This window comes from Castanea sativa, chromosome 8 (genome assembly GCF_040712315.1).
Source record: "Castanea sativa cultivar Marrone di Chiusa Pesio chromosome 8, ASM4071231v1".
Classification (NCBI taxonomy): domain Eukaryota; kingdom Viridiplantae; phylum Streptophyta; class Magnoliopsida; order Fagales; family Fagaceae; genus Castanea; species Castanea sativa.
In genome coordinates this window covers 10,422,021-10,494,109 of record NC_134020.1, presented here as the reverse complement: position 1 = coordinate 10,494,109, position 72,089 = coordinate 10,422,021, and the positions used below count along the sequence as shown (strand labels likewise).

Genomic DNA, 72,089 nt, shown 5'->3' with positions numbered 1-72,089 from the left:
TTTTCTTTCTTTTCTTCTTTCATTAATTAGTATGTTGTTGTTTGTTTCATGAATGTGTTTAGTATGTTTTATTATGTCTTGTTCTTAATATATAATTGCCATGCTTAGATACTTTAGATGATTGTTTATTTTAATTCTTTCTCTTTGATTTCAAAATCTGCTAATGACTATCAATTTTTTTTTTTAATTTATAAAAACTCAAATTTGATATGTATTTTCATTAAATATAGATCTGTTTTTTTCTAAATTCAAAACTGATCTGTGATTTTTTCTGAACTTAAAAACTGATCTGTATTTTCATTGAATACAAATCTGATTTTTTTTTCTAAACTCAAAACAAATCTGTATTTTCATTAAATACAGTTCTAAAAATTTTTCTGAAAAGTTTTCTTTGTTATAAAAGTGCAGATTTTGAAATTTTGAAGAAGGGATTGAAATCTAGTTGAAAGTCTTTTCTTTTTTAATATGTGATGCATGCATAATATGTTTGTCGCATGAATGTGAATCCTCTTTCAAAAGTCTTTTTTTTTTTTTTTTTCCAACAACAGATCTGATTTCTTTTTACAAACCAAATCTCATTTTTTTTTTTTTACTTTAAAAGCATATTTGATTTTCTTTACAAATCAAATCTCATTTTTTTTATCTTTTAAAAACGCATCTAAATTTTCTTGATAAAGTCTCTCTCTCTCTCTCTCTCTTTTACCCCTTTTCAAAACATATTTGATTCTTTTTAACAAAATTTAATTCTTTTTCCTTTACAAAAACAGATCTGATTTTTTTACAAAGCAAGTCTTTTTTTTTCTTTTTTTTTTAATTTTCAAAACAGATCTAAATTTTCTTTAAGAAAGAGGATACAACATAAGGCAAATTTATTTAAATCAATTTTGGTCAAGTGTTTGTCATGTGCATTAAAACATATCATTCAACATCATTCAAAAAAGGGTATGTCAGCCATTAGAGTCTAAAAGACCAAACTCTGTCTGGGCGGAATGGGTGTCTAACACTTTCTCATTCCGTAACCTAGCCCTCGAGCTTAGGATTTTTTGGATAGGTAGATTAATGTTTTGTATTTTAATTTTGGTAGGTTGTAACTAGGACCAAAACTTTGTATTCTTTTGCATAGATTGTAACTAGAACAAAAGCCTTGTAAGGTTAATTTACCAAAATTGTACTCTTTTCCTTTATTCAATCAATGGCAGTTGAAGTATATTGAATATGTAATTTGTATTTATTTTTTCCTATTTTTTTTTATAAAAAATAAGTGGTGACTCCATATCACTACCCAAAAGAGAGGTGCCCCTACAAGGCTACAAGCACCCAAATCTCTTTTTGGAGAGGCCTAAATTTTCCGGTCTCTCACAAGACCAAAAATGCTCACTAGGTAAACTTTAGGGACTAACAGTGTAGTTTTGCCTATATATATATGTATATATATATATATATATATATATTAAATAAGTCCTACCTACTAACCCATGCTTGCTGCTTGCTTCTGTTTAATTTATTTGTAATAATTTTAATTCTCTTATCTCATCAATATCTATCTATCTTAGTTGTGCTCTATTATCCATCCGTTACTCCATATAATAATAATAATAATAATAATAATAATAATAATAATAATAATAATAATAATAATAATAATAATAATAATAATAATAATGTCGCGGAGCAAGTGATAAACCCCTTCTCAATATCACACCTTACCAATGTGGGATGACTCAACAACATTGTGTATCTTTTTTTTTTGAGAAACACACACATATATATAGGGAAAGGGGGATGAGATAAGGGAATACATTCACACGCTATCCCATGCTTGCTGCTTGCTGCTTGCTTCTATTTAATTTATTTGTAATAATTTTAATTCTCTTATCTCATCGATATCTATCTGTCCCTGTTGTGCTCTTTATTATCCATCTCTCTCTCTCTCTCTCTCTCTCTCTCTCTCTCTCTCTATAAATATATATATATATATATATATATATATATATATATATATATATATATATATATCTATTTATATATATAATTAGGAGGAGTTAGCTAGGCAGATAGTGAATTACATATGTAGAAATAGCCCAATGCACGCGTGTCAACTTGTTCTACTTTCATTCTATTATTATTATTATTAGTCGCTAACCCGTGCGATGCACGGGAAAACTATTGTGTATAAAGATGTACACTATTCTTTTTCTCTTCCTCATTGATTGTACATTCGAATTCCAGTTTCATAGTTTCCTATCCTTGATATGAAACAATAAATTACTTAATATAATATAGAAATCAAACTTAAGTTTAAATTAAAATGAAGAATTAAATCCTTTGCATCCTCAATTATCCATAAAATGAATGAAACACAAATTTAAAGAACTACTTAATCAATATTTCAAATAAATTGAAAGACAACTTTAATGTGTTTTTTTGTATCTTCTTTCTTTTTTGCTTCATAGTAGTCATTGAATATGTCCTTTTGTTTTCCTTGATTACAGATGTTGGTGTGAGTTGCACATCGCTTTGAACATTAACTTTTTGAAACTTTGTAGAATCACCACCTTATTCACTTGATAAGTTGCTGTTACATTCATTTGAAGTTTCACTAATGTAAGCCTCAAGTTGAGAAATGTATTACAACATATAGAAGTTAAAAATCAAATTTGTAATTTTGTTATATCAAAGAATACGTACTTTTGTCGTTTTATCAAGTTGAATTGCTTTGTCAGTTTCTTCAAAAGATTCAAAAACTTTCGAAAGCTTGCTTCATCTTGACTTTCCAATTATTATTAATCATTTCTTCTTCCAGCTCAGAATAAGATTCATAAATTTTTAATAAATTCTTGTTCCCTAGTCCCCATCATTTGCATGGAATCCTAGCTTCCTTCGAACAGTCCCTTTTGCTAAAACTACAAAGAAATAGGACAAGAAGATAGAATATATATCATATACGTAAAGAGCACAACAAAGACAAACAGAGAGTGTCAGTTTCTTTAAAACACTCTTCCCTCTTTTCGTGTGTGTATTAAAAATACTTCGTATTTAAAAAGAAGAAGAAGAGACAGATAGAGAGGGAATGAAAATTACCAACAAAAAAAAAAGCATAGGGGGCTGAGATTTATATAGAAATTGACCAATGTGTGTAAGTGTTAACTTGTTTTTATTTCATTCTATATACGTTCGATCAATATATTTTGGAAAAAGCTAAAGCTACAAATTATAATACAATATATATTTACAAATAGCTGATGAGTTATTATTGAAAAATAAAAATGTGATATTAATGGTGGGTCCAAATGAGAACTGGTACAAATTTGTTTGCCTTGAAGTTTACACCCAATCTTACCTATGTTAGATAAATTTGTTAGTTATAATGGAGACATTTTAATTTTAATTTTTTTTCTCAAAAATAACATAATGTACTAGTTTTGTTTTTGTTTTTTGTTTTTTTTTTTTTTTGAGGAAAAACTTACTAGTTAAATTACAAAGCTTTTGACATTCTTCTCAAAAAGGAAAAAAGAAAAAGAAAAAGAAAAAATCTTGACCTTGTATTAGATAAGGCTAATACTTAATAACATACAATTATTTTCACTTATTTTTCTTCAAATTGCACTTCTCCCTTTAACTATGTTGCCGATGCAATGTCTTCTATAAACCACAAAACTAAGCAATGTATCCCTTAGTAGTGAAATAGCACTTGGCCTCCTTCTGTTAAAATTCAATGAAAATTCAAATTTCTATTAGACATGCTTATACTTATTTGGGTTTAAATTTGACCGAAATTTAAAGGTTTGAGATAGTGTTTAATACTGTAAGGACACGATTTGCACCATAGCCCAAATGGAATGAGCAATGGCCCAAAGAGCCCAAAACAATGAATTTGCTAGAGAGTGGGCTTGATATTGAATGTTCAATGAGTTAGGTCATAGGCTAGTAAGGTCGAATAAACAAGATAAAAGTTTGGAGAAAAAAAATGCTCCTCAGTCAGGTCTGAGGAAGGTCCGTTCTTATATATATTTCTCATGGACTTATACAAATGTTCTTAGTTCCTTCGTGCTTTTTCTCTCTCTCAATCTCAGATGCCTCCCTTCTGTCATGGAGTTCTTCCCTTTTATATGTCATTCTCTTCTTTCATCCCAGCCTTCCTCGTGTAAATCAGATTGTTAATCTTCTTGATACTTGTCCCACCAGCACCTTCTTGAAATCTCTGTGGGTAGTTGTAAGGCTGAAAGTTACTGTTCAGGTATCATTTCTACATTAATATGGCCAGAGGGTTAGATGTAGAGCATTTAATGCGGTGGTAACAGATTTCTGCCCAGATGTTTCTCATCTCTCTAGTAACTTACCTCTTACTGAAGCTTATCCTTCCAAGCATGGTTGCCCACTGCCTAGGGCTTGATGGGTGGTCGGACTTCAGGCCTTTAATCTACCATCTAAGGAGGGATAGCTCCTCGGACAACATCACTTGTTCACTGTGACTCGATCTCTTCTTTGGTTCAATAACCTATCTGCCTTCGACAGTATTTATCTGTCTTCGAGCTATTAGACTTCCTCGGGCTTGGCCCACGGCCTAATATCCTTATCTAGGCCCAATGTCCTTATCAGGCCCCTTGTCCCTACAATAACCCCTCGAAATTCTACTATTTCTCTCCTTCGGGGAAAAGTGGGATTTCGATTTTTGGCAATTGTATCTCCTAAACTCACGTCATTTCCCCACATGTAGGCGTCTTTTCACCTGCAAAGAAGCACGCTCCTGAAACTTCGGCATCTGGGACGCCTTAGCATTTACTCCACACAGTGCCCTGTCAACCACGTTCTATGGTGTGATGAAGATCCCATGGTGAAGAAATTTTGTGGGGATTTAAGCAGGAACTCTCCCGCTTACTTTCCCTACCCTTATATAAATTGCTTGAAGATTCCGGATGTTCCACTTTTTGAATCTCCAACTCTCAAGACTCAGTCCGAGGTGTTATCCTACATTTTTGTAAGTAACCCTTAGCCTTCCTTCTCATTTCTAGGACCTTTTCTTCCTCAACCCTTCATTTTACACCTTATTCTTTCAATTCTCTCCACTCACACCTCAAATGGGTAGATTTGCTAACTTAGTAAACAGCCTAGAGGGCATAGAGAACTTTAAGGCCTGTTACCACATACAGGCTGGAGTTTCGAACTGTATTGCCGTCAAGGGGAATGACATACTTTGAGATCAGAAGGGGAGGTAGTAATCCCCATGATTGCTTTCATAGAAGGAGGAATGAGAATTCCCATGAGTAGAGTGACTTGGGATTTTCTAATTGCCCACAGGCTCTGTCTTACCTAGTGCACCCCCAATATGTTTAGGATACTAGGTAGCGTAGACGCCCTTAACGAGAAGATGAGTGTGAACCTCACCCATCATGACGTTAAATGGGTTTACAATTGTCATCACCTCAAAGGCCAGGGATATTACTTGAAAACTAGGGTCCCTGAAGTCAAGCTTATATCGTGTCTCCCCGATACTAACAAGGGCATGGACAAAGACTTCCTAATTGTCTTGAGGGACAACACTACTTAATTAACATAGAAGGCCTTATACTGGAACAACAATGACTAATTGATTTTTGTTTTTTTTTGGTTTAAGCATAAATGCAAAACACAAAATCCACTAACAAATAGGAACAATCTAGAAGAGATTATTGCAACTAACAAATACGCCGATGTGGTTTGAACTGGGTAAATTTTGGTTTTTGAAGTTTATGTTAGGTAGGGTTTATTTCTTTGCACTAGGGCAGCTTGGGCTTCCAAACCTGTCGTAGGTGGTAGAAGTTTGTTCCTTCTCTGATAGGATTGTTGGTCCCTAGGGTAACTTGGATTACCTTTAGGCGGTGGGGTTCTTATGTGGTTCGTGGTTGTAGTTTTCGTGGCTGTAGGGTTCTACTAGGTGATCAGGCTACACATAGTTTGGATAGTATTGGGCTAGTTTGATTTTTGCTACTGTGAGTTTTTTTGTTCAAGCATGGAGTTTCTTACTAAACATTGGAGTAACATGTAGTTGAATGATAAAGAGGGGGGCAAGGTAAGTTTGAACAAAGAACAGAGCTCGGCGGAATATTTTATAGCAGCCAAGTTTTTGACAAACTGAGCCCTGAATATAGACGCTATTATTCGGACTTTTAGTCCTTTGTGGAGAGATGTGAATGGATTTAAAGTTCGAAACATGGGTGTTCACATCCTTCTATTTGTCTTTGATAATAAGAGGGAAGTTGAGAAGATCTTTGCGAGTGAACCGTGGAGCTTCGATAAGCACTTAGTGGTGTTGCAGAGGTTTGAGAATAATTCACCGATTCTTGACTTGAGTTTTACATGGACGACAATTTGGTTTCAAATTCATGACATCCCGTTTTGTTATTTGAATCGAGGGGTTGCAGAAGAGATCTGTGATGTGGTTAGAGTTGTTGATTGCACTGCCTCTACTAATGAGATGGAAGGGGGAAACTTTATGTGTGTAAGGGTCTCAATTGATATCTCTCTCCCGTTGTGTCGGGGTAGGGTTTTATCCTTGGAGGATGGGGGTGAAATGTGGGTCAATTTCAGGTATGAAAGAGTGTCAAACATATGTTATTGGTGTGGGTGCTTAACTCATAGTGATAGAGATTGTGAGGTTTGGATCAATAGTGATGGTACTTTGAAGGTGGGTGATCAAGAGTACGGTCCATGGTTGCGGGCTCCGTTTACTCCAAATCCCAGGCAATCAATGGTAGTAGTACCTGGGTTTTATGAGATTAGAAAGAAGAACTTTGCAAGGGGTTCACGAGCTATGGAGGTGAGTACTGATCCGGTAGTCAGGCCTGTTCCTTCTGCTCCTCCAGCAACAGTTCAAGTGCAGCCTCTGGATGTTACGGACAGTAGGGAAGGGTTGCACACTCATTCGGGTTCATTGATCAGAGATGACTCTCAGTTGGGGGAGGGGGGTGAGTTAGTACATGAAACACGTGGCCTAGATGAAGTACAGGTTCCTAGCTTAAGCCCTGTGCCTCAGGTCATATAGGGAGAGTTTCTTGAAAACCAAATAAATGAGATTGATCGTGGGCTTTCTTGCTTTGACACAAATGATGGTGATGCACCTATTAGTGTCGGGCTGAATGTGGTTATTCCTATCAGACAAAGTATGAGGAGTGATTTGGCTCCTTCCTTTACTCCATGTGACACAAATTTAAATTGTTTCTTTGCACTTAACATTCTTTAGTTGTTTCTGGTGATGTTTATGATTCAGGTTCACTTTCGGGGAGTGGTAAGGTGGTTGCTACAAGACGTAGAAGGGTTGTGAGAATGGTTTTTGATTTTGTCATCTCAAACGAATTTGGTGGGGCTTCTATAAAACGTCCTAGCGAGGCAAGTGCTCTTGAAGGGTTACCAAGGAAGAGGAGAGTGGTTTCTCGAAAAGAAAAAGATGGTGATTTATTAATGGCGGAGGCTGGTGTCCAGCACCGCCAAGAGCCATGAGTCTTCTTGTTGGAACTGTCGAGGGCTTGGGAACCCCCAAATAGTTCAAGAGCTCGGTGATTTAATTCGGGCACAAGGTCATGCAGTTGTGTTTGTTGCCGAAACATGGCTGGTCGAAGCAAGGCTAAAAGTTTTTTTGAAGAATTTAAATTTTGAGAATATGCATGTTGTTTCCAAGGTAAATCAGGGAGGGGGGTTGGTGCTCTTATGGAGGATGGATGTTCAACTTTGGGTGGTTTCCTTGTCTCTAAATCATGTGGATGCCATTATTAATGTGGGTAGGGATAATACTTGGAGGTTCACTGGGTTTTATGGTGCTCCTGAAACTTCAAATCGTCGTATTTCTTGGAACCTTATTCTTAGTTTGAATGCCCAATTGGATTTTCCTTGGTTATGTGCGGGAGATTTTAACGAGATTCTTAAGTCTCATGAGAAGATGGGTGGAAGGCCTTAGCCCTTAGTTCAGATGCAAGAATTTAGAGACATGATTGATGAGTGTGGATTCCGGGATCTTGGTTTTATAGGGAATAAGTTTACTTGGCACAAGAATGTGGTGGGTGATGATACGGTTTGAGAAAGACTTGATAGAGCTGTTGCAAATGGGGATTGGGAGGCTTTATTTTCGGCTTCAAAAGTTTCTCATTTAGAGTGTGGATGTTCTGACCATAAGCCCATAGTTATTCATCCTTTGGGTATCCCTATTAGGCATAATAAACCTTGGCGATTTGAACAAGTTTGGTTGCAAGATGAAGGCTGTCATATGACTGTGGAAGGGGTGTGGAGTTCAGTTCAAGGTTGTATGTCTCCTCTAGTTTCGGTCAAGACAAAATTGGAGAGGATTCAGGCGGGATTGAAGCAATGGAGTAGAAATTCCTTCAGCAACATTACTAAACAACTTGCCATCGTTCGGAAAAATTTAAGGGATGTTGAAACCAAGGCTGTGCATAATGGGAGAAGTCAGCCGGATTTGATTCTATCTCTGAAGGAGGAATTGCGGACTTTGTTGGTACAAGAAGTGAAATTATGGCAGCAAAGGGCGAAGACAGCATGGTTGAAGAATGGTGATCAAAACTCAAAATTTTTCCATAGTAGGGCTTTGCATCGCTTTAGGCGGAATGAGATCTTGAAACTTCATAGGGATGATGGTAGTTGGTGCGAAGGGGAGCATCTGATAGCCACTTTGTTTGTGAATTACTTTACTTCTTTATTTTGGTCAGATGATCCTGATATTGGTAACATGGATGAAGTACTTGCTGCTACTACACGGGTTGTGACTCAAGAGATGAACCATTATTTGTTGGTTGAATTTGTAAAGAGTGAGGTTGATGTGGCTTTAAAGTAGATGTTGCCTTCAACGGCTCCTGGACCTAACGATTTGCCTCCTATTTTTTACCAACATTACTGGGATAAGATTGGTGGGGATGTGGCGAAAGCAGTTTTGACATGGCTTAATTCAAGTACTATTTGTCCATCTTTTAACCATACTTATATTACTTTAATTCCTAAAGTAAAATGCCTTCAACAAGTTACAGAGTTTCGCCCTATTGCCTTATGTAATATCTTGTATAAATTTGTGTCTAAGGTTTTGGCAAACAGGCTAAAGAAATTGTTACCGGATATTATTTCTGAATCTCAAAGTGCCTTTCAATTCGATAAGGCGATTTCTAATAATATTCTTGTGGCTTTTGAATCTCTCCATCATATGAAGCATAAGAAGGTGGGCAAATCGGGTTTTATGGCTATGAAGCTTGATATGAGTAAGGCTTATGAATGTGTAGAATGGAATTTTTTGTGTCGGCTTATGGAGAAGATGGGGTTTGTAGACCGGTGGATTCAGTTGATTTACAGTTGTATAAGTTCTGTTTCTTACTCTATCCTAGTGAATGGGGAACCTTGTGGTGATATTAGACCTACTAGGGGACTTAGACAGGGTGATCCTTTGTCTCCTTATTTATTCATTTTGGTGTTTGAAGGTCTTAACGGCTTAATCCAACAAGCTATGGCAGCGGGTGATATTAGAGGTTTTTCCCTTTGTCGTAATGGTCCTCGAATATCTCATTCATTTTTTGCAGATGATACTCTCCTTTTTTGTAGAGCCAAGTTTAGGGAGGTTTAGACTATTCAAAATATCTTGTGGAAGTATGAATTTGCTTCGGGTCAGAAGATAAATCCGGGTTGGACCACTCTATTCTTTGGACAATCTATTTCTCTCTTGTCAAAAAATGCAATTAAAAATCTGCTTGGTGTTCCTAAGATTAAGGAATATGAATGTTACTTGGGGCTTCCGGCTGTGGTGGGGAAGAATAGGAGGGCTAGCCTTAATTATATTAAAGAAAGGATTTGGAGTAAGCTTCAAGGCTTGAAGGAGAAAATACTTTCTCAAGCGGGTAGGGAGGTGTTGTTGAAAGCAGTTGTGCAAGCTATACCCACTTTTGCTATGAGTTGTTTTAAAATTCCTGTCGGGCTATGTAATGATATCGAAGCTATGATTCAAAAATTTTGGTGGGGTCAACGGGGTGATCGTAGAAAAATACATTGGAAAAAGTGGGATATTTTATGTCTACCAAAATCAAAAGGGGGCCTTGGTTTTCAAGAGTTGGGTAAGTTTATTGAGGCCATGTTATCTAAGCAGGTTTGGAGATTGGTCCATGACACGGAGTCCTTATTTTATAGGGTGTTCAAAGTGAAATATTTCCCTACGGGTTCCATCTTTGATGCCAAGGCTGGTTCGGGGTGGTATGCTTGGAGGAGTATTCTCAAAGCCCGTAAGGTGGTTTTGTTAGGTGCTCGATGGAGGATAGGCAATGGGTCCTCGGTAAAGATTTTTAAAGACTCCTGGCTCCTTGGTACCCACTCGGGAAGAGTTCTTTCCCCTGTTTCTGTCTTGTTAGAAGAAGCCACGGTGGACCTGTTGATTGATAGGGACTCTCGGTGGTGGAACACAAATTTGGTGGACTTGATTTTCATTCCCTCTGAAGCGCAGCTGATAAAATCCATTATGGTTTGCCATTCTACTCAGAAGGATTTTTTGTTTTGGCCTCCATCTCGGACTGGTATGTATCAGGTTCATACAGGTTACCATTTGCTATATGATTTGCAAGATAATGAGGTGGCTTCATCTTCGGATACAGCTGGGCAGGAAAAGTTTTGGAACAGCCTTTGGAAGTTAAATATTCCAAACAAGGTGAAATTTTTCCTTTGGCGTGCTTGTACAGATTCCATCCCGAATATGCTTAATTTACATAAGCGAAAAATTGTTCCTTCCTCGGTTTGTAGTCATTGTCATGTAGGGGGGAATCAGTTCTTCATGCCATTTGGTCTTGTAAGGCTATCTGTTCGGTGTGGGGTTCTTGTTTCACGTCTTTACCTTTTGAATTTTCCAGGGTCAGGTTGTTTAAGGACTTGCTTGAGCTGGTGTTTTGTTCCTCGCGCTGAATTCTAAGGTTTTTGCGATGACTTGCTGGACTCTATGGAATCGCTAGAATAAGTTAAGGGTTGGAGAGGTGGTCTGGCCACTGAATAAGGTTGCTGGTGTAGCGCGTCGTCATCTGCAGGAGTTTCAGCAGGTCCGGCGCTGTCCCAACAAGAAGGTTCGTGCACAAAGACCTTAGTGGAAGCCTCTTGATGCGGGTTTTGTGAAGGCGAACTTTGATGGGGCAATTTTTGAGGATTTAAGAGCAGCGGGTATTGGAGTGGCTCTTCGGAATGAGCATGGAGAGGTGGTTGCAGCTTTGGCAGAGCAAATTCCCATTCCTCATTCTGTTTTTACTCTTGAAACTTTGGCAGCTAGGCATGCGATTCTTTTTGTTCGGGAACTTGGTTTTCGTAATGTTGTCTTTGAGGGTGATTCGAAGTCTTCCATTCAAGCTATTAGTAATAGACTTCTTTTACATTCGTCTTGTGGTCATATTATTCACGACATTTTACTATTTGCTAGCTCACTTCAGAGCTTTTCTTTCTCTCATGTGTGTAGGCGAGGTAACGCTTTAGCTGATGCCTTGGCTAAGAGAGCTAGGTTGTCTAGTCCTTTATTGGTTTAGATGGAGTCTGTTCCTCCGGATCTGTATAGCTGGTATTTGTCAGATTTTTCATTTTTTAATTAAAGTAGCCTTCTTGGTTGGTTTCTCAAAAAAAAAAAAAAAAAATTGTCTTGGGCAAATGGCATGATGGACTTCATTGCCCAACACAAAACGGGGAACCAGGTGGGGTGCTTAGGCTTACTACTTTAACACTACCCATTTTCTCACTGACAGTTTTTTTTTTACTCCCCTTTTTCTAATTTGTAAGCTTATTTTTCTTTATTTGACGATTTCTTATTCTAACCATATCTTCGTTCTTGGTAAATTTGCAAATAAGTATTCTACAGTCCCAAACTTCAATCTTGTCAATGAGCTCGACTTGACGAGGATACTCCAGTCCGAAATTTTTGTCCATATCAATGGACAACTGTGAGCAGCTCACGTCATCCTCAGCTACAAACCTATATCCACCAGCTTCTAAGCCTTCAAGTACGTAATAAAAGCGAAGGACCCTCGGCTACATCGGATTAATATTGCAGTACTTGGCTTCCTCGCCGATCCTCCTCCCAAAGGCACTCAACCCGTAGAACTACCTTCCTAGCGCAACATCGAGGAAGAGGTAAATTTCTCCCACTTGGTTCTTGAAGAAGCAGCCAAGGTAGTGGAGGTTTTTGATTCCGAGGATTATTTTGAAGTTTTTGACCAGCCTCAGTCTCCAGAGCCTTTAGGTTTCAATTTCAGCCACCTTCCCCCCGCACAAGTCAAGAGCATCCAAGAAAGCTCTGATATACCTGAAGCAATAGTGCTGCAAAGAAAGCCCGAGGCGAGCCTGCTCGAGCTCCTTGAGTCTTACGTAAGAGGATTGGTGCCCGAGGTGGTCGTCCAGACTTGACCTCCCATTCCTCTTCCAGCCCACATTTCCCAACCTGAACCTGCAGACAAGAAAAGAAAGCGGGATAGGAAGGGCAAGGATATGGTTGAGGAGGGAGAGGTCATCCCCTCCAAGGAGCTCGAGCCCTATAAAGGGGCCAAAATAGCTAAGGGAGCACAGAAGAGGTTTTCTAGTGAGGGGGCAATTGTTGAGAGAGGATATGATCATCGCCCTAGGGTCCAGATCTAGGATACCCCCTTGGTGTTGAATGGACCTCCTTTTCCTCTGGACTCCTTCATCAAGGACTTCTAGAAGGGAAAGGCAGGCTATGTGGCCAATGCCTTGGAGCAGCCACTACTGCTACCTCAAGACATGGCTAACTTGAGGTTGCTGAAGTAACATGAAGTGTTTCTAACCCTAAAAAGGGACTTGGCGATGGTAAGTTTTTTTTTTTTTACTTAGTATTCAAGTCATTTTATCTTACTTTCTCTCTTTTTTTTTTTTTTTTTTTTTTTTTTTTTTTTTTTTTTTTAAAGGCAATTCAAGCAACGCACATCGCTGAGAAGTTGGTAAGTGACTCCTACAAGTAGATGAAAGAGAAGGAGGGACGGTGTATAGCTGCCGTCCAGGCGTTCACTTTGGCCGAGCAGAGGTTTAAGGACCTCAACACCAAGCTGACTAAGGCCAACAGAGACGAAAAGAGTGCCGAGACAGCTTTAGAAGGGGCCGAGAGGCAAGCAGAGAACAAGCACCAACAATTACGCCAAATTGAAGACCACCTTACCATAGCCAAAGAATAGATAGGGGCTTTGAAGAAAAAGTAGGAAGAAACAGATGAGGCTGCAGCTAAGGCTGAGCAGGAGGGGTACGAGGTCAGGGTGACAGAGTCCGAGGAGAACCTTAGGGCCCAGGTCGTTAGGTTTGTAGAGGCTACTACCTCCAAGTGTGGAATGAAGCACTAAACCAAGCTGGGGTGGATGCTTCTTCCACACTAAGGAGGGCAGAAAATGTCTTCTATCCCCCAGCCCTCCGAGTACCAGGTCCCTTAAGCTCCCAAGCAAAGCCTGTTCCCAAAGCTCCAGAGCCTAGCCAGGCTGCTTTTGCCGGTGCTCTTCCAACTTTAAACATCCCTCTTAAAGAGGCTGATCGAGCTGGTGTAATGGAGAAGGATAAGGAGCCAGTAAAGGAGACAGCCCCTGCGCCAGCTAAGCTTCCACCTACATCCAAGGACTCCTCCAAGGAGAAGGGAGCCTCCCAGGGCCAGGAATTGGTACTGGTCACACTTCCTTTCACTGCCAAGGAGGACCCTACGGGCAAGGGTACAGCCCAAGCAACAATGCCCGGGGTGCTTGCCAAGACTACAGCAAAAGCCAATCCCCCTCCCTCCAAGACCACCTAGGACCCTATTTGTACTCTGCTTTTTTATTTTATTTTAAATGTACTCTCTTTGCCTTTTCAAGGTTTTATCTAATAAAATGTACTAAATTTCTTTGCATCTCCAGTGTGTTTGTGCTAAACAAAATGTTATGTCATGATTGAACATAGTTTAATTACTGTAAGTTCAATTTATAACCTCTTCTAATTAAGATATAGCATTGCCCTTAACCTTGACAGATGTCTATACAACTTGTAATCTAACTGTTAAATCTCATGCAATTGATATCTTAATAAATTAACTTCCAGGCTATGGATAATTTGCAATTTAACTTGGAAACATACTTTTTGTACCTGAGATGTTCGGCTCAAAAGATTGTGTGTGATTCAAGACTCCATCCTTAACTCCAAGGAATATGTTTTAATGAAATCTTATTTACCACAAAAGAATATTTCATGGATATACTTGCAAATGCTTTAAGTGGTACTTAAGAACACTTCTTCAGTTAGGACACTGCAACAAGAGTCTTCGTGATCCATTGCAAATAGGTCAAACAATAATATACCCAAGGTATGTGGCCCGAGGAACCAGGCATGACCAAGGTTTTGTTTAATACTTAGTAAAGTAGGGAAGCATTAATTTACTCAAGGTATGTGGTCCGGGGAATTAGGCATAACTAATATTCTATTTAACACTTAGTAAAATAGGGAAGTATTAATTTACCTAAGGTATGTGGTATGAGGAACCAGGCATGACCAAAGTTCTGTTTAACACTTAGTAAAATAGGGAAGTATTAATTTACCCAAGGTATGTGATCCGAGGAACCAAGCATAACCAATATTCTGTTCAACACTTAGTAAAATAGGGAAGTATTAATTTACCTAAGGAATGTGGCCCAAAGAATCAGGCATGACTAAGGTTTTGTTTAAAACTTCGTAAAATAGGGACACATTAATTTACTCAAGGTATGTGGTCTGAGAAACCAGGCATGACCGAGGTTCTGTTTAGTAGTTAAATGACTAAGAAGCACAACATATAAAATTAGAAATGAAAGATGGAAGGATTGCCTTTCTTTAAAAATAATACATTCGGAGGTTATTTACGTTCCACAGGCGTGGTACAACATTTCCATCTAAGTCTTCTAAAAAGTAAGCACATATACTAGCTACCGAGGTGATGCGGTATGGCCCATCCCAGTTGGGCCTATAACTATCATCATCATCAGACTGAGACCTCGAGCTTGAAGGAGCCTCTCTCCTTTGCTTATGGCGCAGCTTCCTTCTTAAATGATCAATCTCCAGTTGCATGTTTTTGGTATTTTCTCCATGAGACACTTGACTACCACTTCTAGAATGGCTCCTACTAGTATGGGTGGTGTGTACACTAACTTCGTGGTCCCTCCTTCATTCAAGATTAAGGAATTCATCTTGACGTTGGGATCCCAAAGATTCCTCATGGTCTAGCCCTGAACCTACCATGATTGAACAAGCTCAAGAATGTTCAAAATTTCCCAAAGATGATGCCAATTGTAAGGACACGATTTGCACCATAGCCCAAATGGAATGAGCAATGGCCCAAAGAGCCCAAAACAATGAATTTGCTAGAGAGTGGGCTTGATACTGAATGTTCAATGATTTAGGTCATAGGCTAGTAAGGTCAAAATAAACAAGATAAAAGTTTGGAGAAAGAAAAATGCTTCTCGGTCATGTTCGAGGAAGGTCCATTCTTATATATATTTCTCGTGGACTTATACAAATGTTCTTAGTTCCTTCGTGTTTTTCTCTCTCTTAATCTCAGATGCCTCCCTTCTGTCATGGAGTTCTGCCCTTTTATATGTCCTTCTATTCTTTCATCCCAGCCTTTCACGTGTAGATCAGATTGTTAATCTTCTTGATATTTGTCCCATCAATACCTTCCTAAAGTCTCTGTGGGTAGCTGTAAGGCTGAAAGTTACTGTTTAGGTATCACTTCCACATTAATGTGGCCAAGGGGTTGGATGTAGAGCTTTTAATGCGGTGGTAGCAGCTTTCTGCCTAGATATTTCTCATCTCTCTGGTGACTCACCTCTCATTGAAGCTTATCCTTCCAAGCATGGTTGCCCACTGCCTAGGGCTTGATGAGTGGTCGGACTTTAGGCCTTTAATCTACCGTTCGAGGAGGGGTAGCTCCTCGGATAACATCACTTGTTCACTGTGACTCGACCTTTTCTTTGGTTCAATAACCTATTTGTCTTCGCTGGAATTTATATGTCCTCAGGCTACTTGACATCCTCGGGTGCGACCCACGGCCCAATATCCTTATCTAGGCCCTTCGTCCCTACAAATACCAATAGTTTCTTTTTTTTTTTTGAAAGAATACCAATATTTTTTATAATTTAATATTTGAAGAACAGAAAATTTAAAACTTGGATGTTTTAATTGAAATTACTAAAAAGTGCCAATTAATTGATTTACAAACTTTTGACTATTACCAATAGTAAACGGAGGGACATTACTTTTTTTTTTTTTTGGAGAGGACATAGGGGACATTACTTAGGGCATGTTTGGTAGACTGTAATAAGCACTGTAATGTAATGACTATTCCTATGTTTTAGCTATTCAATAGTTTGGTTATATTTTTATTACGGAGAATAGTCATTATTTATGAATAGCTATTCTTTAAAATGAGGAATAATTATTCAACTCTAAAAGGGCTGTAATTGCTATTCTTTAGTAGATGTAATAATTTCTAACATTAATATATTCCCAAATAAATAAACTTTCCATATCCACCTAATAATTATTGAAATAAAAAATCATCAAAAAATAACTCATCTCTCTAAAATTTAAAATATATTATTTTCTAGGAAATATAATTGTATGAATGAGATATTTCCTAAAATAGATCATAAGTTTTATTCTAATATTACAACTTATAACCAAACTAATGAATAAATTTAATTATTCCATTACAACACATTTTATTCCCAGTAATAAAAAGATTATCATTTTTATTGTAATCTACGTTTAGTATACCAAACGTACCCTTACTTTTTTAAGTTTAAGAGGATCCCACAATTGCATGATATTTAAGAGGGGAATTCAAAAACTTATTACTAGAATATATGAAATTCAATGTGTGTAAATAACATAAAGCTAATACAAAATTTGATGTGTGTTATGAATAAATAGATTTGATATGTGTCAAGAACAAATAGATCATTTTCAAATTTCTTTATATATATATATATATATGAAATTCAATGTGTGTAAATAACATAAAGTTAATACAAAATTTGATGTGTGTTATGAATAAATAGATTTGATATGTGTCAAGAACAAATAGATCATTTTCAAATTTCTTTTTATATATATAAAGGTCATTTTCTAAATATTGGGTTTGGGTATGAGTTAGCTCTAATTGTTAAATATATTGTTTTTTGTATAAGAGATTTAGGGGATGTTTGGTATATGTGTTTGAAAACATATGTTTTGTTGTTTGAAAACATGTGTGGAAATACACGTGGGTGAAAAAATGTGTGAAAAAATGTGTAATGTTGTTTAAAAACTGAAAATATGTGTTTAAACAAGTCTACCAAACAGGCCCTTAAGGTTGAAATAACAGAGTTTTTAGTTGTTAAACCTAAAAGTCATGTTGTATTTGTATCCCCATCCACACTAGATTTTATAATCCATATATCTTCCCTTGTGCATTGGATTGGGTTGTACGGTAAATATCTATACTATTATTTAAGAGGCTTTCCCTATTTGGATTCCTCATTTTTATGGTTTTAAAATACTCCTACATCCCTTTGTTTAAGTAGAGACAAAACTAAATGACAATCTGGTAAAAATACAACTCTAACTCCTACTAAAACATTGCCTAAAAAATATGGTCACTCTCTTGTTGATTTTCAATTTTTTTTTCTACTTATAAATTAAATTTTCAAACAAAAATTATAAATATATATAATTAGAGAGGTGCTACGTTCACAACATTTTCATAACAAATCATAGGTGGTTAGTTGTTATTGGTTCAAATTTGAACCTAATACTAAGATTACTTCTTTGCCCCAACAATAACAATCAGTAATAACCTGATACTTAAGATTTGTTATAAAAATATTGTGGACATATCATTTCTCATATAATAAAAACACATTTTTTTTTGCTACAAAATATGACCACTAAAAAAAAAAAAAAACCTCATCACGTGCGAAGCGCGTGTGATGAGGCTAGTTGGTATTAAATTGTAATTTATATCTATACTACTATTTAAGGAGCTTCTCCTGTTTGGATTCCTCATTTTTTTGTTCAAAAATGCCCTTACATCTTTATATTTAAGTAGAGACAAAACTAAAGGATAATCCAGTAAAAATACAACTTTAACTCTCACTAAAACATTGCCTAAAAAATTGGGCCACTCTATTGTTGATTTTCAAATTACTTTATTTACTTATAAATTAAAATTTTAAAATAAAAATTATATATATAAAATAAAAACACGGTTTTTTTTTAAATTAAAAAAAGCTTCATTGCATGCGCTACTGTTGATTTTCAAATTATTTTATCCACTTATAAATTAAATTATCAAAATAAAAAATTATATATATATATATATAAAATAAAAACACAAGTTTTTTTTAATTAAAAAAAAGTATTTTCGCACACGCGAAGTGTGTGTGTGATGAAACTAGTGTGTAATAAATAGTATTGGGTAAAACATAGTCCAATAAAAGATTAAGAAAGCTTAATCTTAAGAAATTATAAGGTATTTATGGTGAACAAGTAAAGTAGTTCACCATTCCATTAAAATATTTTTACCTGTTTAAAATTGTTTGGTCAAATTTTTTTTTAAAATGTAAACTAATTACTGACTCAATAATCATCAATATATATATAAAAGCAGAGACCTCATTTTGTGAGGGTCTAAGCTTTTGCCAAGTGGCACCTCCTATGAAGTTTTTTTAAAATCATCCAACTCTCCTATTAATTAATTGAGTTTACACCACAACTCACTCTCTTCTTCATGTCTTTTAGTATACCAAATGTTGTAGTTTTTTTTATTTTTTTTTAATTTTTTTATAATAATAAAAAGGGATACTAATAACTAATGAGATCGAGATAGATGATCTTCTAGCATTTTTGTTGCCTAAATTACACTAATCCATATCTTTTATTTACAATAATCATTATTATTTATTTGATTCTATGGGAATCCTTATTATTTTATGGTGATGAATTTACATACAAACATCTCATAAACAAAGTTTCCCTCCTCTGTTAGTCTTTTTTTTTTTTTTTTTTAGTATGACAAGTTTTTATGTTAGTTATATAAAAAGTTTTTGCCTTTATGATTGTATGATTGTGTAGATGCATTAATTACAACTTGCCTCCAAAATGACGTTTTGGTTTTTGCCTTTTTGTTTTCAGATTTTGCATATTATCAAAACTCTGCTATAATGATTAATGTAGGATTTTCTAAACCTTTGACTCCCCAACCTCTCTCATGCTTTGCCTCCCCCTCTCAACTTTGACCATATGCTTCCATTCTCTTTCTCTCTTAAAAAAAAACTTTCTTTCTCTTAAAAAAAAAACCTTTAATAGTTAAATTTCCTAAACTACTGCTACTCTCAAATTTTGTTTCCATACTTATAATTTTTTAAAACACCAGGTCAATGGAAGAAACCTATTGCTCTTGTGATCTTTTGTTGTAGCCAGTGGCTATCCATCGCACATTAAGTGGCCTTGACATGTATGAGTTCAAGTTATCTTTTGTTACTTTCAAAAATTCACTTCTTCACTTACAATCGGTAGGGTTAAGATCGTGAGATTCTGTGTTTTGCTATTTCTTTTATAGGTTGTGTTATTGTGTATATCGATTTCCAAAAGATGCTTGAAGTCTAGAACTGAGAAGTTGATAATTGTTTATTTAGTGTAAAAGTCTCATTGTCATTGTCATTGTCCTTTCAAGATTGTTTAATCTTAGCATATGACTTGAGTTGGCTGGTCTTTTCACAATAAACAAAAGCTAAACATGTTGTAAATCATAAATTGGATTATAGGGATCAAGTAGTTATCATCTAGGTTTTTTATTTTTTATTTTTTTTATTTTTTTATACAAAATAAAAATTATACTCTAGCCAAATCTAAGTGTATATGTGTGTGAAGCTCTCTCTTGGAGACTTTGACCCCGGCCCTTGCCCCCATACATCATACCCCACTCCACAAGTACTAATACTTGTGGAGTGATCATCATACCAAGGGTGTACGGTGGTACGATGGAGGGGATTTAGTCAATGGCAATTGAATTTGCAGAGGAAAAACAACACGACTATTCAATCTGCATTAGACTCCAAAGCTTCTTTCTCGAGTAAGTTTCTTGATATTTCAATAAAGAAATACAAATTGACTTTTTTCCTACAAGGAATTGAGTTTTGGGTTAATGGTTTTTTTTTTTTTTTTGAGGTTTGGTTTAATGATGATTGTATAATTCTATATGCTGTGTGTGCTTTCTTTTCTATGAATTTCAATAATGTATGAATTGAGGATTTTAGTATTTGGTTCATTAAGGTTTTTTTTATTTAAAAAAATTCTAAATTTCATCTCTATTTCATTATTTTGTTTAGCTTTTGTTACTTTTTATAATAAACTCATTACTAACAAAGTTCTATGACAATTATGATATAATATATGTACAACATTCTCTAAATTTATCTTACATAAAATATTATAATATTATTCGTGTATCGCACGGACAACTTACTAATTTTAATAAAATAAAGAGTCTTTTTTAGCGGAAGGATGGAGAGGTGAGGGATGCAATAACAATACTGTATAATTTCTCCTTACCCTCCGCCTCCAATGAGATGAGACCTCAGACAGACTGACAAATCTTTTTTTTGATAATTACAGACTGACAAATCGACCACTGGCACATTCGCATCACATGTATCTCTCTCTCTCTCTCTCTTAGCCGTTGAGTTTCAGTTTCCCCCCTCCTCCATTTTATTTAATCTAAAACCCCAAAACTCTTCAAAGTCTCTCCGTTGACTCTCTCTCTCAATTCTTTACGTTTGTCTCGCTCTGACCATATATACATATAAATATAATTATGGCTCTGAATTGGTGTTTGATTCTCACACCATGAGCGACTCTCAGTCTCGGAGCCCCATCTCCTCCTCTTCTTCCTCCTCCGCCAACGATCAGGTCAGACCCATTACTTCAATTTATCCGAACTCCTTCTCTTTTATTACTAATTTGATTGCTTCAAATTCTTTTTTCTTTTATTTGAGTTTTTCACCCATCATTTTATCAATATCTGATTGCTGATTTATTATAAACCCAATTTTCATTTCCAATTTTACAAAAAAAAAGGTTGGTTTTTTTTTAAATTATTTTTTTAGAATCGGTTTAATTTCTGTGTTTACACAGTTGAGGCTTTTTATTTGTAGAAAAACTATGTGTGTTTTGTTGTATTATTATTTTTTTTGTACACTTGTGAGTCTGATTGTAATTCAGCAATTAGTGGCAAAACTAACTGTGTATTTTGATCTATTTATTGAGTACTTGTTAGTCTGATTGTAATTCTGCAATTTGTGGCAAAACTAACTGTGTGTGTTTTGATGTATTTTTTGAATACTTGTGAGTCTGATTGTAATTCAGTAATTAGTGGCCAAATCTCTGTGTCTTTTGATGATTTTACTGAAAACTTGTGAGTCTGATTGTAATTGTTTAATATGTGAATAATTATAGAATGTGAGCCGGAGTCAGAGAAGTGGTGATGGTGGTCAAACGTTGGCTTCCGGGTCATCACGTCACTGGCGTGATATTTTCTGGTTGGCGGTTTTTATGCTTCATATGGTTGTTTTGGGATTTGGCCTAACGGTTCTTGGGCTCAATAGGTTTCAGAAAAAGGATAGGCTAAACATTGATAAGTATGCTGCTGGGATAACAGAACACCATGAGGGCTTGACGGAGGATTACTGGCCAATGTATGCTGTTGCTGGTGGTGTTGGGACTGTTCTTGGATGTGCTTGGTTGTTGTTACTGGGCTCACGTGCGAATCAAATGATGAAGTTTACAGTGCACATTTTGACTACATATCTTGCTGTGATTAGTGTTTTGTGTTTCTGGGGCGAGCAGTTCTTCTGGGGTGTTGTGTTTGCAATTGGTGCTGCTTTGCAATTCTTGTATATCATATCGGTAATAGACAGGTATAAAATTTGAATCTGCCTTCTGTTTATGAGTTTTGTATTTAGCTTATTTTTACAAAGATGTTTGCTAAGGCATTTTCCTAAAGTATGTTAATCGGTGCATGATTGTAGAATACCTTTGTCATTGAATCCCGATTTGTGAAAAATATACCATAATGTTTTAACTTTCAATAAGTAGAGATGTTTGTTGCAAAGCATATTCATGAACCGTCGGTGAGTTAAAAAGATGTGTTGATTGGGACTAGGGTTTAGTATTTCCTTGTAATTGTTGCTCCCCGTTGATGGCTTTTCATAAAATGCTAGACAATGAGTATGAAATTGGTGATCTTGCTCCCTTGTATCATTTCTTGATTTTGAAAATAAACTATAGATGTGAAAATTGTGATATTGCAGGAATAGTGGAGATGAATGTTTTGTAAGTAGCACCCACCATTCATTTCAACGAGGTTTAAAATCATTGGTGGTCTTTTGAAGGGGTCCTAAATTTTTGTCAGTGCTATAATTGAGATGACAGGGTTTTTCTAGGACCTGAAGGCATATATTATATGGGGATCCTATCATATCAGCAATGTGTTGGAGTTTGTGTGAATCATAATTTTGGGGTGGTAAATTTTACTGATTCTTGCTTATTTGGAAAGGTACTCTATTGGGTGCTTTTTTTTGGGTGGGTGGGGGGGGGGGGTTGCATTTAGCATTATTTTTGGAACATTTTTAGTTAGTTGTCAAGTTTGCAAAACTATTTAGAAAATTAGCATCTCGAGGCTTTGAAGCTTGAGTTCAATGTGAAACTCGAGTTGTAAGTGGTGGCAATCTGATGTAGAAGAAAAAATCCACATGGAACTCTAATCTTAGAAATTCAAGTTCTTGTGTTGAGAAAAAACAATTTGTGCATGCCTGTTTTCTTCTTCGTTCTTTGGGTTGCTTCCTTCGGGGTTCTTCTTCTTTTTCTTCTTTAGATCTTCCTCTTCAAATCTTCTTCTTCTTCTTCTCCTCCCCAAACTGCTTACTATGGAACTTGAGTTTGAGAGACTCTAGTTCCACGTGGAAAATAGGCCGCATTAGCACTCAGAAGTTGAGCCTTAAATGCTCAAGATGCTAGTTTCCTAAATAGTTCTAAAAAGGTGCTTACTAACAAAATAGTTTCTCAAATCATGCTAGAGGGCAAATATCCCCCTTGGGGGGGTGGGGGGGAATTATACATGTTAGAGATGTGCTGCAAGTAGTACCAAGTTGTTGGGGTTTGAAGCTTTCTTTTAGTTGAGTTTTTTTTTGTAACTTGTAGAGGTCTTATTTACTTCTTTTTTATATGTATTTTCACCAATATTTTTGGTTTTTAGTTCCATTAGGGACCTTAACTCCACCTTTGTTTGTGCTTAGTGTCATATATTTTGTTCACAGCGTCCCAAGCCTGGGAAAAGGAGGAGGGTTGTGGTAGGTTCTAGGTTGACAGTCAATGTAAAATTTAGACACTCTATTATGATTGGAAATAACCAACCCCAAAAAGTTTGGGACTAGGGCTTTTATTGTTGTTGTTATTGTGTAGTTCCATTAGGGACCTTGATATGAATGCCCTGCTAGCCCATTCTCGAAACAGACCCATTTTCAACTTTTGATTAACATTTTTATCTTTAGTTATTTGTTCTCTCTCTCTCTCTCTCTCTCTCTCTCTCTCTCTCTCTCTCTCTTTCTCTCATGAATTCTGTGGATAAATCAGTATTGGAGAAATCAGATCTTCTGCTGTCTTCTTTTACTACAAAGTTGTTCACCTAAGTACATGTTGTTCATCTATAGACTGCCATTTACTATGCTGGTGTTGCGAAAATCTGTGAAGATGGTGTGGAGTCTTCCTGAAGTTATGAGAGTAGCATATGCATTCATGTTTGTCATGCTTTTATGGATGGGATTATGGTCTTTTGGAGCAGCTGGTGTTGTGGCTTCAAGCTTGGGTGAAAGTGGATGCTGGTGGCTTCTTGTGGTGAGCTGGCAAGTTTTGCTCTTAATTCCATCAGTTTTTGTGATGAGAATTGCAAGAAATTTCCACTGGAATGAGCCTGAGTTAGTGATAATACTAAATATTTCTTTTGTGCATCCAGGTTCTCTCTGTAAGCTTATTTTGGACTGGTGCAGTCCTCTGTAACACTGTACATGTTATAGTTTCTGGGATGGTGTTTCTTGTTCTCATCCATGGTGGTCGTGAAGCATCATCAATACCTCCAAATTCCTTGATCAAGTCTTTACAGTATGCTGTGACAACATCTTTTGGCAGCATTTGCTATGGATCACTCTTCACAGCTGCTATTCGCACTCTACGGTGGGAGGTACGCAAGTCAGTTTTGTGGCTGTTTCACTATCTTGCTTTCAAGTTTTAGTGTTTATTTAGTACCTTTTTTGTTTTCAAAATATATTTCAGATCAGGGGAGTTCGGTCAAAGATTGGCAACAATGAGTGTTTACTTTGCTGTGTTGATTTCTTGTTTCATCTTGTGGAGACTCTTGTTCGTTTTTTCAACAAGTATGCCTATGTTCAGGTATTACTTCTCTGTTTGTTTTCTCTGTCATGTATGTAAGCTATTTGAATGGCTAAGATTATTTCTGGTATCAGGACATGCAATCAACTCATTTCAGTGAAAAAAAAAAGATGGTACAAGGAAAGCTTAGTGTTGCCTATGTTTGTGGAGCTGAACATTGGCAACCAAGTAACAAACTTTATATTGTTGATTTATCTGAATCTGGATGTTTGGATTGTTCACTGGGTCCACTAGGAAATAGATTCTAAAAATGTGAACAATAAGTTAGAGGCTCATCAGGTCATAATAAAAAATGGTCCAATTGAGATAGAACATTCAAGTAAATTAAAATGCTTATGGTTCATGCATGGTGAAAATGGGTGCTTTAGAGCACATTGAAGGCTTTAGTATTAGGGAGCAACCCAAAAGGCGACAGCAAGAGTTATTAAAATCTTATGCAACCAAATAAATTGGGTTTGTGCTATTAAACTTGAATTGATAAGGGTTCTTGTTTGGACTATTTAATTCATTGGGATATTGCATCATGGATAGTAAATTTATTTGGTTTTTGAAATAGTGATCATTTCAATCATGAGAATGTGAGTATAAGCAATGTTAATTAGACCAAATGGAATCTCCCCCCAACATAACTAAAGCGATCATAGGGTCCAATCACACGGTTTTTTTGCTAAATATTGTTATTTAAAAAATTGGGAAATTGTATTGTTTAATTTGGAAAAATGTTATTTTAAAAAAATTAAAATGTTGTCTTAAAGACGTGATTTTTGTTGAGTTGGCAAGGCTTACATGGCATTTGAAAAAAAAAAAAAATCCATGTGGAAGACCCGATTTCCACATTTTGACTTTATTATACTTTACTAGACATCATCTCCCTCTTAGCTGCCCTCAACCTCTATCTCAGCTCCCCCATCAATGTCAAGATGGATAAGTGGAATTAGAAGGGAAGATAGGATTTGAAATGAGGAAATTTGCTTATGGTTGGTTTGGTTGGGTAGAAAATGGGATGGAAAATTGGAAGTTTTACTTTATTTGGTGTGGTGGAAAAGTGGGAGGATGAAAAAGGGGGAGGGTGAAGTTTTCCACTCAGGCCTACCAAAAAATTTCCTCCCAAATAGGAAAAGTCGGGGAGAAAATGTTGTATCTTTGGAATTTACTATTTTGCTCAATCTTTTCTATCCTCTCCTTATTTAATAAGGGTATAATAGTAAATTTCTTCAAATAACATTTTCTATCCTTTCACATTTTCATCCTCTTTACCAAACACACACGAGGTACATTTTCTATCCTCTTAATTTTCCATCCCCCCAACCAAGTGGAGTCTCAAAGATAGGGGTGATCCTCATTGATGAAAAGACGAGGGAGAGTGACTCACGCACTTGAGATGGTTTGGTCATGTGCAGAGGAGAGTGATTAATACACTAATCAGAAAAAGTGAGTTGATTTAGTAAAGGGAATGAAGAAAGGTAGAAGAAGACTTAAAGCAACAAAAGTAGTAAATAAGACTTTGATAGCATAGAATAATGGAAAATAATACATGTGGTTGACAACTAATTTGAAAAGAATACATAGCTGATCCCAAAATTTTGGGAGTAAGGCTTGGTTTATTTTGTTGTATCAAATATTTTTCTTTCTTATTTCTCTTTCAAATAAAATAGATAACAAAAAAGAGAGGAAAATGATATGTGTACAAGAGAATTATAGCACATATAGAATTTGAAATGCTATACGGAGAGAAAAAATGAAGTTGGTGGTTCAAGTGATGTAAGGGTTTTCGTTCGTTTGGATTTTGGCTATGGATTCAGGTTGATTTATTTGATTGGAGGTTGTGCTTGTAAGTTTGAGAGTTGAATTGGTTGTGAATTGTGTTTGTCGTTTGGTAGTTCTTGAGCCTGGTTTTGATGGGTTGGTAGTGGTTGGGCCAACTGATGGCCTTTGGCAACAATCTTTGCTGATTGGTGTTTGGTTTGGGCGGTTTGACTTTGTGTGAATGTTATTTGGCTGGTTGTGTTTGTGATGGCTTGGGTTGGAGCTTGGCAAGTCCATGATGGTAGATGGGTTTTGTTTGTGGTTTGTGGGGTTGTGTGATGATTCGGTTGTGGTATCAGGTATGTTTGGGTAGGTTGTGAGGTTTTTGAAGGGTGGCCTGTGGTGGAGATTTGGTTTGTGTGTGGTTGTTGAGGTTTGTGTGCTGGCTTTTGTGATGGTGGCATGGGGTTTGTGTAAGTTGGCAATTAGGGGTTGATAGCAGTGGTAGGGCTGCTGATTGCTGCGGCAGCTTTGGCAGGATTTATGTAATTGAAGATGATGGCATCAATGTTTAGTTTTGAGCATAGTGAGAACAGCAAAGGCTTGTGGTTCTTTCTGTTTCTTCAGTTTTCTGTTGTTCTCCCCTTCTAGAAACTCCAATTTGGCTGCCAGGCATGATAGATTTGTTGCGGAAGAATGACCTATAGTGGACTGAAACCAGAAACTGGTGTACAGATTGATTTCACGATCAGAACTAAAATTGTGTCTTCAAAACAGGAGTTCACTGCAAATATTTTTTTAAAAGCCAAGTTAGCTTTGCAAACTTAGTAGCATAAAAGTTGAAATCATGTCTTAAAGATATGATTCCAAAGGCAGAAATCCTGTCTTCTATTTGCAATTTTAAGAAAAGGCTAGTCTCCTATATAATTTTTCAAAAAGTGCATTTTGCCAAATCATCATTATTCATTAGTTTGCCAAAACTCTTCTTTCAATTCCATATGGGTGCATTAGTTGTGTTTGTCTATAAAATAATTATTTGGTAGTAGTGCATTGTTTTAAATCAATGTAAATATGGAGTATGGACTGGAGTTTTATTTAGCAAAACTTTTTAAATTTTTTTTTTTTAATAATAAATTTAAAAAAATTAAATTGTTTTTCTTTCTTATTATTTTAGGAAAGGTCATCATTTGAAGATAATAAAAATATCTAGAGACCTCTTAACCTTCAAAGATGGTGCAAGAGGAAAAAAACTACACAAACAGCCCACCTTTTCAGAGAAACACAAAATGGCCCCCTAGCCTTGAACTTCTACTGCAAATTGAATTGCATTTTAAGTTAATATCTCTTACCTTAAGTAGCTTTTGCCTTCCCTATATATATATGTTGCTCTGCCTCTTTCTTTAAAATATCTGATTGGAAATGCATGTGAATGTCAAAAACAATAAATTAGCACCTCTTTCTTTCAAAATGCTCCCCTCATTTTTAAGGGTTACTATATCAATCTTTTGCAATTACCATGATCTTTCTTCTACAATTTGAGCAGCCTCAGTCTGGGATGGTTGACACATATATAAATATATAAATATATATATATATATATATATATATATATTTCTTTTGAATTCAATCGATAATATGATGTTTCTTAAAGTAGTTCATTTGTCATCATCTACTGTCATTTCTAAAACATTGTTTAAGTGAACCCCTGTTCTCCTCAGATTGCTGTTTATGGCAAAAGCTTTAATCATTCAGCAAGGGATGCTTGGGAGTTATTTCAGTCAACTGGAGTAGAAGCACTTGTTGCCTATGATTGTTCAGGTGCTGTTCTACTAATGGGCACTCTTATGGGTGGGCTTGTTACTGGAACCTGCACAGGAGTTTGGACATGGTTTGAATCGAGGGACAGAGTGAGCATGGTTGGGTCCACTGCAATGTTGATGGGAATGGTCTTGGTGAGCCTTACTACTTGAAACAAAAATTTATTTATTTATTTTTTTCCTTTCTGAAAATTCTAGTTAATTGGAAAGCCCTAGTTTTATAATGGGTCCCTTCAGGAGCTGGAATTTTTAAAAGCAAATATGTTACTTGTAATAATGTAACTAATTTCATTAATAATTATGATGATACATATTGAATGAATGTAAAAATATCAGGTGGGACTGGCAATGGTGGTGGTTGAAAGTGCTGTTACATCCATATATATCTGTTATGCAGAGGATCCATTGTTGATTCATAGATGGGATGCTGAATTTTTCAACCAGATGTCAGAGATGCTACACCAACGTCTTCAGCATAGGAGCGCCCGGGCAAGGGAAGTATTAACCCACACTCGCCTTGATGCCCACTCCGCTTGATCAATTCTGGAAACTAATAATTCTGCTCTCATTAGTTTTTATATTTATTATTTATTATTATTTTTAAATATATATATATATATACACACACACTAATGAATCATTTTTTTGTTTTGTTTTTGTTTTAAGGTGTCTTTTATCCGTATTAGAAAGAAATCTTTTCAAGGGGGTCTAAATAAAAATTACTCCAAATTTCAAGGGTCAAAACTGTAAAATTCAATCTTACAAATCTATCCAAACATGCCTACGCTGTATACGAATTGGATTGGATTAGATTTTTCTCACTTTTTTTTTGGTAATCTGGGAAAATATTCAACTAAAGAGAAAAAGGAGAATCCGATGGAGGGCAGAATTTGATCTGAGTCAGACCATACAAATCAGAAAGAAAAACATTCAAAACACTAGGAGGGGGGAAATTGAAAAACATAACATTCGGAGATGCAGAGCTGCCTAATCTGGTGAGAGCATCAGCACAACGATTTGCTTCTTGGTAACAATGTGAGACTTTAACTTGAGGAATTTGAGATATGAGTTGCCTGCAGATAGCCACAATGGCCGCATAATTAGCATTCAAGCTTGTGGTATTGTTCATCAGGTCAACGACCACTTTAGCGTCTAATTCAACTTCTAGAGCTGGAATCTGCATCTCTGCACACATTCTAAGGCCATCCCTAAGCGTCCAGAGCTCAACTACAAAGCTGGTAGTTATACCAATCTTCCTGATGAATATACCTGCTTTTAATATTCCCACATGCGTGCTAAGATAAGACTAATTAATATTGGGGCGTTTTGCGCTGGTGGGTGTTGCTTGTTGGTTGGACCCGAACAGGTTGCAAGTTCTTTTTAGATAACTCTAATAGTTGGGGGGGGGGGGGGGGGTGTTCAATTTATGGTTGTTCGAACAAGGAGGTGAGGAAATCCATATGTGGAAAAACTAGTTATCAAACAGATTTTCAAATTTTTTATTAAAAAAAAAAGAAGCTCCGAGTTCATATTTTAAAGAAAATTCGAGGGGGTTATTACATGTCCAAACTTAGATTTTTTTGGGGGGAGGGGAGGGGGGGGGGGGGGGGGGGTCTTAGAGGGTTCTAGAGCCTCCTAAACAATTGGGTGGTGCCTCGTAGAGATTTTGAATCAGTTTCGGCCTCATATATGGAGGTTGACGGGATTTTGGAGTTGAATTGTTTTTGGGCTCAAATATGGAAGTTGAGGTGTTTTTAGTTTTGTATGCAATTTCGATAGTGCATATAGATTCTCTTAACACATTAAAAATACTATTGCCTTTATTTAAAATTGACATATCCCATTCATTTTGAATCCAAATTAGGTTGAATTTGTGTCCATGTTGAAGTTTTGGATGTCTATTCTAATGAAACAAGTTGTTGATGCCCATTTTTGCAAATCCATACCCAAAAGCCTATGAGGAAGAAAACCCAATAAGTTGCAAGACGCAAAAGCCCATACGGAGGAAAGCCCAATGAAAAGCAAGGTTCAAAGAAAGAAGTAGCGATCTGTCGCAGAATACAAATCTGCCGTAGAATACGAATCTGCCGCAGAACACGAATCTACTGCAGAACACAACTTTGCTGCAGAATGCAGTTCTCTAGCAGGATGACTTCGGCAGATGAAGATAAATTCGGCCCAAGACCCTTTTGATCCAATCAACATTATTTGGCCCACAAAGGCCCAAATCCTTTTGGGTAAAGAAGATAGGCGTGAAAGCTAATATGGAGAAGCACAGTGAAAAGAAAAAAGGAACCGCAGGAAGTGTCAACAGCAGGAATCACGTGAAGGAAAGTCAAACCAAAGAAAATGACAAATGCAGCAGGAATGCATGAAGAAATAAGTCAAAAAACACGCAGTAGGAGGAAACAAAATTAATCTACTACGGCAGGAATGACGTGGGAACGAAAGAAGACAAAGGAGCAAGCACAGAAAGGTCGGGGCACCACCAACTTGTACCCAGCCAATACAAGGGAGGTGGACCCACAGTCAAGGAGATTCAGATGGCGTGGTTTGGTGGTGGGGGGAAAAGGGGGTCTATATTTGGTTTCCTGCCATAACTTCTTTTGGGAGTATACTTTGCTGGGATGGTATCTTACACAAAAGAAGTTATAAATGGTTGGGACCATTTGATGCATGCCATAGAGCTAGGTAGTGAGTTAGCCCAAGAGGTAGAGGTATATGGCAAGAACAGACAAAAGGGAATTTTGTTGTGAAATGTGAATGGTGCAACAAACAGAGCAATGGTAGTGGTCAGGGCAACCAATGGGTCAATGGGTAGTCTTGAATGGATGCTCACAATGGACCAAAAACAATTGGTGAAGCCCAAGGGGTAAAAGGGAGAAATCCCATTGAATTTGTTCACTATAAAAGGAGGTAGCCATGGATGAGAAAGGGGACCCGAGGATGGAGGAAGGGACGGGAGTAGGGGGAGACCCAGTAGAGGAAGCACCTAAGGGAAGAGATCCAAATGAGAAAAACAACCTACGGCAAGAGAGTAGAAAAAAAACTAATAGTAAAAAAAATAGAACGGAGAGAAAGAAAGAAAGTGGTAAAAAGAAGAGAGAAAATGCGGCAGGAATAGGGGCATGCATCAACAGACCATCTTTTCCCTCCCCCTTAGCAAACCCACTCTTTGAAGTCTCCAAAAAAATGATAGCTAGTAGCCATTTAGACATATTCTCTAAAATGTACAACTTTGATGGCAAAAGCTTATGGCAGGAGCCTATAACAAGGTTGTTCAATTTGGGGTTTGGGTTCCTTCTTGGTTTACTTATTCTATGGGAAGACTCAATATCTGATTTTGATCACAAATATATTTGATTTCACTCATTAAAACTTATATCTTCCGAGCGTGTTTTTTTATCACGTTTGTCGCATCGGTTGTCCTGCTGTGGCATCTTTACTTATTGTACTTATTATTCTGCTGTAGCACATTTTTATTGTATTTACCATGTTATCTAAACCTTTTCTGCTGAAGCTTTCTTCTATATTTGTTGTTACGTGTTTTATTTTGGACCCATGATCCTGCCACAAGTATATATATATATATATATATATATATACATATATTTTGTTTCTCACATTCTGTGTATACGTATATTTATGAAAATACGTATGTATATATTTGAGAATATGCTAACCCATGTAAGCTAACACTTGCTTGATTGGTATTTTCTTTGGGTTTTAGATTTGTTTGTGTGCAGGAAGTAGAAAAGTATTTCTGCAGAAAATGAAGAGTAGTCATTCGCAGCAGGCAACTTTATTAACATAGCAGAAAGCTTAACTGCACGGCAGATAGCTTTATTAGCACAGCAGGAAGCTTACCTGCCGGCAGACAGCTTTATTAACACAGCAGAAAGCTTCATTGCACGACAGACAACTTTATTAGCACAGCAGAAAGCTTAATTGCACAGCAGAAAGCTTTATCGCGTAGCAGACAGTTTTACCGTACAGCAGAAAGTTAGACCTGTGGCAGATTCTGGAGAAAATTCCTTCTGCAGCAGAAACAAGGAATAAGCCCACTTTGCAGCGTCTTCCCTTGGGCTTGGACTCATCGTTTGCGCATAAGCCGAACCAAGGAGGGTTGCTATTGGACCGGTCCCAACTCCCTGATTTAGAAAACTTTGGGGCCTAGTGTAGCGGCAGGTGACCCAGCCCAATATTTGCAAAAAAGGCCCACACATTTAAATTGGCGACTCCGCTGAGGAGTTGGGATCAAGATGGGGAGAATGAGATATTTCTCCCTCGCAAACATGTTTCCAAGTCCTTACCAAAGCAAGACATGCAGATGTTCTTAAATCTTCCAAGATATACTCTCAGGAAAGTTTCCAAAACATCACAGTAGTACCATAGTGGAATTCTATGGTGGAGTATCACGACAACATTACAGCAAAACGGTGGTGCAGAATTCTATGGCAGAATATTGCAGCAACGTTATGGCAGGATAGTGCTGTAGCAGAATTCTATGGCAAGAATATTGCAGCAATGTTACGGCAGGACAGTAGCGTAGCAGAAATTTGTAGTAGAACACAACAACGCTAAAATAGAGCAGTATCATGAGCAAAATGCTATGGTGAAATATTGCAGCAGGATGTTCAATAGTTTTGCCTCAAAATGTGGTAGCAAAATATCACAACAAACACTTGGTCTTATCCTTTAAATGCCACTTGTTCTCCTTGTCATGCATGTAAGACATGTGGCAGTCCACTTATTCAAACATGCAACTCTCCTAAAAGGCCACTTATCACCTTTTTGCTCTCATTCCTTTTAAAGAAATATTAGAAGCTTTCTAAACTCCCTCTATCTCCACCTTCGGGTCCAGCACTTACAGGAGAAAAATCCCTTCATTCCCTCACAAGGTTTCAATCATTTTTTTTATGCCAGTGATTCTAGCTCTACTTCCCCTCAAGAGCCAAAAGCTAGAAAAAAAAAAAAAAGAATCTATAGAAGCCAAAGGAAAACCTTCATCATTACTACACTGTGGCGAATAAATTTTTTTTTTTCCTCTGAGAAGTATCTTTCAGCAGACTTTTTCAAAAGTGCAGAATGTCCTGCCATAGAAATTTCGTAGCAGACAATACAGATCCTTCGGCAGACTGTTCACAGCAAAATCTGCTAAATTTTAGAAGTGCAGAATGTTTCCTTCAGCAGACTTTTTTCAGAAGTGCAAAATGTCCTGCTGTAGAAATTTCGTAGCAAACAGTACAGATCCTTCGGCAGACTGTTCACAGCAAAATTTGCTGAATTTTAGAAGTGCAGAATGTTTCCTCCAGCAGACTTTTTCAGAAGTGCAGAATGTCCTGCCGCAGAAATTTCTTAGCAGACAATACAGATCCTTCGGCAAACTGTTCACAGCAGAATCTGCTGAATTTCAGAAGTGCAGAATGTTTCCTCCAGTAGATTTTTTCAGAAGTACAGAATGTCCTGCCGCAGAAATTTCGTAGCAGACAATACAAGTCTTTTGGCAGACTGTTCATAGCAGAATCTGCTGAATTTCAAAAATGCAGAATGCTCATCTGTAGAATATTTTATGGCAGAAAGTTTCAGAAGCCAAAGTGCAGCTATCTCAGCAAAATGTTCACAACAGAATGTTTTATAGCAGAATTTTTTATTGAAGTCCAGCAAGTCTTTTCGCAGAATATCCTACTACAAAATTCAACATTGAATTCTTGAACTTTCTAAGTGCAATCACAAATCCAACATGATTTTCTTCTACAACAAAAGTGATAATTGTCTCATAAAGAATTCATGAGAACACCAGCAGTGTGAAGATGTGTAAAAGGGTAATGGATGATTATGCTACAGCAAGAAATTTGAGTCCAGATTTTATTCAACAAATTTGAGACTTGTTCCCAAAGCAAGAGATGTGCATACAAAGCCTTTCGTGATCACTTTTGCTTAATCAATCTTTAGCTACTACATCAGCAAATATATAAGTATCAATGAAGAGAGGAGGTAGAAGTAATTGATTCGGCAATATCGAAACATCCGCTTTCAACCAAGGAATACAGTGAAGGCATGTGATAGGGTGGTGAAGTGTCCAAACCATCCAGACTTTGGAATGAAGCCAACCACTCAGTTATTGCATACTCTCCATAAAGAAGCCCAAATCTACAAGTTGCTTGCAAACTGCTCTTTGTCCATTATCGGGTCTAGCAAACTGATTCAACAACCTTGAAGATGTGAGAAGTTTTCTTTGAAGCTCCTCAGAGGATTTATGCCTATAGTGGCATTAATGATCATGATCTTTATGATATTTCTAAGAAAGAATGTATCAGATCACTTGTACTACAAACTATGCAACTCTACTAGCACTCTTCAAGTTGTGAAGCTCATTGATGCCTATGTCTCATCCTAGAAGAACTTTGCAACAGTGGAAAACTCGAAGCTCATTCCTTCGGCTTGTGTACAAGAGGGAAATAGCAGAAACAATTGCTCACACATTCTGCTGTGAATAAAGTTGCTTATCTTGTTGCTGCAGAAAATTATTACATGGTTTGTTGAAGGCATTCTGCCACAAGGGCATTTTGCCGCAGGAATAAAGAAGCATGCTATCCCAGGAAGATGTTGGCACGTCATGGGAAAATTCTACATTAAAAGCCTTTACTCTTGGCTATTACTAGCCAACCATGAAGCAAGAGACGTAGCAAGCTCCATCTAAATATGCCCATGCGCAAAGCAAATGAAGAAGAAATCCAAGGAATATGGGTCTTAGTAGCAAAAGCCGGCAAAAGGATCATGGACATGAATTTTTTGGCTAGAGGCAAGCAAAGGAACTATGGTTGTGAGTTCTTGGTAAAAACCCATAATGGGTGCTACACTCAATCAAACCAGTAAAGGAACCATGGTTGTGAGTTTTTGGAAAAAGTCTGCAAAGGAGCTATAGCCGCAATCATATGTAGTAGAAAATACATGGGAAATAATTGTGCCTGCAGTGGAACGAAGCCAAAGCATGTTTGGGAAGTAACTCTTTCCCAAATTCTCTAACAACAAAGAATTTCTACAATATGGAAACTTGTAGATCTATGGCATCTAACTTTTTTACTGAAGAATGCATGAACCACATGATGGAGCATCAACATCAAGAGAAGGTGATATCAAGCTCATCCAGTTGTCTCACATGCTGGGGGCTAAAGCTCATTCTGCAGCAAATATGGGAAGCATCCTGCTGAAAGCTAAGGGCTTATTCTTCTATACCGGGGGCTGTCTTATTCTGCAACAAAATTTGGGAAGCCTTCTACAGAAAGCTAAGGGCTCATTCTCACATACCAAGGTCTATCTCATTCTATAGAAAAAACGAAAAGCCTTCTTCAAAAGGCTAAAGACTCATCCAATTGTTTGGAGGGCTAAGGCCCATTCTGCAGCAAATTTAGAAAGCCTTCCGCAAAGTGCTTAGAGTATCAAAAGCTTGGTGTGTCGCGTGGTTTAAAGAAAGCTCGGAGGAGGAGAATAATGAAGTGAAAAACAAAGAAGTTGTGGCAGAAAAGGATGTACAAGTTGTGGCAGAAATAAAAATTGGAGGAAATTAACCTGGGGTCGGACCCACAGGAACCAAGACCCATCTCAATTAGCTCAAGATCGTCAGAAAAGAAGAAATCAGAATTGATGCTGTTGCTGAGAATTCAAAGATGTCTTCGCATGGGATTACAGTGAAATGCCAGGAATGGATCTATGGCCAAGCCAGTGGCCTAGCCTGCCAGGGTATTTTACACTAAGATAGAAGGGGTAAAGCTTTAAGTGGAAAGAAGCACTGCAGGCAGCCTTCAAAAGGCTGCAGCAGATCATGATAAACCTTCCTACTATACAAGTCCCAACCCGCAAAAAGCCATTGTTACTCTACCTAGCCATTAACTCATATGCCATAGGTGCATTGATTTCCCAAGAAGACGGAGATGGCATAGAGTAGCCGGTTTACTACATCAGCCGTGCCTTAAAGGATACAGAAGCTCGTTACCCAAGGGTGGAAAGGGTATGCTCAGCCATAGTATATGCCTCGCAAAGACTATGCCATTATTTCCTAGCCTACGAAGTGTGGCTGATGACTAAGTCTCATGCAATCAAAGTTTTTTTGTGGTAGCCAATTCTTTCAGGCAGAATATCCCAATGGTTGTTACAATTGTCACAGTAGCAGACTTGAAAGCGGGAATGCCCAAGGCAGTAAAGAGCCAAGCTATAGCAGACTTGCTAGCGCAATTCCCAGGAAAAGAAGAATTCCCGCTAGATGATGAAGTCCCAAGAGAAGTAGCTGTGGCAAAAGAAGTCGGAGAACAGTGGGTAATGAAATTTGATAGGTCTTCTACCACCCAATCAGGAGGAGTAGGAGTGGTTTTGTATCATGAAGAAGACAAGGCCGTGGCATTTTCATTCAAATTAGAATTCCCTTGTTCAAACAACACGGCAGAATATGAGGCCTACCTAACTGGGTTAGCCACAGCCCTTGAAATGGGGATCAAGCATTTAAAAGTAATGGGCGATTCGAACCTGGTAGTCTGCCAGGCCAAGGGAAGCTTTTCCTTACAGGAATCCAGCTTAGCCCCGTACAAAATAATGGCCCAGAAGATGGAGGAAAAGTTCTCAACTTTTGAGATAGCATGCCCCAAGGAACGAGAACCGGTACCCAGATGCATCGGCCACGTTAGAATCACAAATAATTTTTGAAGGAGATGGCACCAAGATAAAAGTCAGCAAGAGGAGGGAGTCTATTATGGAGATGTTGAAAGAAAGGTTCCAAGAGGAGCAATGTGAAGAAGATTGAGGGATTCTTATAAAGGAAGCTTTGACAGAGGGATAAGTTATGGCTGAAACATATGTAAAGGTGAACCAACAAGCACTACAGCAGAAAATAAATGCTCTTCGTGAGACTTTAAGGCTTCAAGAGTGCTCCGCAGAAAGGCTGAGAGACAAAGGAACTCACAGCAGGAACAAAAGGTAGAAATCAATGATGAAGTCCAAGCATCTCTTTAGCAACGCATTCAGCGGCAGACCACCTTCCACAAGAATGAAAAAAAAAAAAAAGAATTGGGAGAAATAAGATCTGCGAAAGACTACAACAAAGTTAAAAGATTTGGTTCACAACAACATCTATGCCCTTTCATCAAAAAGGCAGTGATATCTTTACCAACAGCGGCTGTGGCAGAATGACAAGAAGAATATGTTAAAGAAGAAAAAAGCAAACACGGAGCAATCAATAGTTGCTGTGGTAGAATGACAAAGAAAATGTTTAGAAGGTGAAGATTTCTCATGAAAACATTCTCATTTTCCTTGGAAAAATATCTATAGTGGCACCACTTGGCAGACTCAGTCACGTCTGCGGAAAGATCAATTTTGCAGCAGGATCAGAATTTATGGCAGAATTAAAAACAGCCCGCAATGCAAACAGCAAAGGCCCAGCATTCTTCTCCGCAGAAACTTCTTCCTAGCGAAGAATACATTATTAGCAAATGAAAGAGTACTCTACTATGATAAGGGCTTGCAACATTAGCTCTACGCTTTGTTTTGAGCAAAAGAAATGAAGATACGTGAATGCAAAGAGAAGAAGAAGGCACAAGAAAAGGGAATGAAGCCACCCTTTGATCAACACACTTAGGGTCCGTTTGGATGCAGCTGAAACTGAAAACTGAAAAATACTGTAGCAAAATAATTTTTTAATGTGTAAATAGTATCGTGAGACCCACTTTTAATAAAATTTTTTGAAAAAATACATGAACAGTGCACGCTTAGTACGCGCACTACGGTTTTGTCCCCCCGCGCCGAAACGAAAAAAAAAAATTATTGAAACGCGTTTTGCGTCCAAACGTGGACGCAAAACGCAGCTCCCAAACGCATTCTTAGAGGAAGCTTTTCTCTCATGAAGGAACTCTACTTGAAGAAACTGATGTGGCAGAACTATTTTGATGAAACTCTTTTCAGTTGTTGGCTAAGATGTGAAGGTAGTAGAAGATAACACTTTCTCTTTCTTTAGAGAATGAATGAAGCCCGAAGTGAAGCAATCTTAGGTGGCTAAAAGAAAAGAAAAATGAAGACCGTAAGGAGGATCCTTGCTTTGCAAAAGTGTTGTTCGAGAAGTTGGCAAAAAAAAAAGAAGAGTCAAAGAGTCCAAAGAGAAAATTTTGAGCATTTTACAGAAATGCAGAACATCATAATGAAGAAGAACCCAGCAAGGAAGGACTCCACAACATCTATGTCTTCTGACCATTCTTAGAGAGCAACTACACTTATGGAAGAATGAAGAGATGATACTAAGGAATACATGGGGAAAGTAAGATAGCTGAAGCAGTCAAGCCTAATCCTTCTGCTGTAGAATCTGCTACAACCTTCATATCCTACAGTATAGATGCTGCTCTGGCAGAAGCAGAGTAAGGGGTGCATTAACACAGAGAAATAAGAGCATGTATTACATATTCTGCGGAAGCAAAAAAATGAGAATTTATCCCTACAAAAGCAAAGAAATGAGTACCATTGTAGAGGTCCAAGATCACAAGGAATTTCCAAGAAGCAAACCAAGAAACAAGCAAAGGAATGATGAAGAAGAGAAGGGTACACACATCATCATCATCGAAAATCCCTTAAAATGAGGGTAGTGTTGATGCCCACTTTGGCAAGGAGGCCCAATAGTAGGAAGAAGAAGCCCAACAACATGGGCAGGAGAGAATTGGATAGAAAAGCCATTAAGCCCAAGCGACAGGAATAATGGATCATAGGTTCATAAAGCAAACAAATGGATCTTGAGGAAGTAAATGGGCCTAAAAAGGTTCGGAAAGAGAGAATTAGCAAACCTATGGGCAGTATGGATGTAGAAAAGTGAGAATGGGTCACGGCTGCTACAGCAGGCCCAAAGTAATGTAAGTAAAGAAAGTAAGCGGCAATGGAAAATCCATGAGCCCCAAGGATGAAGTAAGAAGCACTTGGGCCGGGGAAGCCTAAGGAGTTAGTAAAAGCCCATGGGAATCATAGAATTGGAAAGGGCCGAGGATGCCCCAAGAAAGTAAACAGGCCAAGGATGCCCAAAGGAAAGTAGATGGGACGAAGGAGCCCAAAAGCGATGAAATGGGCTAAGGATGCCCCAAAAGTATAAAATGGGACAAAGGAGCCCGAATGGGACAAAGGAGCCCAAAAGCGATGAAACGGGCCGAGGATGCCTAAAAGAATAAAATGGGCCAGAGGAGCCTGAAAGCAATGAAATGGGTCAGTGAAGCCTAAAACAGCATGAGTGCAAGCATTGGGCTATGGGAGTGTAGCAGAAGGAAAGCATGTAGCAGGCCCAAAAGAGGCCCGGCAGGCACAAGTCAAATAAAAACATGCAGGCAATCAGCAGAAACAATTGAGCTAAAAAGTGGCAAAGTTTTCAGCAAACTTACTTTGGGGTGACAGCAACAAAACCACCACCCTTATGAACAACAACTTTTTGGCTACTCTGGCAGGATTATAAATTTGCAGAAAGAATGAGAATGATCTGCCTGAGAAGAGTAAGGATTGAAGCAACATGCTTGCAAAGAAAAGAAGAGAAGCATTCACATGTGAGTTGTGAAACAACCCACGAAACAAAACTATATGATTTTTCGCATACGAATTGCAGGAGCAATCCATATGCTCAGGGGGCTGAATGTTGATGCCTATTTTTGCAAATCCATATCCAATGGCCTATGAGGAAGAAAACCCAATAAGTTGCAAGATGCAAAAGCCCATACGGAGGAAAGCCCAATGAAAAGCAAGATTCAAAGAAAGAAGTAGCAATCTGTCGCAGAATACAAATCTGCCGCAGAATACAAATCTGCCGCAGAATATGAATTTGCCGCAGAACACAGCTTTGCTGCAGAATGCAGTTCTCTGGCAAGATGACTTCGGCAGATGAAGATAAATTGGGCCCAAGACCCTTTTGATCCAATCAACATTATTTGGCCCACAAAGGCCCAAATCCTTTTGGGTAAAGAAGATAGGCGTGAAAGCTAATATGGAGAAGCACGGTGAAAAGAAAAAAGGAACGGCAGGAAGTGTCAGCAGCAGGAATCATGTGAAGGAAAGTCAAACCAAAGAAAATGACAAATGCAGCAGGAATGCATGAAGAAATAAGACAAAAAACACGTAGCAGGACGAAACAGAATTAATCTGCTACGGCAGGAATGACGTGGGAACGAAAGAAGACAAAGGAGCAAGCACAGAAAGGTCGGGGCACCACCAACTTGTACCTAGCCAATACAAGGGAGGTGGGCCCACGGTCAAGGAGATTCAGAGGGCGTGGTTTGGTGGTGGGGGGAAAAGGGGGTCTATATTTGGTTTCTTGCCATAACTTCTTTTGGGAGTATACTTTGCTGGGATGGTATCTTACACAAAAGAGGTAATAAATGGTTGGGACCATCTGATGCATGCCATAGTGCTAGGTAGTGAGTTAGCCCAAGAGGTAGAGGTATACGGCAAGAACAGACAAAAGGGAATTTTGTCGTGAAATGAGAATGGTGCAACAAACAGAGCAATGGTAGTGGTTAGGGAAACTAATGGGTCACTGGGTAGTCTTGAATGGATGCCCACAACGGACCAAAAACAATTGGTGAAGCCCAAAGGGTAAAAAGGAGAAATCCCATTGAATTTGTTCACTATAAAAGGAGGTAGCCATGGATGAGAAAGGGGACCCAGGGATGGAGGAAGGTATGGGAGTAGGGGGAGACCCAGTAGAGGAAGCACCTAAGGGAAGAGACCCAAGTGAGAAAAACAACCTACGGCAAGAGAGTAGAAAGAAAACTAACAGTAAAAAAAATAGAATGGAGAGAAAGAAAGAAAGTGGTAAAAAGAAGAGAGAAAACGCGGCAGGAATAGGGGCATGCATCAATAGACCATCTTTTCCCTCAATCTTAGCAAACCCACTCTTTGAAGTCTCCAAAAAAATGATAGCTAGTAGCCATTTAGGCCTATTCTCCAAAATGCGCAACTTTGATGGCAAAAGCTTATGGCAGGAGCCTATAACAAGGTTGTTCAATTTGGGGTTTGGGTTCTTTCTTGGTTTACTTATTCTATGGGAAGACTTAATATCTGATTTTGATCACAAATATATTTGATTTCACTCATTAAAACTTATATCTGCCGAGCGTGTTTTTTTATCACGTTTGCCGCATCGGTTGTTCTGCTATGACATCTTTACTTGTTGTACTTATTATTCTGCTGTAGCACCTTTTTATTGTATTTACCGTGTTATCTAAACCTTTCCTGCCGAAGCTTTCTTCTATATTTGTTGTTACGTGTTTTATTTTGGACCCATGATCCTGCCACAAGTATATATATATACATATATTTTGTTTCTCACATTCTGTGTATACGTATACGTATATTTATGAAAATATGTATGTATATATTTGAGAATATGCATGTATATATTTGAGAATATGCTAACCCATGTAAGCTAAGACTTGCTTGATTGGTATTTTCTTTGGGTTTTAGATTTGTTTGTGTGCAGGAAGTAGAAAAGTATTTCTGCAGAAAATGAAGAGGAGTCATTCGTAGCAGGCAGCTTTATTAACATAGCAGAAAGCTTAACTGCACGGCAGACAGCTTTATTAGCACAACAAGAAGCTTAACTGCCGGCAGACAACTTTATTAACATAGCAGAAAGCGTCACTGCACGACAGACAGCTCTATTAGCACAGCAGAAAGCTTAATTGCACAGCAGAAAGCTTTATCGCACAGCAGACAGTTTTACTACACAACAGACAGTTTTACCGTACAACAAAAAGTCAGACCTGCGGCAGATTCTGGAGAAAATTCCTTCTGCGGCAGAAACAAGTAATAAGCCCACTTTGCAGTGTCTTCCCTTGGGCTTAGACTCATCATTTGCGCACAAGCCGGACCAAAGAGGGTTGCTATTAGACCGGTCCCAACTCCCTGATCCACAAAACTTTGGGGCCTAGGGTAGCGGCAGGCAACCCAGCCCAATATTTGCAAAAAAGGCCCACACACAAGTCATACTAAAAAATTCTTTATGATTGAAAAGATATAAGCAAATGAGTGATCAAAGGTCATATTTTTTAAGAAAGCATTTTAAGTAGTTACAAGCACTTTTAAGTTGTGATTATTTCTAAATTATTGTGAATACTTCAATTACCCCATGGTTGATATTTGTTAAGCTTCTCATTGGAGCCAGATACTTAAAATTATTAACAAGTACAAAATGGAGTATCTATAATCTCATTTTGCTAATGATCTATACCAAAAGTCACCAAACTTCCATAAAAATTTTGTTGATGCTCATTTTTGCAAATCCGTGCCTAAAAGCCTATGAGGAAGAAAGCCCAATAAGAAGCAAAAGGCCATACGGAGGAAAGCCCAATGAAAAGTAAGGCCTAAAGGCCCACCAAGAAGACCAAAAAGCAAGAAAGGTCCAAAGAAAGAAATGCAAGGGAAAACAATTTGCATCAGAATGCATATTTGTAGTAGAATACAAATATGCAGTAGAATACAGATCTACCACAGAATACAGTTTTTCAGCAAAATGACCTCGGCAGATTAAGGCAAATTGAGCCCAAGACCTTTGTGATCCAGTTAACATTATTTAGCTCACAAAAGCTCAAATCATTATGTATAAAAGAATATGTGTGAAAACAAATATGAAGAAACAAGGAATAGTAGGAAGTATTTGTAGCAGGAATTGCGTGAAAAAAAGAAAATGTAAATTAAAGGAAATGACAAACACAACAAGAAACACATGAAGAAATAAGATAGAGACAAGTATTAGATTGGAACAAGGCTATTCTGCTATGGTAGAAACAACGTGGGAATGAAAGAAGACAAAAACAAAAGATAGTGGAGCAAACACACAAGAGCCAAAACACTACCAACTTATGCCCAGCCAATATAAGGGAGGTGGGCCCACGGTTAAGGGGATTCAGAGGGTGTGGTTTGGTGGTGGGGGGAAAATGGTCTATACTTGATTTCCAGCCATGACTTCTTTTGGGAATATACCCTGCTAGGATGGTATCTTACCTAAAAGATGTAGTAGATGATTAGGGCCATTTGATGCATGCCATAGAGGTAGGTGGTGAGGTAGCTCAATCCTTATCCATTTGAACCCAGAGGTAGAAGTATACAATAATAACAAAAAAAATGGAATTTTTTTGCAAATGAGTAGTGGTGCAACAAATGTATTCTAAGCAGAGGTAGTGGCCGGGCAACCAATGGGTTGGTGGGCAGTTTTGAAGGAATGCCCAGAATAAGCCAAAAACAGTTGGTCAAGCCTTAGGGGTAAAAGGGAGAAATTCTATTGAACCAGTTCACTATAAAAGGAAGAGGTAGCCATGGATGAAAGAAGAGGCACTTAGAGGAGGAGGCACTTAAGGAGAGGAGGATACAAAAGGGAAAAGATCCAAGGGAGACAAATAACCCTTGACAAGATATTAGTCAGGAACTAAGAGTAAAAAGAATGAAGAGAAAGAGAGAAAGTGGTAAAAAGAAGAGAGAAAACACTGCAAATAGACTATCTTGTCCCTCCCTTTTAGCAAACCCACTTTTTGGAATCCCAAAAGTAGTGACAAGTAGCCATTTAGGCCCATTCTCCAAAATGCACAACTTTAACGCCAAAAGCTTATGACAAGGTTGTTCAAGTTGGGGTTTGGGTTCCTTCTTGGTTTACATATTTTACGGAAAGATTCAATACTTGATCTCGATCGCAAATGTATTTGATTTCACTCGTTAGAACTTATATCTGCTGTATTTATTCGATTTGTTGTAGCACATTTTTATCAGGTTTGTTGCATCAGTTGTCCTGCTGTGATATTTTCATTTACTGTACTAGTTATTTTGCTGTAGCACCTTTTTATTATATTTACTGTGTTAGAAAATACTAGCTAAAACCTTTCTGCTGAAACTTTCTTATTTTTTTGTTATTACGTGTTTTACTTTTGACACGAACTAATCATTATCCTGCTATAAGTATATATACATATACATTGTATCTCATATTCTGCAAAATATATTTTATATATGTACATGTGAATACATATAACTCTATTTACAAATATATGTATGTATATATTTGAGAATATGCTAACCCGTGTAAACTAATATTTGCTTGATGGGTATTTTCTTTGGGTTTTAGATTTGTTTTGTGCAGGAAGTAGAAAAATATTTCTGCAATAGAAGATGAATAGTAGTCATTCACGTTGCAGAAAAGTGCAAAAAGTTTTAATGCATAGTAGAAAGGTCTACTGCGCAACAGAAGGCTTTACTGCACAACAGAAGACTTTACTGCACTGTAGAAAGTTTTACTATATAGTAGAAAGTTTTACTGTACAGCAGAAGGTTTTACTGCATAGCAGAAAGTTTTACTACACTGTAGAAAAGTCAGTCCTATGGTGAAAACTGGAGAAAAGTTTCTTCTGTGGGAGAAACAGAGGATAAGTCCACTTTGCAGTGTCTTCCCTTGGACTTTGGACTTAACGTTTGCACACAAACTGACAGCGGCAAAATGGTACTTTGGAGCCCATTCCGTAGAGTGCTAGACCCAACTTCCTTCTTAGAAAAAGTCTAGACTAAGCATTGTCCAATAACATCAAGACTCGTGTTTAAGGTATAAGAAACGTAAAAAGAACCCTCAACATTTTTGGCGACTCCATTGGGGAGTTGGAATCAAGATGGGGAGAATGAGATATTTCTCCTCCACAATCATGTTTCCAAGTCCTTACCAAAGTGAGATGTGGATGTTCTTAAATCGTCCAAGCTATACCCTTAGGGAAGTTTCTAACCTTTTAATATATTTTGAGAGACATGGCTAGTTTTGATATTTTGGCTTTAAATTAGCGTACCCCAATGATTCATGATATCATTATTTACTAAAATTATTATGCTTCAAGAAATATCACCAAAATCGAATATGACCATTTTATGGAGCTGCCTACCCTTGGTTGAATAAGGGAGAGCCTGAACAATAATTATATTGTATCAATAATGATTTAGAAAATCTCACCAGTTATTGGAGTTTAGCTTGCTACTTACACAAATTGAGTTTAATGTAGGAAAAAAAAAACAAGATAAAACAAAGTTGTCGAAAAAGAAATATTATCGTATATCAAGACTAGATAAATTAATTATCTGGTTTAATTTGTGCTACAACACAGGAAAGTATCCAAAACATCACAGCAGTACCATAGCAGAATTCTATGGTGAAATATCACGGCAACATTACAACAAAATAGTGTTGCGAAATTCTATAGCAGAATATTGCAGCAACGTTACAGCAGGATAGTACCGTAGTAGAATTCTATGGCAAAACACAGCAACGTTAAAATAGAATAGTATTGTGAGCGAAATGCTATGGTAGAATATTGTAGCAGAATGTTGTGGTAGAATACCACAATACCATAGTAGAGTTCAATGGTATTGCATCATAACACGGTAGCAAAATATCACTACAACACCATAGAGTTCTACAGTAGAAATATTATGAGAACTCTACAATAGAAGGCCCTTACAATAGTTGTAATATTTCCTATATAGAGAGACTAATAAGATCAAGACACTTAGTCCTATCTTTTAAATGAGACTTGTTCTCCTTGCCATGCATGTGAGACATGTGACAAGCCACTTATTTAAACATGCAAAACCAAAACTTCCACCACTTTTTGCTCTCATTTCTTTTAAGGAAACACTAGAAGTTTTCTAAACTCTCTTCATCTCCACCTTCGAGTCCAGCATGTAGAAGAGAAAAATCCCTTCATTCCCTCACAAGGTTTCAATAATTTTTTTTCATGCTAGTAATTCTAGCTCTACTTCCCCTCAAGAACCAAAAGCTAGAAGAAAAAAAAAATGATGTAAATTGCAATTTTGGTTTTGTGCAGATCCTTCAGCAGACTGTTCACAGCAGAATTTGCTGAATTTCAAAAATGCAAAATGCTCATTTGTAGAATATTTCGTAGCAGAAAGTTTCAAAAGTTAAAGTGTAGATATCTCAGCAGACTATTCAAACCAGAATATTCTATAGCAAAATATTCTACAGCAGAATTTTGTATTGAATTCCAGCAGGTCTTTTTGCTGAATATCCTACCACAAAATTTAGTATTGAATTCTTGAACTTTCTAAGTGCAATCACAAATCCAACGTGATCATCTTCTCCAATAGAAGTGATCATTGCCCCATTAAGAATTCATGGGAACACCAACAGTGTGAAGATGTTTAAAGGGGTAGTGGACCATTTTACTACAACAAGAAATTCGAGTCTAGATCTTATTCAAAAAATTTGAGACTTGTTCTCAAAGCAAGAGAGCATACAAAGCCTTTCGTGTTCACTTTTGCTGAATCAATCTCTTGAGCTTGGAATGAGGCCAATCACTTAGTTATTGCGTACTCTCCATAAAGAACCCCAAATCTACAAGTTGCTTGCAAACTGCTCTTTGTCCATTATTGGGCCTAGCAAACTGATTTAACAATCTTGAAGAGTTAAGAAGTTTTCTTCAAAGCACCTTAGAGGATTTATGCCTAGAGTGGCATCAATGATCATGATCTTTATGATATTTCTAAGAAAGAATGTATCCGATCACTTGTACTACAAACTATGCAACTCCACCATCACTTTTCAAGTCATGAAACTCATTGATGCCCATGTCTCATCCTAGAAGAAATCTGCAATAGTGACAAACTCAAAGCTCCTTTTGGCTTGTGTGCAAAAGGAACATAGCATAATCAATTGCCAACACACATTCTGCCGTGAATAAAGTTGCTTAGTTTATTACCGCAGAAAATTATTACAAGATTTTTATTGAACGTGTTTTGCTGCAAAGGCATTCTGTAGCAAATTTAGAAAGCCTTTCGCAAAGCGCTTAGAGTATCAATATGCAGCAGCAACATTACCCATTGCGAAATAAGTATTAATTGTGGCATTTCAGCAACATTCATCCACCACTTGATCTGCAACAACTTCAAACCTTATGATATGGCATAGTGCAACACCCATGCAATTTGTTGCAACCTACCATGGTCAAGTAACATTCTAGTCTATGATAAAGCAGCAACATCATCTATCTTCTGCAAAAGCATCAACTAGCAATTGGAGAATAAGTTCTCACACAATACAAAGTCTATGCAATAGTGAATCCATGGAAAGAAATTTTACCACCCTCGCTGCAGCAAATGTCAATGAAGCAAAGAAAGGAAGCAAGAAGAGAAGGCCTACAAGCACTCCAGGAGAAACATATTTAAAGGACAACCAACAAGCACTATAGCAAAAAATAAATGCTCCATGCGAGACTTTAAGGCTTCAAGAGCGCTCCACAGAAAAGCTGAGTAACAAATGAACTAACAGTAGAAACAAAAGGTAGAAATCAATGATGAAGTACAAACATTTCTTTAGCAATGCATTCAATGGCAGACTACCTTCCACAAGAATTGGAAAGCAAAGGAAGCTTGTCAAAGACACTGCCAAGCTTAGCAACATGAGAAAGAAGAATTGGGAGAAATAAGATATGTGGTAATCTTAAGGAGTTTTTCTTGTGAAGCTTTTAATCTTCCTAAGAGATTGGTGTATCCTACTCATCTAGGAAGATTACAACAAAATCGAGAGAAAGTTAGTTTGCAACAGCATCCATGCCTTTTCGTCAATGAAGTAGTGATATCCTCACCAACAGTGGTTGTGGCAGAATAACAAGAAGAATATGTTAAAGAAGAAAAAAAATCAAACACAAAGGAATCAATAGCTGTTGTGGCAGAATAACAAAGAAAATATTTAGAATGAAAAGAAAGTAAAGATTTCTCGTGAAAGCATCCTCATTGCCTCTTGGAAAAACATCTATAGCGGCACCATTTGTAGGCGCCTTAAAATGAGTGGCAGACTCAGTCACCTCTACAGAAAAATTAATTTTGCAATTTTGCAACAAAATCGAAATTTGTGGCAGAATCAGAAATGACCCGCAATGCAAACGGCAAAGGTACAAGAGTGTTGATGATCTTGGGGGCTAGAAGGTCCTCTACTATTGCAACAATACATTTGCCCATGTTAGTAGCTCCAAATAATGAGGTCCTCCATAGATACATCATCACTAAAAGAAGCTTGCCTTTCTACAAAGCTCAGCATCCTTCTTCGCAGAAACTTCATCCTGGCGAAAAATACATGTGTTCTTCAACACAATAGAAAGTATTATTAGCAAATGAAAGAGTACTTGGTTATGATGATGGCTTGCAATGTTAGCTGTAAGTTTTGTTTGAAATGTGCAAAAGGTATGAAGATATGTGAATGCAAAGAGAAGAAGAAAGTACAAGAAGAGGGAACGAAGATACCCTTTGATCTACACACTTAGAGGAAGCTTTCTTCTTATGAAAGGAACCATACTTGTAGAAAGTAACATGGCAAAACTATTTTGATGAAAATCTTTTCAGTCATCGGCTTAGATGCGAAGGTAGTAGAAGACAACACTTTCTCTATTCTTAGAGAATGAATGAAGCTCAAAGTGAAGCAACCTTAAATGGCTAAAAGAAAAGAAAAACGAAGACTGTAAGAAGGAAACTCACGCCACAAAGTGTTGTTTGCAAAGTTGGCAAGAGAGAGTGGAAGTATAAGAAACAAGTATGCATATTGCCGTAGAAGCAAAGAAATGAGTACATGCTACTGCAGAAAAGTAAAGAAATAAGTATACAAATTACCGCAGACATAGAGAAATAAGTACCACTGTAGAAGTCTAAGATCACAGGGAATTTTCAAAAAGCAACCAAGAAACAAACAAAGGAATGCATACATCATCATCATCGACAATCCCTTTGAATGAAGGTAGAAGTAGAAAAAGAGGCTAAGTTGACCTATTGCAAAAAGACCCTTGTTGATACCCATTTTTGACAAAGGGCCCAAAAGCAGAAGAAGCTTAACAATTGAGAAGGTGAGAAGGGAAAAATGGTAAAGGAATAAGGAAACAAGCCCAATAGGCTGAAATGACAGAATGAGTAAATGAGCTAAGGAAGCCCAATGAATGAAGTAGTAAGCCAATGGGAATAATAAGAGGTTGTGAGAGTCCTTTTTCGAACAGTATCCAGGCCCAAGTTTAAACAAGGACCCCAAACTCCCTAATTGTAGTTTGAAGGGATTGGGCTTGGTCTACCGTAGCTAATTGGGCTGTTTAAAGACCAAGTGGTGCACAGGGCAAGACTCCTGTAATACACATACACTAGAAATCGAGAATATACGTATTGATCAACAAGAAAACAGCAGGGCAGACAAATGTAATAAGGGAAAAAACGAAATAATTGCTCGGGATCTTGAAATCAGTGGGGAAATATTTCATTGATTTTCTTAGTTATGGATTACGATGAGCTCACCAAGACTTAATGCAAGGTTCAAATAAGCTAAAAAATTATAGACTTAGATGACTCTTTTAGGTCTCCAAGACTTGCAAAATTTGAATCCTTTAGAATCCAAGCATGTGCTTTGGTGGTTGTTTCTGGGATACCGGGAGGTATTTCCCTGTTTTCTTTGAGTTTTACAGAGCTTCTTCTTAATGATTCTATCTGTTCTTTTTCTTGCTGAATGCCTCCAACATTGGCTGCTCTCTCCCTTTATAGTGTCACATTAGGGTTTTGGGGTACCATTGATTCTTCCCCCCTTGGTCCCCTGGGTACTAGAGCCCCCTGTTTATCTCAGCTCTTCTAACAATTGCTCATTTCCTTATTTTCCATAGCTCCCTTCTTTTGATGTTTTTTTCCTTGAAAGTGTCTTGCTGACCTTCTATTCTGAGATGCTTTTACCTTCCAAGTCCCCTTTTTTGTTTGTCTTCTCTTTTCAAGCTTGCCCCCTTTTAGCCGCCCCTTCCTTTTGTCATTTTTCCTAGTAAATGGAGCCTTCTTCTGTGAAATCGAAGGTTTCCCCAGCCATTTCCTTTCCTGGATTTCTTATTCTGGGTTCCCCGAGACATCGACTTCCTACCCCTGAGCCGTTGCTTTCCAAATCCTCAAGCCTTGTGCTGTATTACTGGTTGCTTCGAGAAAAGGCCCATCTGTTTCTTGTTCCTGGTACCTTTTGAATTGTCTTAATCCTCCTTTAGCTGTGCTGTACATCCAAAGGTTCTAGGCAACCCCCCTGGCATCCTTCCCCAGCTCCTTTTTCTTTCTCTGGTCCTGGCGGGTTGAATTCTTTTCTTTCCCCTCTCCATTTTCCTATGGACTCCTCACCCCCTTTTGGGCCTCAGGTCCATCATCCCTCTTTCTTTTGTAGCCCCAATCTTTCTCTTCTTTTCTCAATTTTTTATTTCCCACGGATTGACCCAATGTACCACCTCCTTGGGCCTTTTATCATGTTTTCTTATATATATATATATATATATATATTTTGGACCTCAACAGAGGTAAAGAGAAAGTAAATGAGCCGAGGAAGCCTGGGAAATGAATTACTAAACTCATTGGGTTGGCTTAATGGCCAATAAGCCAAAAAAGTAATAAAAGGTAAAGATGTTGTAATTGAGCCAAAGAAGCCCAAAAAATCTAGCAAAAAGCCCATGAGAGTAAAAGAGGTAAAAAAGAAGTAAATGGATTAAGGAAGCACGAGAAATGAAGTAGTGAAATGGGCTGGTACAGTAGGAATGTTGGCCAATAAAGCCCAAAAGAGGTCAAGATGTGGAAAGTGGGCCAAGGAAGCCCTTAGCAAAAGATTGATGAAGAAGTGGACTGGCATGGTAGAAGCATCAGCTTGCAAGCCCACGGGGTAGCAAAAAATGAAAAGAGAGGTAAAGCTATAGCAGGCAGGATGAAGTGATATGGCAGGATCAGTAGTCAAAAGGCTCGGGAAGAAAAGAAGAGATTTATTTGCATGTGAGTTGTGAAACAATCCGTGAAAGAAAACTGCATAAGTGTTCGCATATAAATTGCAGAAGCAATCCATATGCTCAACGGACTGAATGTTGATGCCCATTTTTACAGATCCATACCCAAAAGCCCATGAGGAAGAAAGCCTAATAAGAAGCAAGACCCAAAAGCCCATAGGAGGAAAGCCCAATGAAAAGCAAGGCCCAAAGGCCCATCAAGAAGACCAAAGAGAAAGAAAGGTTCAAAGAAAGAAATGCAGGGGAATGCGATCTGCATCAGTATGCAGATCTGTAGCAGAATACAAATCTGTAGCAGAATACAGATCTGCTGCAAAATACAGTTCTTCAGTATAACGACTTCGACAGATCAAGGCAAATTGGGCCCAAGACCCTTTTGATCCAGTCAACATTATTTGGCCCACAAAGACCCAAATCCTTTTGTATAAAAGAATATGTGTGAAAACTAATATGAAGAAACAAAATGAAAAGAAACAAGGAATAACAGGAAGTGTTAGCAACAGGAATTGCGTGAAGGAAAGAAAATCCAAACCAAAGGAAATGACAAACATAACAGGTAACGCATGAAGATATAAGACAGAGACACGCAGCAGAACTTAACAAGGCTATTCTGCAATGGCCGAAATAGCGTGGGAACGAAAGAAGACAAAAACAGAAGATAGTGGAACAAGCACACAAGGGTCGGAGCACCACCAATTTGTACCCAACCAATATAAGGGATGTGGGACCATAGTCAAGGGGATTTAGAGGGTGCGGTTTGGTGGTGGGGGGAAGATGGTCTATATTTGGTTTCTAGCCGTGACTTCTTTTGGGAACATACCCTACTGGGATGGTATCTTACCCAAAAAAGGGAGTAGATGGTTGAGACCATCTGATGTATGCCATAGAGGTAAGTGGTGAGGTAGCCCAATCCTTATCCATTTGAACCCAGAGGTAGAGGTATATAGCAAGAACAAACAAAATGGAATATTGTCACGAAATGAGTAGTGGTGCAGCAAATCTGAGCAGAGGTAGTGGCCAAGCAACCAATGGGTTGGTAGGCAGTCTTGAAGAAATGCCCAAAACAAGCCAAAAATAGTTGGTGAAGCCTTAAGGGTAAAAGGGAGAAATCCCATTGAATCAGTTTAATATAAAAGGAAGAGGTAGCCATGGATGAAAGGAGAGGCACTTAGAGGGGGAGGCACCCAGGGAAAGGAGGATCCAAAAGGGAAAAGATATAAGGGAGAAAAATAACCCACGACAAGATAGTAGTCAGGAACTAAGAGTAAAAGGAATGGAGGGAAGGAAAGAAAGAAAGAAAGAAAGAAAGTGGTAAAAAGAGAGAAAACACGGTAGGAATAAGAGAATGCATCAATAAACTATCTTTTCCCTCCCTTTTAGCAAACCCACTCTTTGGAATCCCAAAAGTAGTGACAAGTATCGATTTAGGCATATTCTCCAAAATACACAATTTTGCTGGCAAAAGCTTATGTCAAAGTTGTTCAAGTTGGGGTTTGGGTTCCTTTTTGGTTTACATATTCTATGGTAAGATTCAATACTTGATCTTGATTGCAAATATATTTGATATCATTCATTAGAACTTATATTTTCTGTATTTAGCCAGTCTACTATAACACGTTTTTATCACGTTCGCTGCATTAGTTGTCCTGCTGTGGTATCTTTATTTGCTGTACTAGTTATTCTGCTGTAGCACATTTTTATTATATTTACCGTGTTTGCTATTATATTTACCGTGTTTGCTATTATACAAGCTAAACCTTTTCTATTGAAACTTTATTATTTCTTTGTTATTACGTGTTTTACTTTTGACACGAGCTAATCATTATCCTGCCATAAGTATATATACATATACATTGTATCTCATGTTCTGTAAAATATATTTTATATAAGTACATGATGATGATACCGTATTTTTTCCACCCTCGATTTTCATGATGGACCTTGAAAATCCAAAAATATTATTTTCTCTCCATAGCGCCACGAGAATATCCTGAATGACGTGGCGCAACCCGTTCGGATACTAGAGCACTCGAAGTGCCTTTTTTAGCTCAAATGACCAAAACGCCCCTAGTTAACCCTAGTTTGACCAAAGGTCAAACGAGGTCAAAACCCTCACAAAACAACACTTTTCATATTTTTACATCAAACCCGAGCTTCTCGGAGATTTTTGGCCACTTTGACCAAGTTTGACCCGAAGTTGATCTCGGTGGGCCCAAAAACCTTAATTTTAATTCGGATGTCAAAATGAGTCGAAACCAACGGCATTGCAAAGATGATCAAATTCTCATTCTAACGACTATTCATGGGTCAAAATCGGAGTTAGAACGGTCGAGATATCACGAAAGCCGGGATGACGGATTGATCGATGCACCTCTAACTTCCAGGAGCCATAACTTTTGATCCGACCGTTGGATTTTCAAGTTCCATACATATTCAGAAATAGGAAGTTAAAATATTTCTAGGGGTATCAAGATCAACCCATTCCATGGCTGTTTCAAGGTGGCGGCCCTATAAGGGCCACCACCTCAAAATTCGCGCTAGGGCTATAAAAAGCCCCAGATGCCCTTCAGACAGGAGAGAGGATGATTTTTCTAAGTTTGGATCTCTGCCTTGTTTTACTACATGCTTTTGTCCCTCTTCCAAACACAAAAAACACACAAAAACACATCAAAGTCTCTTGATTCTTCTCTCTTCACCAAAAATACAAGGTAGTGTTCTTGCATCCAATCTTCTTTTCCTTGGGTCTACACCTAGGGTTTTGGGTTTAGGGTTTAGGGGTGTGGATTTAGCTTTTTAGATACTATCCACACCCCTAACCTTCTAAATCTTTTGCTAGCATGTTTCTCGCTCTTTTTGCCTTAATAACGTGATTTATGGCTTTTTCTAGCATGTTTCTTGCTTTATCTTGTTTCTAGCATTTTCTTAGCTTAGATCCATGTTTCTATGTTTCTCACATGATATTTTTCCCGATCTATGTGCTTTTTGCTTTACGACAATGTGTTGGTGCCTAGATCTATTTTTCCATGTGTTGTTTGGCTAGATCCGCATGTTTCTATACTCGTTCTCATGTTATTTGTCTTGATCTACATGTTTTACGCCTTATGCCATGTTTTTCTATGTGCTGCCCATTTATTTTGAGCTATGTTAATGTTAGGGTCACATGCTTACATGCTTGTATGTTGTTTTGGGCTATGCTTTGCTTGGATCTATCTGTTTATGCCTATGTTGCCACGTTATGTGGTTAGATCCATGTCTTCACATGCATATATGTCTTGATCTATGTGTTCACATGCTTGTATGCTTGGATTTGGTGTTCTTCCATGCTTTTATGTTTACATCCGCATGTTTAGATGTATATTCACATGTTTGCACGCGCTTTTTCATGCCTATATGTGTAGATCGATGTGTTCACATGTTTAGATCGTTGTTTTCAACATGCTATTTGCCATCATCTTTGTACTTGCGTGCTTCATGCCATGTTTATGTGCTTAGGCCTAGACCTTGTGTGTCATGCCATGTGCTATTGTAGCCCTTTTGTTCATTTTATCGCATTTTCTTGCATTTTGGCCATTTGGTAGGATTTAGATCTTGACCCTATGGTCTTGGTCCTCGTCCATACACCTTGACCCATATCAAAGTGTTTGGATCATCCCATTTGCATGTTTATGCTTGCTTGCTTATATGCTTTATGCTTGTGTTAACCTATCTAGTTGTAGGCTTTGCTACGCTTGACACCCTTAGAGGGTTTGTGGTTGTGGGGTTACATCTGACACCCATGAGGCCTTGTTTAGGTGTAATTTTTTGGGAGGCATCTCCAGATGCCGAGTTGCTTCGTGCATACCTTTCCCCTTTTACACTCCATGTGATGATATGCTTACCATGCTTGTTTGTGCCACTTGTTGGCTTTCTATGCATCTTCACACGCTTGCGTACATGTCCATGCATGAGTCTTGCTTGTTAGTGTGTCGTCCATACTTCAACACAATAAAGCTATAGACATCCAATCTAGACCTACATTTGTCCCCTGTGGACACCTCCTTTTATGTGGCTTTTGCTTGTTTATCTTCTTTCTTGTTTGTTTGTTTTCTTGCTTGCTTTCTTGCTTGTTTGTTTACCTTTGCTTGTCATGTCTCCCGCCACATGCTATGCTTGCCATATCTATCTCGCTTGTTTGCTTTGTACCCTTTGAGCATTATCTACGCACCTTTTTCCCTTCCATCGCATGTCTGCTGGTTTCTTGTCTTTGCCTTTGAAATGTACACACATGGAGCGAGGATGCTTGGAGCTAGGGTGCGATCTTCTAGGCGCAAGAAAAAAGGGCGTGAATGCATGGATGTAAAGCCAAGTGGCTGTGTTTAGTAGGTTTAGGAGTTTCGCTTATCCCATTTGGTTATGTACTCTTTTAACCCCCTTTTTCTTCCTCCTTCCTTTCTCTCTTAGATGGTTTGTATTAGGTATATCATGCCGTGTACCATTCGTCCTCATCTCTAAAGCATGGCGACCCCTGTTTACTTTCATGCATCTATATTTTGGGCCATGCTCTAGGGATGTAGGCATTTACTATCCTGCTTTGTGTGCTTGCTTTATGCATGATGTATGTATATATACCTGCTCGCCCCTTCTGGTGTGATTATCATAGTCCATGTCACCTAAGGCAAGCGATGCCTGATTTCCGCCGCGAAAGTAAGGTGACACGTCATCGGATTTTCACCATGAAAATCTGATACTTTGCCCAAGTGCCTTAGGAAAGCATAGATTGGGACCACACCTATTCAAAAGCTAAACCTCAAAGCCCCCATGTATGTTAAGCCCTGAAAGCCTGTGTCAAAATCATGTTTTTTACTGCCAATTTCCAAAAATTAAGGTTTTATCAAAACAAAGGACTGTCCTTGGACAGGCATTATGGGGTGCCTAACACCTTCCCCACACATAACTAAACTTCCAGACTCAAGAATCAAGATTTTTTGCCATCCACAATAGATTAGGAAAAATGACCTTTTTGTTAGCCTAGGATTGATAATAAAATCAACTAGAAATAAGTGACCAATCACACCTTCGAAAAACCCAATGATTGATAATCGCTTAAAACTTGGCTAAGATTCCTGCTGCACCACCAAAGGTAGACACCTACCCTCCTTTGCCGAGAGAGAAAGAGAGCACTTGAAGCTTCGTGTGAACCACACAAAGACCATTACCGAGAGAGGGGCCTCCAATGGGCCCCGCGCACGTGGGAGCGTCGCCACGGCGGGTGGTTGAATGAAGGCCTGGCGGCGGTTTCACTGTCCGCCCGCGACCCGGCGTCAATAGACTGGTGACTCCACTGGGGATACTCAGAGAGTTTAGCCTTTAGAGCTTTTGATAAAACTATAATCTTTGGACATTGGCTTTCAAAAACTTAGAAATTGGGATTGGCCTCTGGGGCTTTCCTTTTAAAAAAGGATTCTACTATATCCTAGTAGACTGTTTACAAAAGAGAAAAAAATCTTTTTCCAAAAAGGGGTGTGAGGTATTTTCATGGGGCTTTACAGCTTTCCTCACATGCTTTACCGCTCCTCACATGCTTTACAGCTTTCCTTCACATGCAAACATAGGGTAGCAAGATTTAATTTCCGCTACACCTTTACCTGCTTTCATATATATATATATATATATATCTACTGTGTGTGGAAAAAGTCTTTCCCCTTCATTAAGGATCGCATGACATATACACCCTTTTTGAGCCGAACCCGGGCTTTGCATTGCTGGTGTAGTCACATCTCTTTGGGCATTTCATCACCCCATCTGCAGATGCCAGACATAAACATCGGCAGTGTTACCCATAGTTAGATCTGGGGCTGACTTTGTTGGCACTTTTGGGTCGATGGGTGGATAGGAGTAGCTGAAATGGCCCCCTCGATTCTTCCTACCCCGCAACTTCTATGAAGGGAGGGGTATGGCGATTGAGTCCCCTAGGAGGGGTTGTCCTAGTTATGTCAAACCCGGGAGGACTAGATCAAGCCTAGAGCCCATGAGGATTAGGTGAAGCCTAAAGAGTGAACGTCCAAGCCTAGGAAAGGGTACCCTTCTAGGACTAGAGGTCATGGGAAAGTGTCTTGTAACAATTGCGCCCTTTTTGCTTGCGCTAAAAAAAATCATGCTTTACTCTAGGTTCTTTCTATCCTACTTACACAACATCCATGATTAAACCCCTAGGGAAAGCAACCCCGTTTCTGGTACATGCTAGATCATACCTTATCCCGAAGGGTTTACAACCCTACAAGGGCATTCATGCATACACTAAAGGGTTCCGTCACCTAATCATGCAAAGATAAAATTTGTGGCAAGTAATCGAAACTCCGTTCAGGAGGAGATGCTGCCAAAAAGCTATAAAAAATTCCAAAGCATCAAGAGTTCAAGAGCTTTCCTAGAAAAGATCCAAAAAGATTTCCTAGAAGCTTATATCATCAAAGAGATCACAAGGTGTGAAGAACCTATGGGCTCCCCCAAGAGATCCAAGTGTCCAAGAGCTTCCCCGAGAAGTCCACATTGTCAGAAGTCGAGCTTTTCCTCGCAATTGCATGTTCTTGTATTGTAAAAGGCCCGCTATTGGAGCCGATGAACCCAACATTGTAAAAGCAAATCTTGTACCAGCATATAATCAAAAGAAGGGTCCTTCCTGCATTACCGTGCATGTCATGAAAGTTTCGGTTACTTGCCAATCTTGTGCATTTATCTTGCATCATCATAGAAACTCACCATGATAAATACTCAATCTAGGGTGCAAAGAAAAATTTTACTGAAAATGGTAGGTGCATGTTAAATAATGACATAAACTAACTTGACTTTGGTGTTGTGTTTCCATATTGTCAAATGCACCCCATCTCTGTCACCGCCCATCCATTCAAAGGATCAAAAGTTTGCCTGTCGCCATGCCATGATCCCATCATCACTAGGTCTTGCGCAAGAGAGATGTCTACTAGTGGTACTTCTCCCCATGAGGAAAATGCTCAGGAGATTACTCTTCTACAGGAGCAAGTGTCAGAATTGATGTGCATGGTACAACAACTGGTTGTAGAAGGAGGATAGAACTCCTCTAGTTATAGTCAAGGAGTTCCCTGAATCGAGAATGAAAATTAGCCCCCACCAATACAGGATCAGGGCCACAACGTACAGCCCCAGGGCAATGACCAAGAAACAGATCCTTCTAAGGACAAGAACCCTGAATCTAGGTATGGCCAAGCCAAGAGCCAAGTGGAAACCCTAGCCGAAAAACTTCGTATCATAGAGGGCTCTATCACCTATGGAAGCATTGATCTAGACAGTGTGACCAACTTCCCTTAGGTCATTATGCTTCCCAAGTTCAAGGCACCAGATTTCGTCAAGTATGATGGTGCTGGAGACCCTTTCCCACACTTACGCACGTTCTGTAGGAGGATGGCTCCTTATGACCATCCAATGCTTTGTAAAAATTTTCCTTAATAGTTTGACCGGTCCCACGGCCACATGGTATGCGAGATTGGAAAGGACCTTTAGCTGGAAGGAAATGGACAACTCTTTCTTGGAATACTACCAGTTCAACACCGAGATAGCTCCCAACCGCATAGTCCTTATGAGAACAGAAAAGAAGAGTGGGGAGTCTTTCGGAGAATATGCCTAGAGGTGGCATGAGCTAGCCGCACAAATGCAACTCCCCATGATGGAAAATGAGATGATCAAATGGTTCATTGACAATCTTAAGCCTCTTTACTATGAGAAGATAATTAGCACCCAAGTCACTCATTTTGCTAGTCTCATCCCTATCGGGGAGAGTATTGATGAGGGTATTAGTAGCAAGAAGATCATGGGTCCTAAGTCTTTGAGCTCCATGGTTGAACAACAGGTTAAGAAATTGACCAACCGCAAGAGTAAGGAAGTCGATGTTCACATGGCTGAAAATGTACCAGAGAGGCCTAGGGGTACTACTTCTGCTTATGCGCCCCCATTGGCTAAACCTTATCAATAACAGGTTTAGCCTACTCAAGTGCTTAACTGAGCCTCCAATAAGAGAGGGAGGGCAGACCCTCCTTGTCCCTTTAGGAAGGAGAACCGGAAGTACACTCTGTTACCCATGCCCATGGCAGAACTTTATGCTTACCTGCTAGAGAGGAAATTGGTGACCCTGATGTTCTACAGGCCCAAAGAAGGCCCTCCATCATCTGGTTTTGATCCATCCAAGAAGTGTAAACACCATTTTAGGGTCGAGGGGCATACCTTTGAAGAATGTTACCATTTGAGGGACCGTGTCCAGGATCTCATCACCAACAAGTTGATATAGTTTGATAATGCAGCCGCTCCGAACATTGTCACTAACCTTTTGCCTCCCCATCAGCAAGGGCATGTGAATGCCATCATCACAGTGGAAGAAAGCATTCTAGACTTCTCTTCACCTTCATTCCCATAGAATACCTTGCTTCAAGCCTTGGTCCAAGAGAGCCACCTTGATCTTAAGGGATTAGGGACCCTAGAATTTGACTGGGGAAGCTATTCATTCTGTGACATTGGAGACAGGCATGCCTTGTTTGACTGTAAAGTGCTCCAAACCCAGGTTCAGAGTCTAGCCAACCGTGGTATCATCTGGATCGAAAGGGAAATTGTACGAAGAGGCGATTGCATGGCAGCCAGCCTATGTCCTCCAGCTGCCCAGTTAGGAGCTAACTGCAATGCTATATCAATTGGCTCAAGGAAAGATTGGGACAAATATCTAGAGAAACACCTTGGTAAGAATACTTTAGTTCCTCCCTCTTCAGTAGTCATTCAGGAGATCATAGAATCACCTGCGAATCAGATTCAGGAAAAGGGCAAGACCTGCTAGCTATTGAGGGATTCTCCCCTCTGGTTCTTGCGTTACCAGCAGACGCATGACCAGCTTCATCATCAATTCAAGAGGGAACCGTTGTTGTTCCTGCTATCCGAGGTTTTGATTCTCTTATTTTGCCAAAGCCCGCCTTAGGAATCCCTAGGGTATCCGGCTCAAAAGCCCTTGGAGCCATTTTGCCAAGTCTGGTGGTCATTAATCCGAAGATTTTCTCCACAGCACCCAATTTGCAAACTTAGGAGGGTGTTATCATTCGCATGCCAAAGCTGTTCCCATATAAGGATGACCATCTTGTCCCATGGAAATACGAGGTGTCCTTGATCTCCCTCGAACCAGAAAAGAGGAGGTCTGTTCCAATATCTCTTCAGGTCTATCTAGGCTTACTAGGAGTGGTCGTTGCTATACTCCCGAGGAGCTAGAAAAGAAAAGGAAAGAGGCTAGTAAAGGTACTGCTGAACCGGTCAGGAATAGGGTCATGATCGAAGAAGCCAAGGAATTCTTGAAAATTATCAGAAACTCATATTTCTATCTTGGCGTTATTGCTATCTTCTGATGTCCAATGTAAGGCTCTCTTGAAAGTCTTGAAAGAGACGTGTGTTCCAATGAATGCCACAGAATCTGCCTTTGAGGGTATGGTCTCAACGATACTGGCCACCAACTAGATCTCCTTTACAGATAATGAGCTACCTCCGGAACGTAGAGAGCATACTTTGCCTATGCACATTATAGTAAGGTGTGAGGACATGATCGTCTCTAGAGTACTGATTGACAATGAATCATCCTTGAATGTTTGCCCGATGTCTACTATAGAGCAGTTGAATATAGATACCTCGCTTATCCGCCCTACCACCATGATCATTAGAGCCTTTGATGGCACTCTTCGCGAGGTGCAAGGCAAGATCGAATTAACAATCAGGGTCGGCCCCAGGTTTTTTGTGGTCATCTTCCAAGTCATCAAGGTGGATTCCCCGTATAACATGCTCCTAGGAAGGCCTTGGTTACATGCCGCAGGTGTGGTTGCTTCTACCTTTCACCAGAGGCTTAAGTACCCCTTTGAGGATCAGTTGGTCACTATCATGGCTGAAGAGCCCCTATCCATTTTCAAGGAGGCTTCTATCCCTTACATTGGTGCCAATGCCTTTCTAGAGGTAACTTTTCATAGTTTCGAGATAGTCTCCATGATCTCCAGAGCTCCGAAACTTGAGTCTACATGGCCTTCCTCTACTCTAATGGCTGCCAAGGAGATGCTCAAATTTGGCTATCAGTTAGGCTAAGGCCTCGGTGTCGTAGGACATGGGAAGACTTCTTTGATTGAACTCCAGAACAACAAAGGAGGATTCGGTTTAGGCTATAACCCCCCCGATGAAGAACTTTTCTAGGCTTCCAAGGGAAAGAAAAGGAAGTGCATTGGTTAAGGGATGTCTATTCCCCACATTAGAGTCACTCTTTTGGCTCCGAATGAGGTCATCAAATCAGAAATGGCATAGGAATCATGCGAGGAGGAAGCAGATTTGGCTTGTATCATCCGCTTGTGTCCTGAAGAATTCTCAGTGAATGCTATCATATCCTCGGAGGATGTTCTGACTTCTACTATTAGGCCCTATGTGCCAGGCGAGATAGTAGGCCATTGGACCATCAAGCCCCACTTTGTGGTTGCATTGGCTAAGTAAGGAGTATTCCATCATTGTGTGGTTGGGTCTTCCAATTACTCGAAAGAGTTGAAATAGCATATCTAGTTTGTTTTGCATGTTCATTTCTGCCTTTTGCATTCCTTATTTGCATTTCCTAGTTTATTTCCAATTTTTTTTTCCCTTTTATCATTATCAAGCATGAACTTTGTTATCCCCTATCTATAATCCATTAATGAAATTATCCAGCGTACTATTAAGGAAATTCTTGCATTTATATCTTTATTTTCTTTCCTATGAATATTTGTGTGCAAATTGTCTTTTGTTTCCTTGTATATGTTCCATCCTATAGGATCTATTCTAATTCCCAAGTGGGTACATCGTCCTATTGCCATAACGAGGATATTGATGACATGAATGAGACAATAGAGTTGGACCATGATGTTGAAGGATTAGAGGAAATTTTGAACTTACCTCATGATATTTTGGAAGCTCTAAATAGAGAAAATGAGGGGTCCAAGCCCAACATAGAAGAAACTGAGGTGATTAACCTTATTGACGAAGGCGAAAATGAAATACCGGTCAAGATTGGGGTAAACTTTTCTAAAGACATGAAGCTTGAGCTCATAGCGCTACTCAAAGAGTTCAAAGAGATATTTGCTTGGTCCTACCAAGATATGCCAGGGTTGGATACTGAGATTGTCATGCACAAAATTCCAGTTAAGCCAGAATGCCCTCCGATGCGGCAAGCCCTTCGAAGGATGAAATCTGAGATCATTTTGAAGATCAAGGAGGAAGCAGAAAAGCAGTTGAAAGCCAATTTCCTTACCACAATAGCCTACTCAGATTGGGTCGCCAACATTGTTCCCATGCCTAAGAAAGATGGGAAAGTATGCATATGCGTTGATTACAGGGATTTGAATTGGGCTAGACCCAAGGACAATTTCCCATTGCTGCATATCAATACCCTGATCGATAATATCGCTACCAACATGTTCTTCTCCTTTATGGATGGATTCTTGGGTTATAATAAGATCAAGATGGCTGAGGAAGACAAAGCCAAGACATCATTCACCACTCATTGGGGAACCTATGCATATGATGTCATGCCATTCGGCTTAAAGAATGCCGACGCTACTTACCAGCGAGCCATGGTAACCTTTTTCCATGATATGATGCATAAAGAGATTGAACTCTATGTAGACAATATGATCGCCAAATCCCGTACTTCCTAGGATCATTTGGTGGATTTGAGAAAGTTGTTCAAGCGCCTCATCAAGTACAGATTGAGACTAAACCCTAACAAGTGTGTCTTCAAAGCTAGTTCAGGGAAATTGCTTGGCTTTATAGTCAGCCAAAGAGGAATTGAAGTGGACCCAGCAAAAGCCCAAGCCATCCGGGACATGTCGACACCGCAAAGCGAGAAACAGATTCGCAGCTTCTTAGGAAAGGTCAATTACATAACACAGTTGACTGCCACATGTGATCCACTGTTCAAGCTCTTGAAGAAGGACACAAAGATAGAATGGATAGATGAGTGCCAAGTGGCCTTTGACAAGATCAAGCAGTATTTGTTGAACCCTCTTATTTTGGCCCCCTCGACGCCGGGATATCCGTTGATCCTCTACCTAGCAGTACAAGAAACCTCTGTGGGCTGCATGTTAGGCCAATTGGCTGAGCTCGACCAGAAAGAATAGGCAATTTACTATTTAAGCAAGAAGTTCATCAATTGTGAGATCAACTACATCGCCATTAAGAAGACGTGTTGCACCTTAGTGTGGACCTCGCACAAATTGCGGTAGTACATGCTCTACTACACCACATGGCTCATTTCCGGTATGGATCCCATTAAGTACATCTTTGAACAGCCAGCTCTTATAGGTAAGATCTCCCGTTGGCAAATGTTGCTCTCCGAGTTCGACATTGTGTTTGTGACAAGAAAGGCCATTAAGGGCTAGGCCATAGTCGACTACTTAGTGAACCAGCCGTTGAATGATCTAGAACTTTCAGAATCGTTCTTCCCTAACAAGGATGTCATGGCATTAGAGCCAGAACCAGACAGTGTGGAACCATGGCGTTGGAAGCTTTATTTTGATGGAGCCACCAAACCTATTGAAAATGGAGTGGGAGCAGTCTTAATTTCCCCTAGGGGCCAACAAATCCCTGTTTCAGTCAAGATAAATTTTGATTGCACCAACAACATCACAGAATATGAAGCATGCATAGTTGGCCTGCAAGTGGCCCTAGAATTCGGCGCTTATGACTTGAGCGTCTTTGGAGATTCATTGTTGATCATCTCCCAAATCGAGGGAAAATGGCAAGCCCAAGACACCAAGTTGATTCCGTATCAAAATGCGTCAGCCGATTGATTCTGAAGTTCCGAAACATTACATTCACCTATTTACCCTAAGCGCACAACCAGTTTGTAGATGCCTTGGCTACCCTGGCTAGCATGGTCAAGTTAACTGAAGGAGATGATATGCGGCAATTGTACATAGAAGCCTGAGGTGTGCCGGCACATTGCATGAACATTGAGAAGTGCATGAATTTTGAAGTCGAAGTTGACGGAAAGCCAGGTACCATGATATCAAGGCTTATATCAAGAATAATGAATACTAGTCTGGTGAAATAGACAGTGAAAAGAACCACGATTCTACCTTGAGCATTATCTATGTACCTTTTTCCCTTCCATCGCATGTCTGTTGGTTTCTTGTCTTTGCCTTTGCATGTACACACATAAAGTGAGGACGCTTAGAGCTAGGGTGCGGTCTCCTGAGCGCAAGCAAAAAGGGCACGAATGCAAGCATGATGTATGTATATATATACCTACTCGCCCTTTCCGGTGTGATTGTCACGGTCCATGTCACCTAAGGCAAGCGATGCCTAATTTCAGCCGCCAAAGTAAGGTGACACGTTGCCGGATTTTCGCCATGGAAATCTAGTACTTTACCTGAATGCCTTAGGAAAGTATAGATTAGGACCATACCTATTCAAAAGCCAAACCTCAAAGCTCCCATGTATGTTAAGCCCTAAAAGCTAGTGCCAAAATCATGCTTTTTACTGCCAATCTCCAACAATTAAGGTTTTATCAAAACAAAGGACTGTCCTTAGACAGGCATTGTGGGGTGCCTAACACCTTCTCCACACGTAACTGAAATTCCGGACTCAAGAATCAAGATTTTTTGCCATCCACAATAAATTAGGAAAAATAACATTTTTCTTAGCCTAAGATTGGTAATAAAATAAACTAGAAATAGGTAACCAATCATGATATGAACTTCACCAACAATTGTGATGAAACCCGATAACAATGATGGTTTAAAACTCCAAGATCGTGTAGACAAGATTTGTTGAGCCTTGACCCATCATCTAATCAGATGAAAAACCAAGATTACGATGGATTGAAAATGCCACACCAAAAATTCCTAACAAACTCTCAAGAATCAAGGAGATAAGTTTGGTTGTTTGAACGCCACAAGATTAACTTGATAAGTTCAAGAGTTCTTTTAAGAACCAAGAGGAACACAAGACCTCACAAGGAGAATAATTTTTCTGAAAACCAAAAATTGATATTTAAAATTCGTACTACCCATCTATATACCTGGAACAACCCTCCAAGAATAGGCAAAGTCATAATTACAGCTTTGAAAACAGCACAAAAATTAACCAAAACAAGTTCCCACGTTTTTTTTTGGATTCTTGGACTTTTAAAGGCAATCAAACATAACTAAATGACTAGATTTAATGTATTTTAATTAGCCTCTTCAATTGCTTTGATGACATGAACTAAGTCTTGATTATTATCTGAGCCCATCTTGGTCTTTTCAGAATCAGCCCAATTCTCTTGGACTAGCCCATTTAGTGCTTCCTTGAAACGTTTGGCTCTAAGTCTTGTAATTGGGCCACTAGGAAGTGACAAAGGATCATGTGGGTCATGTGCAAATTCAACTCCATTTCCACGTGTATGATCAGCATGACCAGCTCCTTGATTTGCATCAAATCACACCTTAGAAAAACCCAATGATTAGAGGCAAATTCACTCACCTTTGGTAATCGCTTAAAACTTGGCCAAGATTCATGTCGCACCACCAAAGGTAGACACCTACCCTTCTCTGCCGAAAGAGATAGAGCACCTGAAGCTCCATGCAAACCATGCAAAGACCATTACCGAGAGAGGGGCCTCCAACGGGCCCCGCGCACGTGGGTGCGTCGCCATGACAGGTGGTCAAACGAAGGCCCGACGGCGGTTTCATCGTCCGCCTGTGCCCCAATGTTGACACATGTGAATACATATTAAGTGTATTTATGAACATATGTATGTATATATTTGAGAATATGCTAACCCATGTAAACTAACATTTGTTTGATGGGAATTTTCTTTGGGTTTTTGATTTGTTTATGTGCAGGAAGTAGAAAAATATTTCTACAGTAAAAAATTAAGAGTATTTCTGCAGAAAACTTTAGTGCGTAGCAGAATGTTTTACTGCACAACAAAAGGTTTTACTGTACAACAGAAAGCTTTACTACGCAACAGAGAGCTTTATTGCGCAAAAGAAAGGTTTACTGTACAACAAAAGGTTTTATTGCTTAGCAGAAAGTTTTAGTGCATAGTAGAAAGTTTTTCTGCACAATAGAAGGTTTTACTGCACAACAGATTGTTTTACTGCACTGCAGAAAAGTCAATCCTGTGGCACAAACTAGAGAAAAGTTTCTTTTGTGGCAGAAACAGAGGATAAGCCCACTTTGCAGCGTCTTCCTTGGCAGCGGTAGAATGGTACTTTGGAACCCATTCTGCAGAGCGCTAGACCCAACTTTCTTCTTAGAAAAAGCCTAGACTAAGCATTGTCCAATAACATTAAGACGCATGTCTAAGGTACAAGAAACGTAAAAAGAACCCTTAACAAATTTTCAATTATAATTTTTTCTATTAATTAGCAAAATTTTGATATATTATACCCTTAAACAAAATGCAAACTAAATACAAAATGATTGTATATTTAAATTAGTAAACTAAAGACCATTGATTTACTTTGGCAAAAGCATGTGACATTTCAAATAGGTAGTGTTTCTTGCATGTGGCCATCAAAACGAATGTGGGTTAATACTTGCTTGTGCTGTGTGCACTCCTAAGCTGAAGCGTCACATGAGAAATGCGATATCTAAATGCCTTTACACGATTCTTAATATTGAACCAAATTTGTGATAGACCCGTGCATTGCACGGTTTAAAAAATAAATGTGTAACATATTCTCGCTCTATTATTAGAAATATTTACAACAATTTATATATTTATAATTAAATATATAAATAATATTTATATACTATTGTTTAAAATTATTAACCAATCCCTATTTGAATCACGAAAAGATTATCCCTATTTGAACATGTTCCCTATTAAACATTTCTATTCTCATAAAAATAATCCCAGCACTTTTATTTATTTATTACTTTGATTTTTTGTGCAACACTTGTAGTCTTGTAAGTTTTACTCCAAACTATATACTTCTAAATTTAATTTTCAAATGGATAAAAAAAAACTCTACACACTAATTATTACAAAAAATCAATGACATAGTGAAATTGATATCTAACTTGAAACTAAAGTATGCGTTTGCGTGTGTCTGTCTTATGTGTGTGTATTAGAAGTAGAGGTAACTTACACAATCTTTAAGAGCAACAACCATAGAAACAATAAGCAACATGACTTTAAGGTAATTTAGAGTGATCATTTTCTGAACCATGCTTTTCCTCCCAATCTTCCTAAGCTTAGATCAATGAGGCATCATAAGAACCTTGGCGGATCCGGTAAAAAATACATATAAAAAAAAGACCTAAAATACTACTACATGCCATACAAAAAATAATACATACTAAATACAAATTTTATACCGAAGACACAAAATTGGACAAATAAATTGATTCCTTTAAAAATAATTTGTTTGCTTAAAATTTTACAAAATTAAATTGAATAACCATACTGGATGTCTTCTAATAATCTCTATTAAATATTTATCCAATATACACCAATCAAAATTTGATACTAACCTCAAAATAATGACAATCATTCTCAAGCTCATAAAAGCAATCAATCTTTGGCCATAAAATACTCAGTCAACCTGAAATTTTTAATACATAATGAAATATGTGAGGTAAAAACGTGAAAATATTTCAATAAAATATTTGAGCTGAGAACATAAAATATATCAAAGAATAAGGTTAAAGATAAATAAAAAATTAGATAGAGGAGTAGTTGACAGTGGAGATAAAAAATAAAAAATGCTTAGGAATTGTAACTTCCCATTACAATTCCTAAGCATCATTGAGATAATGCAAATCTTATAAATATAGAGAGTTGAGTTTGCATATTTTTTTAAGGAATGGGAATAGTTGTAGAAGAGTAGTAGTTTCATACGCTTTGATAGCAGTCACATCAAAATATGAAAGGTTAGGATAAACATATAAATATAAATGTTAAAAAAAAAAAGTTTAATTGAGTCTAAGAAAATTAACAGCAACTCCCCATCATAATGGGGAAAAAAGAAGAAATTATCAATCCATATGGTAATTAACAAGGAGAAAGAGATACCATTGCACGTCTTTGGTGCGATGGTCACTCCACAAGTATAAGTGCTTGTGGGGTGTGGGGGGCAAGGGTCGGAGTTCAATTCTCTAGGGGGGAGTTTCACACACATGTACACTCAGATTGAGCTAGAGTAGAATTTCTATCTTTTATATATATATATATATATATATATATATATATATATATATAACAGAAGGAGAAAGAGACATGGAGAGATTTGCTCAATTTCTAATGTTGATGGAAATTAATAGGGTAATAGGGAAATGAAGTAATTATGAGGTGAAAGAGTATAGGTATTGAGATTTAAGGAAAGGAAAAAATCATAATATTTTTGTTTTCCTCTGGGAGGAATCAACGGTATTAGGAAAAAGATGAAGACAATAAAGATGAGAGATAATTTGAAAGATACATAATTACAAAAAATTGACTTAAATAACCAAAAAAAAAGTGAATTAAATTGGCTTAAAAGTCATTACATTAAAAATTAAATTATAGAATAATGGGTAATTAATTATCTTCATAAATGAGATTTATTTTTATTTTTTAAATTTTGTTTTCTTCACCACGTTTTTTTTTACAGCAAATCATATATAATTTAAATATTCATTTTTATAACTCATGGATTTTAGGTTACTAAGGAAACTTTTATTGTGGAATAAGAATGAAAATATTTATGGAGCAATTAAGAAGTTTATAGTGGGTAATTATTAAAATGGTTGAATACTGGAATTGATAGTGCATGTGGGCGCAAGCACCTGCAATGAGTTTTGGTTCTCAATACACTTTGGCTTAAGGTGGACCATGGCAGAGGGTGTAAATGGAGTCGCCACTTATATTAGGTCTAGGAATCATATATATAGCGCCCTTGTGGAAGGACTAATCTTTATTAGAGCACGTGTCTACAGTTTAGGTATGGGGATGGGAAGGTATTAGGCACCCAATCCTACCCGACCTGTGGGTCGGCCTCCACTCATTGTGTTCCACATTCTAATCCCATCAAAGGGCCCTCTAATATGTTATTCTAAACTCATACACACATTAACATGCATCTAAAGCAATCAATATGGCATATCATCCTCAAACCTAGCATTCATCTATTAAGGCACAAGTATATATCACCAAGGGCAAGCAAACATCACAAGGTAGATTAAACAAGAATATTCATGCATAATCAAGCATAGCATCATAGCATTCAAACAAACATATTAACAAATATTTAGAACACTTATGTTCAAAAAACCCAAATGCATGTTTATGTGATATATGCATGACTCACCTTGACTTACCTCACTGCATCACAACACCCACGGATTAATGCATGTTCATGTTCATATGCATGTTCATGATATTCAACAAAGATACAAACCCTAATCATAGTCCTAAAAAAATAAAACAAAATATGTTAAACCACTGAACTAAGACTCAAACATTTGAAAAACAAGTTAAACGAAACCTAAACATGTGAAAGAAAACAAATAAAAAGCAAAGAAAACAAAATCTAGGTTGTTGGGCATGAGTGTGCGTGCGCATCCCAGTTGTATGCGTATACACACTTCGAGTATGCGTATGCATACATGAAGCATGCACATGTATACACAACTAGAAACAAACCTAGAAATACAAAACAGAAAAACAAATCAAAACAAGAAAACTAACAACCTATCATGCTTATAATACGAACATAGAATAAACCTAAACTAACACAAGCATTTCAAAGCATTTAAAACAAGCAAACAAAAAACAAAAGAAAGTGAAGAAGCCAAAGTTTGAACCTTAACCTCAACACAAAAACTTTCTAGAGCTTTGATTTGACCGTTCTCCTCAGTCAATCTAATCAATGACAAAACCGAAAGATTCATAAACTTTAGAACTCAAAGGCCAAGACCAAATAGGCCACAACCAAGTGAAACTTGATTTGATGATGTTTTTGGTGTGAAAGTCCCTCTTTGATTCACTATTTTCTAGTGAATCTTGTATATTTTGTCCTCCTTTGAAAAAGTGCCTTTTATAGATTTTAATGGTCGTAAAATAGAGGTGTGAGGCGGCTCTTAGATGATGTGGGATTTTCTTTACACAAATTTATGTCCAAAATGCTTTCCTTTCATAGTTTCAAGAACCCTAGATGCATGCACATACTTGTGGTATGCGTGCACATACCCTAAGCATGCAAACACATGCTTCAAGTGTGCGTGCGCATATGCGTGTATGCATATGCAAACTTAGGGTTTCTTGCAACTTTTATTTTTCAAAAATAATTTGATTTTTCCAAAAATAACTTCTCAAAGTCAAGATTTTGTGAGATTAGGCCCCAAATCAACTTTGGACCTCAAAGTGATGTCATTATTGGAGAACGGGGGCTCGAGTCATAAGGGGTGCAGAATGAGGTGTCTACAGTGCAAATTTAAGTTTCTTTATTTATTGGTGACACGTAGCAAAATGATTTACACATGTTGATAGTTATCTACCACGTGATGTTTCAGAAGTGACATGTACTACTAGTTGTCTACCACGTGGCATCTGGGATATGTCATTATTTTCTGCATTGTGATTGAGACACGTGTCACCATTTTTGTTTATCCACCAGTTTAAAGGATCCAACTTTTATAATATATTATAGATTCTTGTAGGACATTAGTTTATAAAAAAACATGACTATCCGTTTGTAAAGTCATTTTCTCCAAACTCTAGTAACAAAAGTAGTAGAAATAGAATATCATTAATTAAAGGACAAAATTTGGCTACAAATTTGGTTGCAACCTAAGACTACAACTTCTTTTTTAAAAATTAACATTGCAACATATTTTGAAAATCTAACTGTTGGATTATATGTTCTTTATGCGTTTAACACATATGTCGAATTTTGTGTTAATCAGATGTAATTTACTATATGATCCATTAATTACTTTTTATGCATTATTTTCAACTACAAAAACTTGCAATTTAAACAATCGATTGATGACATTGCAATTAGTTTTTGATTTTCTGAAAATTTTGCAAGCGTGGAGGACATTATAAAAAATACAATTTTGAAGAGACCGCGCTTCTTTTTGAAAAGGGGTGCTCTCAAAAAGAGAGATTTAGGGTGCTTGTAAGGGCACCTCTCTTTTTGGGTAGTAGTGTGGGGTCGCCACTTATTTTTTATACAAAAAAATAAGAAAAAAAATACAAATTGCATATTCCAAATACTTCGACTGTCATTGATTGAATAAAGAAAAGTACAATTTTGGTAAATTAAACCTTACAAGGCTTTGGGTCCTAGTTACAATCTATGCAAAAGAATACAAAACTTTGGTCCTAGTTACAATCTACCAAATTTTTTTTAAAAAAAAGCACTAATCTACCTATCCAAAAATCTTAAGCTCGGGGGTTAGGTTATGGAATGGGAAGGAGTTAGGCACCTATTCTGCCTAGACAGAGTTTGGTCTTCTAGACTCTAATGACCAATATACCTTTTTTTGCATGATGTTGAATGATATGTTGAACTCACATGACAAACACTTGAAAAAAATTAACCTAAATAAATCTGCCTTATGAATATGTCCTCTTTTAGAAAGAAAAATTCAGATCTGTTTTGAGCATAAAAAAAAAAAAAAGACTTAGTTTGTAAAAAAATCAAATCTGTTTTTAGAAAGGGTAAAACGAAAGATTTTATCAAGAAAAATCAGATTTGTTTTGTTTAAAGTAAAAAAAAAAAAAAAAAAAAAAAGAAGTGATTTTATCGAGAAAAATCAAATCTATTTTGTAAAAAGTAAAAAAAAAAAAAAAAAGGTGATTTTATCAAGAAAAATCAAATCGGTTTTGAAAAGTTAAAAAAATATTTTTGGTTTTAAAAAATCAGATCTGTTGTTGGAAACAAAATAAAAAAAAGACTTTAGAAAGCAGATTCATATTCATGAGATAAATTCATTATGCATGCATCACATATTAAAAAAAAAAAAACTTCAACCTAACTTTCAATCCCTTCTTTTAAATTTCGAAATCTGCAATTTTCTGACAAGTAAAACTTTAAAAAAAAAAAATCATATCTGTATTTAATGAAAATATAGATCAGTTTTGTGTTAAAAATCAGATTTGTATTTAATGAAAATATGTATCAGTTTTGAATCTTAAAAAAATCAGATATGCATTCAATGAAAACACAGATAAGTTTTTTGAGTTTAAAGAAAATCAGATCTGAAAAATTCAGATCAGTTTTTGAGTTTAAAA

At 37.9% G+C, this 72,089-nt stretch overlaps 3 protein-coding genes across 4 annotated transcripts; all 3 read left to right on the top strand.

Moving 5' to 3' along the window:
- Positions 1-8,818: 8,818 nt before the first annotated feature.
- Positions 8,819-11,516, top strand: LOC142605854 (uncharacterized). The gene is made up of 5 exons (XM_075777281.1): positions 8,819-9,586; positions 9,731-10,744; positions 10,860-10,865; positions 10,959-11,066; positions 11,118-11,516. The coding sequence occupies exons 1-5, from the start codon at positions 8,819-8,821 to the stop codon at positions 11,514-11,516; spliced, it is 2,295 nt and encodes a 764-aa protein (XP_075633396.1).
- A 9,010-nt stretch (positions 11,517-20,526) lies between these two features.
- On the top strand, positions 20,527-28,690 carry LOC142605640 (uncharacterized). Of its 2 annotated transcripts, none has more exons than XM_075777071.1 (7): positions 20,527-20,928; positions 21,475-21,935; positions 23,727-23,910; positions 24,029-24,253; positions 24,346-24,462; positions 27,927-28,160; positions 28,362-28,690. In XM_075777071.1, exons 1-7 carry the CDS (start codon positions 20,866-20,868, stop codon positions 28,560-28,562), a joined length of 1,485 nt encoding a protein of 494 aa, XP_075633186.1. In that variant the 5' UTR covers positions 20,527-20,865; the 3' UTR covers positions 28,563-28,690. The 2 variants fall into 2 exon arrangements, with proteins under 2 accessions (XP_075633186.1, XP_075633187.1); XM_075777072.1 differs by having other exon boundaries at positions 20,529-20,928; positions 21,624-21,935.
- A 34,448-nt stretch (positions 28,691-63,138) lies between these two features.
- LOC142605852 (uncharacterized) lies at positions 63,139-63,669 on the top strand. The gene is made up of 2 exons (XM_075777280.1): positions 63,139-63,181; positions 63,302-63,669. Exons 1-2 carry the CDS (start codon positions 63,139-63,141, stop codon positions 63,667-63,669), a joined length of 411 nt encoding a protein of 136 aa, XP_075633395.1.
- The last annotated feature ends 8,420 nt before the right edge of the window (positions 63,670-72,089 follow it).

Bases quoted from the DNA above. Each gene is read 5' to 3' on its own strand.
- LOC142605854 (XM_075777281.1), top strand. From the start codon at position 8,819: ATGTTGCCTTCAACGGCTCCTGGACCTAACGATTTGCCTCCTATTTTT. The intron at 9,587-9,730 runs GTTTAGACTATT...GGTGTTCCTAAG, and splicing joins GTAGAGCCAAGTTTAGGGAG to ATTAAGGAATATGAATGTTA. The intron at 11,067-11,117 runs GTTCGTGCACAA...GGTTTTGTGAAG, and splicing joins GGCGCTGTCCCAACAAGAAG to GCGAACTTTGATGGGGCAAT.
- LOC142605640 (XM_075777071.1), top strand. From the start codon at position 20,866: ATGAGCGACTCTCAGTCTCGGAGCCCCATCTCCTCCTCTTCTTCCTCC. The intron at 20,929-21,474 runs GTCAGACCCATT...GAATAATTATAG, and splicing joins CCTCCTCCGCCAACGATCAG to AATGTGAGCCGGAGTCAGAG. The intron at 24,463-27,926 runs GTATTACTTCTC...TGTTCTCCTCAG, and splicing joins ACAAGTATGCCTATGTTCAG to ATTGCTGTTTATGGCAAAAG.
- LOC142605852 (XM_075777280.1), top strand. From the start codon at position 63,139: ATGGATCCCATTAAGTACATCTTTGAACAGCCAGCTCTTATAG. The intron at 63,182-63,301 runs GTAAGATCTCCC...TGAATGATCTAG, and splicing joins TGAACAGCCAGCTCTTATAG to AACTTTCAGAATCGTTCTTC.